Below are 68,402 nucleotides of genomic sequence, written 5' to 3' on the forward strand. Positions count from 1 at the left end.
AAAGTCAACGAACTTTTCATCTATGCCCATTAAAGAAACCGTGTTTTGATGGATCAATCAACAAATCCCACAGACATTATACTGCAAATAGGTATACAGAAATTAAGAAATATCGGCATAATTCTTCAATGGACATAGAAGATAATACTTCTCCCCGAAATTCAACTTCAAGTATCCAAAAAAATTATTCATACTCAAGCTTTATATTACAGTACCAGGCTGCCCTTAATGTTCTGAGTGGGTAGCTCCATAATTGGTTTAATTAACCTGATTTTCACTACTATACGAGTTTTTCAAAATAACTTCCCTAATCTGTTCACACTCAAAGGTAAATTATCTACTGCATACACTTCCATACTAAACATATTACCGACACTGAAAATCAAGATAACACAACAATATCTTGAGCAATAGGTTAACCAAAAAAAGCCCTCAGGAGATGAATATACCAGATTATGTGGTACTAGTCATGAACCATTCTTCAAGCAAATACTACATCTGAACGAAACACATACTTGATACCCTTGGTAACATTTCTGGCTTCATGCAACAAACATTTATCTCCGTGAAGGTGAAGAAGTGCTGTCCCTTCAGTAGGAGCCACCTGGGAAATTAATTTTGTATTATATCACCCAAAGTATATAGTCATATTCCAAAATTTGCATGAAACATAGATTCAAACTCACTTGAAGTAAAGAAAATATTGCCTACCAATCCATATTTCACTAAAAGAAAATCAATAATTTACCTCAGCCACAATCTTATTTCTTGGACCATAAAATACTGTTTCTCCTCCAACTAAAGGATCAACAGATGAAACTGAGGAATTGCTGGAATCAATTTTGGGCTTTGATTTAAGTTCACTAGGTCCACCGCTCAAATACACTAGAAGAGTATAATAAGTGCGTTTTCCATCTCCAAGATTAACACTTTCGTCAATGTGCCGTCCAAACCGCTGACCAGTCTTGTACCTGAAGTGCAGAAGTCCAAGATCATTGGTGAAGGTGATGCATTTAAATTATCAACATTTTTCTCGTAACCAAACTTAAAGAGACCTGTGGTCCAATTCTAGGACAGCAAAAATGAAAGGAAAACGTTCGAACACCAATGTGGCTTTTGGGAGGTGTTTTTAAGGTGTGTATACGATGCTAAAGATAAAAAGTAATTGCAGGATAGAGATAATTGAGCATGGTGTCAAATGTAGTATCAATCTTTACTCTTATTTTTGGGTGTTCAAATAAACGTAATCCTAACTGAAAATACAATGGCCCAAGAAGAACTTTAGCAACTGAACAATTTTAATAACTAATCCACCAGAAACTTTTGTCACAGAAAATAAACAAACCTATAGAATCTAATATTTGGATTCAGGCCTACAGCAACCTTTCCGCGAATTTTTATATCAGAGAACATTTTGCTAAGTCCAGACTCCCAAATAGTATCTGCAAGGACAGGATCATCCACCGAGATTCGATCATTATCTCTGTAAGCTTCACCATAAGTAGGACCTAGACTCCCTTGATGAGCAAAACCAATTGACTCAGCATTTTTAACGAATGCCTTCGATTCAGCAGAGGAGAAAAAATTCTGGACCTAAACCCAAATAAAATAAAAATTATTTAGAAAACAATAAGCACGTGGATACTTTTAGCAGGCACTGTTGAACTATTAAATTTTCTTTGAAAGATTAAAATTTCAACTGAATTTGAAGCAAACATAAAGAATATCAATGTACGGGGAAGCAATCAACGTCCCGGATCAAGTTAGACCCCAAAAAAGAAGGAATTGAACAGAGAAAAAAGATAGAATTGTAACCGTGAAGAGATCGAAATCTCGGAGTTGGGTAATCTGAAGATTCTTTTTGGGTTTGATGAGAGGCCATTTTGCCGCAGGTTTCTTGGGAGTGGTATCCTCTACGTCTCCCATTTTTCTCTTCCTCGTTGGTGGCGATGTTGTCGGCCTCTCGGACATCGCCGCCAACGTTCTCTATTTGTTCAATTTATGTTTGCGTGTTGGGCCCAATTTCTGTTAAGCACATAGTTTTTCTCTCCACAACCCCTAATTCTTTTCCCCAAACTATCATATAAACAGGACGATTGTTTCCGCATCATTACGAATAGCAACGGGTGGGACAGACACCGGTTTCGTTATCTTATGTCTATCTTTTTATTAGAAAAAATTTATTTTTATACTCAAATTAAGGGGTATCAAACTTTTGTCTCATCCTCATCTTCATCCGATAACGGTATAATCTTATACTCATACTCATATTCATTTTCTTACTACTTCAATATTAATTTTAATTAATCTTTATAAAATAATACAAAATTATGATAAAGTAAACATAATATTAATAAATATTCAATAGTAGAAGGATGATTGTTTCTTCGATATCAAATACTTAAAAATAAATTATAATTGTTTACATTTTAGATTATAATACTAAATAAAATTTCATGAGAACCAAAACAATGATTAAATTTGCAAATATTAGTTAAAGATAGTTGATAAAATTTAAAAATATTTTTTAAAAAATATAAAAGAAAAACAAATATTCAAATTAAAATATATTTTAAATGTTTGTTTACTTCAATCTTTTAAATTCTAATAGATCTATTTTTTATACACTAATAAAAGTTATAATACAACATTTGATCAACATGATACAAAGAACAAATAATAATCATAATAAAAGTTTAAAATAAATTATAATTGTTTACATTTTAGATTATAATACCAAATAAAATTTTATGAGAACCAACACATTTATTAAATTTACAAACATTAATGAAACCTAGTTGATAAAATTTAAAAATATTTTTTTAAAAATATAAAAGAAAAAAAATTAATTAAAATATATTTTAAATGTTTGTTTACTTCAATCTTTTAAATTCTAATGAATATTTTTTTTATACATTAATAAAAGTTATAATACATCATTTGATCAAAATGATACAAAGAACAAATAATAATCATAATAAAAGTTTAAAATAAATTATAATTGTTTACATTTAAAATTATAATACCAAATAAATTTTCATGAGAACCAACACATTTATTAAATTTGCAAACATTAATGAAACCTAGTTGATAAAATTTAAAAATATTTTTTTAAAAAAATAAAAGGAAAACAAATATTCAAATTAAAATATATTTTAATTTTTTTTACTTCAATCTTTTAAATTCTAATGAATCTCTTTTTTTATACACTAATAAAAGTTATAATACATTACTTGATCAAAATGATACAAATAACAAATAATAATCATAATAATAAAATTTTAACATAGATCTTGTATCTTTTGAACTTCAATTATGTTGGATGGTGATAAAAAAGTATTTATGACAATTATATTAAATTTTTATATTGTAGTAAATAAAAGTTATTTATACAATTATACTGAAAAAATTACACTATGATTGATAATAAGTTAAAAAATAAAAAATAATTATATAAAATATATCGAAATAATATTCTACATAATGAAAATAAACAAGAAATAATAATATTAAAAAAATTAACAAATGTGTACTGAAAATTTGAGAGACTATTGAAAGAAATTGCACAAAGGAAAGGAAAATAAATGTATAATGTATAATTAAGGGTATGACAAGTTGAAAAATATCTTAGAGATCTAAGAAAACTTTTCAAATATCAACATATTTACTCAATGGTTGAGAAATGACAAAAATGATTTTAGTGAAACAAAAGAGTTCTTCAAATGAAACAAAAACTAATAATAATAATAATAATAATAATAATAATAATAATAATAATAAGTAAAGGAGTTTTTCTTTTATATTACCTAGTAAACGAAAGGTTTGTGCTATTAAATACTTAAATTGAAAGTATTAAACATTTTTATGTGAATGAAAAATATACAATAAATAAAATTATTAAAAAATAATAGAAATATTTAAATGTGAGACATAAAATATTTTAATTGACATACATATTTTTTAATTACATAAATGTTATGATAAGATGAAAAATATAATTGAGATGCAAATGAGTTTCATGACAAACCAAATAATTAGAATAAATAAAAAATAATATATATATATATATATGGTTACTTAATTAATTGAGAATATTTTAATAATTTAAACAGGGACGGGTATTATGGCGGGGATATGTATATCCCCATACCCAATTGAAAAAGTCGGGGATTTCCCATACCCATACTCTTACCCAGTCAATGCGGGGATTCTCCGTCAAAATAGGGACGGATTCGGACAATACCCACGGAGACAGGTTTATTTGCCATCTCTACGCGTCATCACACTGAATTTCATAATTTTAGATGAATACATTTTGAATTACACAGTAGATTATGTAGTTTTGTTTTGAATTATTTAATTTGGAATTATATTTTAGATTGTATATTTTATTTTAGATTGGGTAATTTGAAACCATATTTAATCATTTAATATATAATTTAAATATTTTAGATAATGTAATTTAACATACATTTTAATTGTATTATAACAAAAATATATTTATTGTGTTTTATATTATGAGTGATGAAAGAAGAAAATAAAAAGATGGAAGAAGAAATAGAGGAATAGACCAAGTATTTTGGTTTATTGGCTCGTTTAAGCTTGTTTCGCATAATTTGGCGTGGAGTAATGATGGAATAAGGATGTGATACTTAACGCGTTAGTTATAATATTGCATGGATTGATATATATATATATATATATATATATATATATATATATATATATATATATATATATATATATATATATATATATATATATATATATATATATATATATATTATCTATCGTTTACGGTTAGGACTGGACTATTAGGATATCTAACTCATTCATTCCCCTAGCTTTCGTCTCTCAGTATTAGCGTTGGTAGTGACGAAGCTCTTTAGGAGCTGGCGGGGCCACGTCCCCCCCCCCTAATTTTTTCCATTTTTAGTGACGAAGCTCTTTAGGAGCTGGCAGGGCCACGCCCCCCCCCCCCCCCCCCCCCCCCTCCATTTTTTAAAATTATATATTTAATTTTAAATTATGTTATTAAATTTTTTGTTAAATTATGTCTATTTTTGTAAATTAAGTAATAATATATTAAAAAAGTAATAAAAATTAAGTTAGGTATTTTTTTTATTTTTTAAGTATAATATTTAATGTCAATAGTAAAAATATACAATCAAATATAATAAAGAAAAAAATTGTTAAGATAATTTTCATTTTCTCTTACCATTGTCTTTTGAGTTTTTCATATATTGTACTCATATCTTATTTTTACCTTATTTCTTTTGTCATCGAAGAAAAAAAAAAGTTAAAAAGAAACTCATTATTTTTATCCTCATTTTTTAATATTTTCTTCCATTTTTAAATTAAAAAAAAAAGTAACTTTCTATTGTCTCACTTGTAGTAAAATACATGTTTAATATTTAGCACTATTTTTTTATCTTATGACATTTTGTATATTATTTATTTTTTATGAATATAGAAGAGTAAGTAATCTATTATGTGATTTTTTATAGACAATTTATAAGTGGACTCGATTATCATAATTTTTTATAGTATTTATGCCTCTTAATGTTTGATTAGTTTATGATAAACTATTGTTAGTATTAAATTTATTTTTTAAATAGGTATATTGATGAAAAACAAAAGAATAAATTCATTTTTTAAAATTGATAAAAAGAAAGTGAAAATCAAAACATGACAATATCGTTACTCATCGCATAACAATGAAATGAAATGCTTGTGATAATTTTTGAATCGATACGTGCACATTAGTAAAAGGCAAAATGAATATTTTGTAGATAATATGGTTATTTATATTGAAAAAAAATAGCTGAAAAATGTAGTTATGATTGAATTATTTGATAAGTTCTAGAATATGAAAAAATGATAGATAATATTTAGATATGTGCAATTTCTTTTATAGTTATAGCTATACTAAATTATATATTCATTTTTATTGAATTAATATTAAATATATATAAATTTTAAGTATATTATTTTGGCTCCCCTAATAATTTTAGTCAAAATCCGCCATTGAACGTTGGCCTAACAGAGTACTTTCGAGGTTGGTGTTCTTTTCGATCTCTACGCATTTCACCACTTCACCTGAAAGTTCCCTCTACCCTTACCATACTCAAAGTTTGGTAATTTCCACCACCTATCTAAGTTTGAGTCCTGAGATTTGGCAACAAACTTGAAAAGTCACCTACATTCATACGCTTTATAATAATAATATTTTGATATACTTTTTTATCATTTTCAATTTACTATTTCAATCACCTCTAAATCATCATATCATACTATTAAAAAAATAAAAATAAATAATTAAAGGATGATTGGAATGATAGATTACAAACGAATAAAAAAAATGGGTTAAAATACCAATATACTACTACTGAATGTATCCGGTATTTCGATAACACTAGGCTACTTTTCTGTGAAGAGAAGCACTTGCTACCTGAGACAACTAATTCAAATTGGGTCTCACCAAGTCTTTCTCCAATAGCAATCTTTATTTTTTCAGCAGTTTCTATCTATCATGTACTGGAGTTGCTTTTATATAACCGTTCACATTTACAATATTTCCAATAAAATAATACTTGTGTTGATACGAAATTGATGAAAAAAAATCTGATTAAACATGCTCTAAAAGTGCTCTGCTATCAAAAGTAAGAGAAGTGGGGAAAAGGTAACAATAGTACGCAGTACAGTAAAGAGTAAAGTAAAGCGTGAAAATGCAGAAGATGAAGAGTTGATAAGAATGGCACAACACCGACAATGGAAGAGCAGACAAACGGTCTATTCCACGAAAGGACAACCAAAAAGAACACGGAAGCCATGTTCATTTCTTTTCACTCCTTTAAGCTCAGTGGCAGTCATAAACAGCATCATCTCCTCCTACCAGTCATTGTTTTATTCCCAAACAAATCAAAAGAATCCAAAATGGGGTTTACGTCAAACCAAGATCAACTCAGATTATGATCTAACATTTTCAAATGCTGTCCAACACTAATTTTAAGATATTTCAAACGCCAAATGTCTATATAATTTTCTTAAACCTATCTAGTTAATTTTAAGGTAGGTAAAAGATGTATGTCATAGAAACAGGAATATTAAGTAGTAAAACAAAAATTCGACGACCTTGTAAGACTATGTGATGATTAAATATAAAAGTAGAACACGACAAAAGTACATCAATCACCACACCTTTAGATAAAAATCCATTAATGTACGGGTGAACAAAGATATTTAGATAAATAAAAATTATATGACACTTCCTAACAAATATATAACTAAGGTATATAATCAACAAGCCAAACAAGAATATTAACAAATAAGAAATAAGATAAAATAACTCAGAATAGCACTAACTTACATTTTTGTGAATATGTGAAAATCACAACTTTTTCTCTCTTTTTTTTTTCTTATTATTTATTCTTGTATTTTCAATATCAAGTCTTCTATATAAAATTTTTAGTTTGGCCACTTTTCACTTAAATAAATTCTAAAAACTTTGATTTATTTTGTGTTTCATTTTGTGGATTTTGTTTAGAACTAATTAAAATGAATAGCAAGGAAGTTTCCATCACCTTGACCTTTTCTATTTTACAACACTCTTTTCCTTATGATTATTACACCAATAATTTATATAGTGGCTCCTATGTTCCTCAAGATGTCTTATCTAATTGTCCAATTCAATTTTAGAAATATTCTTTTTCAATAATGCGAATTTCATCCACGAATAATAATACTAGTAAGAATATATGCAAATGTGTGTAACTTTTTCTTCTTCTTTTTTTATTGCAAGTAATTAAGATAATTCGATCAAAAGTAGTTTCTTACAATATTGTTCGCATATAATAAACTCCAACTTCTTGTACTTTTTTCTTATAACTTGTTTCAGATCATATACATTTTTTACCTACAAACATAGTTTTTCTTGCCTTAAACATGAAAACTATTTGGTTGCATCTTTATTTTCTCTCTTTCCAAATCAATATCTATACGTTTATATTTTTTTTACATGAGTTGATGCATCCTCATGCCTTATTCTTTTAATTGTATATTAGTTATTACTAATGAAAAAAAAAACTGTCCATTGATATTTTTTGTGCATGAGTTGATACATGATGTCTTGTTATTTTAATTATATATTAGTTACTACTGTTAGAAAATAATTACTCAAATAATACTAATAATAATAAAAATATGAAATAATATAATAATAATTATTAAATCAATAATAATACTAAGACAATATATAAAATAATGAATATTAATCAGAGATCAACAATTATAATAACAATAATAAATAAAAGATAAAAGGTAAATGAGGTAAGGAGTAGAAATATCCTGGGTTGAGGCACGCATAGCGCTATCTTTAGAGAGAAAACGCCCCTACTGCACAGGACTAAACAAATACACAATCATATGTGTTTCTTATCAAATGCGTTTCTCTCCTAAGATACAACAACCCGTCAGATCAATCGAGTGCAGAGAAGGATCTCCGAACCTTATGAACACCACTATCTTAAAGATAATATAGGAAAGAAGAAAACTTTTGAGAGAACTCTAGTATTTATTGTCTTTTGTTGTTGTTGTTGTGTTCTTCCCCATGCATCTAGGTGGTATTTATAGGTAGCAAAAGGAGACAAAAGAGTAAATAGTAATAAGAATATAGCCGTTAGCCATAAAAACCATTAACTCATAAATTAAAGGTCTATAAAAACATGAGTACAGTAAGTTTTTTTTATTTTAATTATTTATTTTTTAAATTATAATAAAATATTTCCAACAATCCCCCACATAATTTAAAAAATAAAATAAAACAAAAAAATATATTATCTTTTTAAACAAAATATTGTAGTTCAGTGTAAGGAACCTTCCGGGTCTGACCCTTACACCTAGTGCTTATAAACTTCCACCCGAGAAAATGCAGACATCTCCCTGTGGCCGGGTTTTAGTAAATAACACATACAATATCGGTGTTCATTATAGGTTCTAATCGGTGGGTGCACGTTACGACCTTGTGCATGTATCTTGTTTCATGAGTGTCACTTACAGACTTGCCCATGTCTCACAATGGCGGCCCCACCATCACACTCACTAGGTAAACTCTCAAAAGGTTGTTTGTTACTCACATCCCTACAATAATTGTCATTGAGTTTATTAAGAGGTATTTTATAAAATAATTCACATACCTCAACCATTAGGTTTATTAAGAGGTATTTTATAAAATAAGCATAATAATGCACATACTTCAACCTTATTATTGTCACAATTTATAGTACACCTCGTCATAGGAATGAGACACAAAATTTAATCAAATTATTTTGTGTACTTTAGTCAACAACAACTTCGTTGTTACCTATTGAGCTTCATTCCATGGGATCGCCATTCATGTGGAGATGGGTATCCATTGTTGCAACTAATTTATGGGCTATAGTCTCATTCCCCTCGACGACTCAAATACTTGTTGATGCATCAACCCTTTGATAAACAGATCTGCAATATTTCTTTCCGACCTGACAAAGTCAAGAGAGACAGTACCATGAGTAGTTTAGTTTCTAATATATTTGTCTCTCATTCTCATATGTCAATTTCATTGACATTTGTAGTGAAAACTTTAAATATAACAATTTAATTGTCACGATGCATTAGAAAAAGGAATAACTTATGCTTGCATGGTAAATCATGACAACAATTTTTTAATATATTTCCATGATAGTTCACCTCCATCCAAGGTTAAAACATAACCATAACCAATAGGTGATTTTGTGTCACCAAAATCAATATCCAATTTACATTAAAAATATATCCTTCAATAATCTCAAGAAATTGGACATATTGTCATAATATAAGAAACACAAATAATATTACACTAGATGGCAAAATAGTTCTCGAGGTATCATAAACAAATTTAGTCAATTTATTATTTGAAGGAAACAGCTCTAGACATTTATAAATATAAATAACCAAAGATTTTTTTTTTATTAAAAGGTATATTAACCTTTACAAGACACCCCCACACTTTGAAATATTTTAAATGTGGTTCTTTTTTCTTTCATAACTCATAACAAGTTTTATCGTAATCTTTTGTGTTCAATACATGGTAAGCAGGAATAATATAATATTAGGCAAGCTAGAACTTGAAGCATAACATTTACCATATCAAACAAAAACATTTTTTTTTTCACTGCACCATTATATTAAAACCATATACACTATATGAAGATGTTACATAATGAATAATACCATGAGTTTCACACAAAACACTCATTTATATATATATATATATATATATATATATATGTATGTATGTATGTATATATATATATGTATGTATATATATATATATATATATATATATATATATATATATATATATATATATATATACATACATACATACATACATATATATATATATATATATATATATATATACATACATACATATATATATATATATATATATATATATATATATATATATATATATATATATATATATATATATGTATAGAACATCTTTATCAATGGTAAGAATAGACAATATTAAAGCATAAATTAATATAACAACATAAGCATGAGCTATAGACATCACAATTCACAACAAATTATTCAATGAGCATGAATTTTATTTATCCATAATTTCATTTATTGTTACCAATAAAAATAGAAACAATTATACACATCAATTTTTAGGCTTAGTTGAAACTCATTTGATTATAGCCATAACAAACACATTAGTTCATAAAATGTGTTTTCAGTCTTCAGCTCTATATTATTTTTAATTTTAGAAATGAATACAGATGAGTAATCAAAAGTAGAAATAGCAAGATAATAATTTTCTCTCTAAGAATGTTAGAAAATGATTACTCAAATAATACTAATAATAATAAAAATATGAAATAATATAATAATAATTATTAAATCAATAATAATACTAAGACAATATATAAAACAATGAATATTAATCAGAGATCAACAATTATAATAACAATAATAAATAAAAGATAAAAGGTAAATGAGGTAAGGAGTAGAAATATACTGGGTTGAGACACGCATAGCGCTGTCCTTAGAGAGAAAACGTCCCTACTGCATAGGGTTAAACAAATACACAATCATATGTGTTTCTTATCAAATGCGTTTCTCTCCCAAGATACAACAACTCGTCAGATCGATCGAGTACAGCGAAGGATCTCCGAACCTTATGAACACCACTGTCTTAAAGATAATATAGGAAAGAAGAAAACTTTTGAGAGAACTCTAATATTTGTTGTATTTTGTTGTTGTTGTTGTTGTGTTCTTCCCCATGCATCTAGGTAGTATTTATAGGTAGCAAAAGGAGACAAAAGAGTAAATAGTAATAAGAATATAACTGTTAGCCATAAAAACCATTAACCCATAAATTAAAGGTCTATAAAAACATGAGTAAGAGTAAGTTTTTTTATTTTAATTATTTATTTTTTAAATTATAATAAAATATTTCCAACAACTACCATGGAAAAACAATCATATTTGTTTACTCTATCGTCACATCAAGAATAACAAATAAACTTAACACAACATCAATAAAAATATCTTTACAATACATGTGAGAAAATTTTATTGCAATCAACACCTCATGTTTCACCTTTTAAATGTAACTAGTGAGTAATATCATTTTGTGATGGATTTTTTGAGAAAGAATTAAGATACACAAGACTAATGAAAATTGAACTTAATTCACACAAGAGATTGACATCACTCAAAACTTTAAAACGACAACTTTATCCATCTTTTATTTTATAAGATGCTCAACTTTCTCACAAGACTTAACCTCATACTCAAATTCCCAACATTTTGTCTTTAGGCAAATTTATAAAAAAAAAAACAAAAAAAGTGTTTTTACCATATTGGAATTTCATCTCATCCTTCTTATTTTCCTGAATATTTTTACAATATTCTCATTACCAAAAGCACAAATTTATAAGAAAAGTACCAATTAAATGGTTATACTTTAGGTTAAAATTAAAATGCTTCAATAAGATCACTAAGATTTTCACATTGATATATATATATATATATATATATATATGTTAAAATTAAAGTCTGCAGGTATTTTTTAAGTGGGTATCGGACGGGTAATTTGGACTCCTTTTGCGGGTCGGGTAGGCACTATATTCGTGTCCAACCTCTCTACTCAACTATATGCACAATTATGAGACAAGAAAATAATTTATGAAACATATTCTAACTCAACTATCCATCCAAACATAATTCATTAAATTTTAAGACATGATTAGAACAATTTTAAAAATAATTTAATAATTAAACATGTTCAGACACAAATTAAAATACTACCAAACACAAAAAATAATAAAGAAATAAAAAGTAAACCACATATAAAAAAATAAAAATAAAAGTAAGAGCATAATTTTAATTTTCTTGATAGAAAATAAATCATGACCACTTGCTGGCGACTAGGGTGGCATGAGCAAGTGATGCTAAAAAATAAAATTTAAATAAAACAACTTAGAAAAATAGGAAAAAAAACTTAGAAATATTGGATTGTCTCCCGATAAACACTTGTTTAACGTTTTTTATCTTGATGCATGTTATTATTAGGCTTGGTTAGTGCTTTTGGTGTGTTCTTCCCTTACCTCACATTTCCCTTACCTCACATTTATACAAAACAGAGAAACACTAAAAGCAACATGTTAATAGTGATATTTAATTTATGTATAAAAATTGAAATATACATAAAAATAGGAAGAAAAATATATAAACTATTTAAACAAAAATTGGTAAATAAAACATAATTGATTAAACAAAACGCAAGTCTTGGTAAAGGCATAAAAAACATGTTACAAAATTGACTAGAGTACCAAATCATACAAGTAATAAAGTTGATAAGTTCAAATATCGTTTCTTACATAGATTTACGTTGTTTCAAAATATGTTTATTTACTAATTAAGGCTAAGAATTTTAAAATGATAAAATAAATATTGTACATAATATATTTCTTCTAACTCCTGACTCTAGCATTCACACCACTATGTAACAAGTTTTAATATCTTAGAGACAAGTCTAAACTTATTAATAAGAACCCTAATATGTCTCAGATATTTCTTTATTAAAAGTTCGCATTAAGCCTTAAGTTCAAATGTTAAGAATGACCAATGGTTAACTCTATGTCTAAATGTCCAATCAATTAGTTGTTTTATTCTAATCTAATTCTAATATAGTTGTTTTATTCTAATCTAGTTCTACTATAGTTGTTTTATTATAATCTAGATCTAATATCATGTCCAATAATTAGATAGTCACAAATATGGAATCAATAATTATGATGTAGTTAAGGTTGAAAATAGTATGGAAAAGAAATATATTGAATAGCAGAAATACAAAGAGTTGAAATACATTACGTCCAACCTCGTGAATATAGAAATTAATTATTTATACATTCTGAACACTAGAAAAAAGAATAATGATATAGCCTCCAGAATAAGTCTCCACCAAAAAATTAAGTTCCATCTCTCCTCCAAAAGGGAGTTAATTTTTAATTTTGTAGAGCCTTCTATTTAACTAGTTTTAGAAGTGAAGTGACCTTGAAATTTGTAATTGAAGTAACCAATTCTATTCACAATTGATTATGTTGATAACTTAGATCTATAAGATTTTCAATTATCTGCAAAATATAAACAAAATACTTATATTTTTCAATTTTTTAAGTAAAACTCTAATTATCTAATAAAAACTAAAATACTTATCTTTTTAAAAATTATTAAATAAATTCTTAACAATTTTTAAAAAATAATAATAAAAATACCAACAAAAAAAACATCAAAATATAATAATATCAATTATCATGATCTAAACTTGTACCGTATGATCTATCAACATCCTTAGCCAGACCCTCGATCAGGCTGTCCAAGGATAAACGGTCGAAGGCCGCCCGCTACAGGCGGACAATCCTGTGGGTTGTTGATGTGATACTTTCTCCGGAATGATTTAAGGGAGCTCACGACCCGAACGGCTACCATCGTTCATTCTAGTGAAACTTTGTCGCCGTAACATAATTATGGTGTCACCAAAACTAAATCTGTAAATTAAAGTAATACAAATCACTAATCAAGTTTAAAAAGCAATTGGACCATGATTTATCGGAACGGACTTGAATTCTGCTATGAAGAGAATATAAAGACATTGAGTTGTTTTAAATAGGTGCCAGTTTCTGTACTCGAAACAAAACTCAATTTTTTTTTAAACTTGCAGCATTATTGTAATTTAACAATGAGATTACACCGATGCAGAGTGGTAAAAAATCCCAATTATACGTTACGGAAACTAGCAATCTTCCACGGTCACAGTTCACACTATTGACCAAATAAATTTTGACTAGAAAGAACTAAAACATTGAGGTAGCTTTAATGTTTAATATGTAGCATCAGAGTTTTATAGTGTATTCTTTAAATTAATATTCTTGAGATCTTTCATTCAAATACCAAAGGGGAGTTTTTCCTTTTTAAAAAAAAAGAATATTTTGCCTTAAATAGTTAATGTAATTTTGCTAAAACAAGACAGACAATGAGGTGATAAGAAAAGAAAAACATAAAATTCGTTTTCCATTTGTTTTTCTGATCGGTTTTCAAGTCAACTATTGGGGTATCGAACCTCTGGGAGGATGACAAAAATGGATGGAATAAGGCAACACCCTCCATTTCTGTGGTCCGAGAAACAGCTACAATGAATGCCACTTTGCTGGAAGTGGGATCCTTCTGGCTAGGGTTTCTGGAATATTTTCCACTTCTTTTCTCCACTACCCACAGTTTCTGTTCTCTTCTTTAACTTTAACCTAAAGAAAGTGGTGAGTTTTGCCTTTCTCTGTGTTCCATGACCTACGACGAAGCCTTGACCTCTTTTATCTTTCTCTCTGCTCATATTGAAATGGTTTAATTTCAAGCATTCTTGGAGGTCAATATTTTCCACCTCATTAATTTAATTTGGTACATGTCTAAAATAAGCTAAACGAAATATTTGTCTGTAAGATCCATTCTGGAGTTCCAGGATCAATAGCGCTATTTTTCTGATAAAACTAAATACCCCTTTTAACCATGTTCTTCTATTGACTATTTGCATCTCAGTCCAGGCTGGATTGTGGGTTTTAATGGATTGTTTCCAAATCTTACAGTTTCCAGCTTTGGAAAGAACACAAACTTAAACTTTTCTGGAAGAGCCTCTTGCGAATTTTTGGTAATACTTTGTCCTTGTATTTTCAATTTTTTTGTACTATCTGATTTCTTATAAATGTTTTACTTCATTTTGTTTCTTCTGACTAGGGCTTGACGAGAATTTTTGCCTTCTCTTTTTTGGTTTTTCCGGGGCATATGCAACTTTTTGTTTTTATGTGTAGGAGATGGTGAGGGGAAAGGTTCAAATGAAGAAAATAGAGGATGCAACAAGCCGTCAAGTGACCTTTTCAAAGCGTCGAAATGGTCTTCTAAAGAAAGCTTATGAGCTATCTGTTCTTTGTGATGCACAAGTAGCTGTCATAGTCTTCTCCCAGAATGGAAGGCTCTATGAGTTCTCAAGTTCCGAGTACGTTTTCCTTCACTAGTCTGCTTAAGATATGTATGTACCTGTTATACTAATGTGGAAAAAGAAATGGAGATGGGTTGAATTGTTGGTTCTGTGAGTAGTCTTTGTTAATTTTGTTCACTAACTTGTGTTTTGAGATTTGGTGCTATCTGTACAAAAAAAGCAAATGAGTTGTTGTGGCTTTAATTGTGAAGTTTTCTTCTACTGTATGTGTGTGACCGAGTTGTACTGTTACTGAGATGGTTACACTAAAAGGTCCAATAAATTTCTGGCTATGTAAGAACTACTCATTGTACTGGGTTTGGTACCTTGTACTCAATTCAATGAATTTTTTTGCGCCTAGCTGCACCCCTTGGTTGAGTAAAATAGAAGTCCATTAGTAAGTCATGGTACCCTTTGAATTATGATCTAGGTCATTTCAATATTCCCCAGCTTTTAGGTGGTTGTTTAGTGTAATTATAGACATGAAGCCAATCTATCAAGGTCCAATTTTCTCAAGGTTTAGTTAAGATCACTAGAACCTATGTAGAATTTGATATGCAATATCTTCTAGGACGATTTATTTGACAGGGATCGATATCTTGTACTAAAATCACTGCGTACCTTAAATTTGAGTAGATGTTAAAGCAACTTCATAAATTCAGATCTATCATTACATAAACTTCACTCTTTACTTTTTTTTTTTGGAACCTTGAGACGTGGAAGTTTTTGGCTTTTGTGGAACACACTGTGGACATTTTCCAGTGCAGGCATGTGTTTATGCATGCCGTTTCCCAACAGTATTGAGAACATAAAATATATATTCATAGTATTTTTATTTATTTTCCACCTTGGAAAGAGAGATTTTACCTAGTATTTACGAACAGTGCTGTTTGGTGCATTCCGTACACATTGATTTCTTATTTTTAATAAGAATTCTGCGCACACCTCTCAATTACCCCAATTCTTGAAAATGTCAATGATGCAAGTTGTTGTTGTTGTTTTTTTTTTTTATCCAAGTTTAAGATTTCTAGAAAATAGCTGCATTACTTTTAATAAGTACATTAAATAAGGAATGAATTCATTGTGGTTGTTGAATAGTTATCATTAATATGAGGGAAAATTAAAAAAAAAAATACATTAATAATATATTGTAAAATGAAAATATCAGTTAGTTTGGGGATAAAGTGAAAATGTTAAAATTGAAATTTATTAGAAAAAAAGTTAATAGTATATTAGAAAAATAAGAATGTTACTTGTTTTGAGAGATAGATTGGAAAAGCTAAATATAGATAATTTGGGAGGAAGATGCCATGAGTAAATTTTGTTTATTGAAACATGGTGGAATGTAGCCCTATGTGAGAAGGTGAGGAGAACCTCTATATAGATATTTTTTCCTGGCAACATAAAATTTCCAATCCTAGGGTTAACAAATTTATATGTACAATTTCACCAACATTTTCATCTGAGATCTTGAATCTGGACTGCATCTCATTTTTCTATTCAAGATCAATAAATGAATGGGTCAATCTTGTGCAAGATGACTATAAATAAGCACTCTTAGTTAATTAACAGGTTAATTAACTGATCTACATAGCTCTATATTGATGTTCGAATTTGGTTATACTACTTTGATTAAACAGTATCAACTAAATCATTATTAATATAACTTAGAAATAAATTATTATAAACGTTAACAATACACAATAATATATAATCAAGTGATAATAATTAAAAAAATTATAATCAAATGATAATGTAAATTTATTCTATCATTAATTTTTAATTAAATTCTTAATTTTAACAAGATTTATTTTGAAAATTTCAGCATGTCAAAGATTTTGGAACGATACCGTGAATATACCAAGGATGTTCCTGCCAATAAGTTTGGAGATGATTATATCCAGGTTTTACTCTCATCTTACAAATTTAGAACACATCATAATATAGGGTCATAATTATGAGTAAATTGTTGAGTAATATTTATATTACTCTAGTGTGATGTTTGTACTAATCACAATTTATTATCAAACTTAATTAATATAGTTATTAAGAGAGGCTTGAATGTTTAAATTGTCAATCCAAACTTCACGTAAACTTTTATTTCCATTTATGACCTTTTTAAAAACACATTTAGTGACTTAAATAAAAGCAACGCCACTTGATTGGCACTGGATTCCCCCAAAAACTAGTTGAATTATAAAAGTAGAATATGTATCCTATTGTCAACAAAATATTTACTTTAGACGTTGATTTGACTTTTTTTTTATCAACAAAAATTATATATATATATATATATATATATATATATATATATATATATATATATAGTATTTGAAGTGCTCTAATTCATATGCATTTGTAGATATCTAAAGAAAACTTAAAACAAAAATTAGAGAACATTGTTTGAGGTTTAATATGTGCTCAAAACAATGTAACTATGTTAAGTTGTCAGCACAAAACAACAATTTCAACTTGAAGGCTAAAGTCTTTCCCTATCAACGTGAAATTTGTTCGTGAGCTTATTTTTATGAGATGTAACCATTTCTTTAACCTCTCCAAAGTCATTAAAATAATAATATTAATAAAAATACTAACAATTTTAAAAGATAATTGTCTCTTATTTGCAAAATATTCCAAATCTTCTTTGACATTTTGGAAAGAAAGCAAATAATATTAAGGTAAACTAATACTTGTTGATCCTATATATAATTTGATTACCTACAAAACATTCTTTCCTTTTCTGTAATACCATCAACCAATCCTTCATTGCTTATATTATACAGGGGCCTAACAACAGCAACCTTACTCAGGTTTTAAACCATTTATAATCCAAATTTATGAGAAAACTATAATAGACATGACCTGTATATTGCAAAAGGTATGTATGTACCTGTAAAGAAAATTATGTATTTCGATTTATTTATTTTTAAGCAAATAACCACTTTTTATAATTTTCAAACAATTGATTATTTCTTAAAATATTAAATGAAGCAAGAAACATTCTAAAGAATTTCTTGGGATGAAGCAATACTGAAGATTCTGGTTAAACTATTGTGCTTTTGTAACACTACCGTGCATGGTTTATGGTTCACATATAGTGTGACATATCAGATAGCCATCAGTTGATAGACTATTGGTTGATAGTGTATATTTCAAATAAAAGAGAGAAGAATAATCTGATCCTGTAAGTAATACATTCAAATTAGTTATTTTTCTTTGTTTAGTCTAGAAATATGAGATTGTGTCTATTAGAATGTTTTATTAGAATGTTTTAGTTTATTTAAGAATCTCAATGTAAAATCAGGATATGTATAAAAATTGAGACATCTTTAAAGTATATATATATATATATATATATATATATATATATATATATATATATATATATATATATATATATATATTAATATTTTTTGTTGATAAAAAGAAAATTTCTCATATCTCCCGGCTAGTTGCCTATAGGGTCTAGAAACCACGTGACTACCATTATTTCAATATTAATGCTATTATATAAGTCAACAAATAATCTAAAACATTATGAAATGAAAAAGTTTTCTAGTAATAAATAAAAATTGTGCCTAATATCATGCTTTTATATGTATAGATTTAAAATACATACAATCATATTTAATTTTAATGAATCCATACCTAATTCATGATAAAAATATAATGTAGAAACCTAATTGAATTTGTCGGTGAGAGTAATGTGGATAATGATATCAACAACGATATATATGTATGTGATCTATCAAATATAGAGAACTTTAGATACCGTTTTTGTTTTTCTTTTTTTATGGGATCAAAAGAAAATAAATTCTAATACACTACATAATGTTTACGTTCTTTACAAATGGGACCATAACTCATTCTTGTATCTTTCGTCTAGATTTTAATAATTTCAATGCGACCCTTCATCAAATCAAAATATTATTTTAGATATTTACACAATAAACTTTCATAACAATTATATCAAGAGATGACAAAAATATTTGTGTCTGCGGGTATTCGCGACAGATAGTTAGTACTCGTAGGTAGTTAGTGGGTATTTTAATACTCGCTTATAAATGGGTCGAATGCGGATATCATGTTATGAATACCCACAGATATAATTTAACTACAAAAATTTAAAATTAAAATTTAATTTATATTTTATTAAGTTAAATTTAATTTGTATTTAATTTTATTTATATTTTTGTAATTTTTTTAGATTTTTTTTTAAATTATAAAATATATATTTTTTTAAATATCCACGAGTATCAATGGACACCTGTAGTTATCTATGAACACTCGTGAGTATTTTTTAACGGGTATCCGACGGATTGAATTTTTTTGTTGCAGGTCAGATAGGGATAAACACTATCCATGCCTGATGATCTGACCTATTCTCAACCCTACTTATATCCTTAGTCATAAATCTAATATTAACATATCACTTTATAATTTTAACTTATCATATATTGATCCTATACATATTTAAATAATATATACGTGACCCAAAAGTTTTAAAATGTAGTCCCTCAACCTCGAGCACTAGTGAAAAAAATAATAAGTAATAACCTATCCGTACAAAATCTCTTAATCTCGAGTAAAAATAAAGAAACTATCATATAAATCATTAAATAACCTAACAATACACTTGGTATCACATTATTTGTATTGTATACATTGTGTAGTTTATCAGTTTATCATTCTAATTAGCAAATTGTGTAGTTTATCATTCTAATTAGCGGTTTATTCCAACATTAAATCTCATTTTATTTTCAGAGTTAGGATTTGTGACTACTTGCATGTTACTAATTGAGTAGCCAACTAGATAAATGAATATGAATGACTCGCAATATTAGTAGAATGGTTATATAAGTCCTAACGCTATCACTCAACTCAAGAACTAGATAAGTGAAGGAACACACATTATATTAGCTGAGTAGCCAACTTGATAGGGATGTATAAGTCCTTGCACTATTAGTCAAGTCGCCAAGATAAGTGGGATGACTTAGTCACTCACTTGTTCCATCTTTCATGATATTTATGCTTTGTACTAGTAGATTTACCCACATATTAGTTTTTCTATACTTGAATAAGTTAGAAACAAATTTTGTTATCTTTTTTAGTTTTCTGTTTTCGCGTAGTTTTATACTTTTTGTATTCTTTTGAGTACCAAATTCAATAAAAATAAGATTTACCAAAACTAAGACTTTGTATGATTTTTTGGGACGTTTCACAAATTACTTTATTTTCTTGTTTTGCTTTAATTTTTATTTATTTGTGTTGAGTTACCAACAAGATATGTGGGTAAGAGTCACACACTATTAGTCAAGTAACCAACTAGACAAAGGAGTAAAAGTCCTCACATTAATAGATGAGTTGCTGATTGAAATAGGAGATGCAAAAGTCCTTACCTCAATCACTTAATAAGGAACATAAAAGTCTTGTTGCCCTGTTGGCCGAGTAACCAATTGAATAGGAACATATAAATCATCACACTATAGCTAACTAAATAGGTGGATGTATAAATCACATGCCATTAGATCTAAGTAGAAATGAAATGCAAAAGGAGTTTTCGACCAATATATATAAAGGGTAGGGTTTTGTAAAAACTTCATTATTCAATAGGTTTCATTAAAATGGATACAATCCATTAGTGTGAAAGGTGGAGGAATAAGTCACATGTTATTAATCGAGTTACTTTAACTATTGAAATTGATTAAGAATGACAATTAGATATTGTTGCAAAATGAAAGCTAGGAAGTCACAATAAATGCATACTATTAGTCAAAATATATTTCTAATTTTACTTGTACAATTTTTTTTAAAAAAATAAATAAATTCCATAATTTTTTAATTATGATAAAATAATTAAAATACTATTATTTTATAATTTTTCAATTCTATTTTATAACAAATGCATATATTTAAACAAATTAAAAATAGATCAAGTGAAGAGAAAAAACATAAATAGTAATGGATAAGTGTTGTTTCAAAAGTTGAAGATAACCGGTGTTATAAAATTGTGTGTAAAAACAAATTTTAAATTTAATTTTATAAAATCAAATTGTACGATCAAATCTGTACTTAATTATATATTATAAATTTATTTATCTCGAGGACTACTTCTTTATATTACAAGACTCTTGAATTAGAACATTTAAAATCGCTTGTCTTTCTTATTTCCAAGAATCCTTAATATTGATTTGGTTGTAGTTACAAATGTTAACTTTTCTAAGACATAGTGGTTAAAATTCCTCCATAACTAAAGTTTATTGATGAATCATCGCCCTTCTTGATTTCTTTTCTTGACTGTAGGAGAAGTAATCTTGATAATTTTGATTGTAAGAGATACTATATATATGGTTAGTATTACGTTGATAATTAGGTTATAGTATATAGTTTAATACTAGAAAAATGTTATTTTTATTACTTTCATAATTTCATAATAGTGAGAGAAATATATTGCTATAACTTTTTCATCTTTTTCATGCAGCAACTGAAGTTAGAATCCGCAAACATGGCAGAGAAGATTCGGCTTCTTGAAATATCTAAAAGGTCACTCCTTATTTAATGCTTTCTTAATTATCCTACTACCTCTTGTAAGAGGTTTTAGTGCTGCTGCCACATTAATTACTCAACTTTTGGGAATGATTCTATTGGAGTTCTTGCCTGAAATGTGCTGCACTAGGGTCTACAGTTTTTGATTAGTTATTTGAGATAATCATAAAAAAATGAAGCGCTCTAGTTGCTTTCTATGATTAAATTAATGAATAAATTCAAAGGACACAATTGAGAGATTTTGATCTGGCTCATTCAGGCTCAACTATACATGGAACAGATCGATCAACTACGATCCCAGGTAACCCTGCTTCATTCATTCACCTGCTAATTACATTGAAAGGTTTAACACTGTTACATGAATCCTTTACCTTTAGACCTGACACATTTTCCCACTGAATTCAGGAGACTAACTTGCTCCAAGAGAATGCCAAATTAACTGAAACGGTGAGATTCTTATCTATCCTGCTTTTCATCCATGTTATTCATTATCCCTCATCTTCTATATGTCCAAAACAAAATGAAACACTTGATATACATTTTAGTTTTGGTAACTGCTTAATTAAAACGTTTTGTTAATTCCTTGATATTTGACTTATGGTTGATCATAGAATTTTTATATTTTATTTTTGTATCACTTTCAGAAATATATTTACTTTACAACCCAATTTAATAATATAAATAAATGATCTTAAACATTTCTCATGATCTTAATTTACTGATTCTACATTTTTTTTAGTTGTATATTTAATTTGGAGATAAATTCATGTGAATGGAGTTTTCCCCCTTCCCTTCTGTTTGAAACAATTTTCTTTTTATTCTTTTCATGATAGCAATCATCTTGAGTTTTATTGATGTCACTCAACTTACTTGGACTATCATCCTACTAATCCTGTGTTAGAAATTAATTCAATGAGTTTTATTATGTTAATCAGTACAACAAACGTAATAAATAGTGTGTCATGCACTATTAAATTAGGATTGTGATCGCATGATTAATTTCTTCCCTTCCATTATTAAAAGTGATACACTGTATATGAACAAATAATATTCATTTCTATCTTTTAAGTAACATTTTTATAATTGGGAGACACAAGTAAGGGATATAGGTGATTTCATTTGTACTTAATTATAATTATTTTTCTCTTTTACATAGGCAAATCAAAATTAATTTTTTATACTTTTAATGTATCTTTGATATCATACTTGTGTATAGTAGTATACCCTGGAGAAAGAGTTATCTCTATTGTTAGAAATATAATGAGGATAGACAATTCAACACTCTTGATGTTTTATTTAAATTATTTTTAGAAACTTTAATAATTTTCTTAGACTGATTTCTCAGAGAAAAAAAAAATACTCGATCTAAACAAAATGAAACACCATATAACTAAATGCTTCATATATCTGGTGAGAAAAGTATCAAAGTTGACTTCTTAGCACAGAAAATCCTTGTTGAGAGAATTATTCCTATTATATGTATCGTGAATCTTCTATACTCAAATAGATTCCTTTCCTATGTTCCAGTAATCTAAACTAAAAACCATACATACGTATAAATCATAAGTAAAGTGAATCAACTATAAAAAACCATTTGTTAAGGCCAACGTTTAGATTTGAAATTTTACCTCAAACAATTTAGAGAGACAGCAGTGAAATGAAAGCATATAGTTGGATATAATAGCATGATGAAATGTTTAGTGTAGGAAAGGGTGACCACCCTTTTCTAAGGTATTTTTGTGATTAATGGCAGTGGAAGAGTACAGAAAAGACAGCTCAGAAGCAATGGCCTAGGCACTACACAGAAGTTGAAGCAGAAGAAGAAGCAGCACCTTACTGTTCGAGTAGCCAGAGTTTAGAAGTGGATACAGAATTATTTATTGGATTGCCAAAGCAGGGTTTCTCATTGTAGGTACTTATATATATTACTCCACTAATCACTTTTCAAGATTCATGACAAATCACAGTGATAATAAATGATCATATATATATATATAATATTCATGACAAATCTTATTCATTTGAATTCTAGATAAATAAGGTCATTGCATGCAGAAGAGAAGATGTATACACGTATGAATTAAGAAGACACAGGAAATGGAGTCTTTTGATTCCGAGTTTGTACAAACCATAGTCATGTTTATTCTCTTTCCCTCGATCTTTCGGGAATGCATAGTGTACGATACAGTTCATGGAGTATCTAACCTAGATTAAGTTGTTCTGCTACCATATATATTAGGAGTATTTCTGTTAGAATAAGAGTTACATATCACGTTTCAGAGTTAATCACTCAATCAATGTAAACGTGATTTTTATAAGATCAGCTTTTATAATAAAATGGCATCAGAGAAGGCTATTTTGTCTTTTTATTTTATTTTCTTTTCATCTTAATTTTACCTTGTTATTGTGCTGTATCAGTGTATAACTTTAACGATTATATTAGCTCTGAACCATATGATTTTAGGTTATGGTCTAAACTTTGGTAGAGAAAATGGCACTTGTGTTTGCCTCTGAAAAGTTATCCATTCCTTGGCTAAGATAGAAAGCCAAGCTATACCTATTTCAGAATTCTATAGTATTTATTTGAGAATGTTGATGTGCATCATGTTAGTTTTATGGTATATAGGAGTATTAAAGTGAACAAAAGGTTCACTTATAGAGAAATTGGTTATAAACATGAATAGATGTTTATTTTAACTTGGTTAATTTTTGTAGTCAGAAATGTTATGATTTGACAGTGTCAGTTAATTATTTAAAAAAATATAATTAAAATATTAACTTATTTTATCAAGTAAATATTGTAAAAATAGTAAGTTGAAATCAAAGTCTCAATTTAAATAAACAAAATAAATTAAACATATACATTACTAAAAGTAATAAATAATTATTATAAAAAGTAATAAATAATTAATAATATTAAGTTCAGTTAAATCTATATTTAAAAATTAATATATTTATTTTCAATTTGATTCATTTCTATTTTTACACTTCTAGTATATGTTACTCCCATAAATGTGGTATTCCACTGCAACACAAATTATAACCATTAAAATAATCATAATTAATTACATGCAATTATTGAATATATCAACTTTGTTAGACTTAAAAAATATATAAGTCAAAACAAATTAAAAATTCAAAAATTATACTAACAATAAAGTAGTTGATAAATCAATTATTTTTAATATTTGAATAGATAATGGAGATTTTATATTATAATATAAAGTTAAATTATAACATAAATATGTGTTCAACATACACCAACAGAATATGCAAACTTTACATTTGAGAAATAAAAAAAATGAAGTGTGTAGGTATTCTGAACAATATGTTAGTAGTGGTTTGAGTCTAATAATTAATTGAGGTATTTTTAGAAATATTCTATTTTTTAAACTAAAATAATAACTAGCTCATTCACTTCATTTTTTTTTTGTCTGCATTCCCCCTAAAACCTTTGAAACTCAAGTAATATAAGTCCATACAAACGAAAAATATAGGCAATAGAAGTTATAGCCTTTTAAGTAAAGCTGTTTCTTTCTCCTGCAATCCATCAAAATTCTTCATGCACATTAGACTAATTTTGGAAATACAATTCCACCTCTATTCCAGATCACAATTTTCCAAAGCCTATAATTCTGTGATGGGGTGCAGAAAGAAATTTGATGAAATGCAGAATAAACCAGACAAAAAGAAAGTAAAATTAAATTAGCTAAGGTTTGCAATTGGGCCTAAATAGATCTATCAAGAGGGAATGAATTGGGGGAAAGTTTTGGAGAATATAGCATAGCATGTAACAAACATTGCGTTCATTTTATTTTAAATATTGAGAGACTATTTCTGAGTTATGTTCAATTATTATTTTGCTTTAGATATAGGAGAGTTTTCCAAAGCTTACAACAAAAGAAAAGTATGAATTATAATATGAAGTATATTTGTTTTCATGTTACTGAGGGACGGATAAGATAGAAATCGTGATAATGCTTCCTATATTTTTCTTCTGTGAAGTTTTACAAAGGTTGTCACCTCTTTCGTTTCATTTACCATCTCAATGAATTGAAATGTAATGAAGAAAACTAACAAGTAAATATAATATCACACGTTTTAATTAATTTTATCTTTTCAAATAAATATTTTTTGTGGAAAAACATGTTTGTTAAACAGTTATTTATTACAAGTTAAATATTTTAATAATTGTAATTGAAGGGGAGGAATTCAGCCTACGGATCCCAGGATCAGTGCATGTCTGTTTCCATTGGCCTTATTTGTTTTTAAGAGAAACAAGGGGAAAAAAAAATATAAAGAATTTCAACTACTTGTCTAAGAGGAGAATTGAAAAGTGAAGAGTTTGTCTAGGAAATGTACAATAGAACCCTTTAAACAAATTACCATGAAAAGGGGAGCAGAGAAAATCTCTGTTTTTTTTTCTTCTTTTGGTTCTTCAAAATTTAATAAAAAAATATATAACAAGAAAAACCAAAAGAATATTACAATAAAATATTATTTTTTAGAATAAATTTAATTTTAAATATAATTAAAGAGCATTTAGTATAAAACATTTCTCATATAATATATTAATATTTTCAAAGGGCTGTCTTTGCAATAACAAATATATACACAGTAGTGATAGAAAAGAAAATAGATATTTGTTTTCTATTTTCCCTAATTTTCTTTCTCTATTTCATTTACGATCCAACTGTAACATAAATCTCAGTTTTGAAGCTTCATCAAATCCCTAGCGCTATGAGTAAAATTGGTTCATATGGCAAGGGGTTTATATAAATAGTTTTATTTGGTCCATTTTTAGATATAGAAGTTTAACCTGCCTACACACTAATTCTGAAATTGGGCTTTAGTTTTCATCTCAAGGGTACAAGGCCGACATGTAAGAGGCCCACATCGTACAAAATCAATTAGTGAGTCTATATATGTATGTGAGTGCATGCCCCCACACCTCTGTCTCATATTTTTTTTGGATAATTTGCATGAAAAAGAAATGGGGCCTCATCCATAATTTCATTTTATTTCCATTGCTCAACAATGTTTGTTTTGAAAGATGAAAAATCCAAAGGGTAAACCTTTCATATATATATCCCGACAGTACTATCACACTCTCATACACATACTCACACATATATATTTATATATATTTATTTATTTATTTGTGCTATGTAAATGTGATGCATGAATGTGTTTGCTCCATTAGGACCCTTTAATTTAAGTGTTTTAGCCATAACAGAGGTGTCAATTTTTGTTGTCATCGTACACCTAGGTACCCTCCTGTTCTGGCCTTATTCGTGTACGTTTTTCATCCTTTCAAAACGCAAATCTCAAAGCCTTGAGACAAAGAATGATAATATAAAGAACTGAGAAACGCGAGAAAAGAAAAATATAAGGCGATGAAAAGATGTAAATGATAATATGAAATTATATGGCAGACACTGCAGACTATTGATTCCAACACAGTATATTAGTTTTTTGGGAGTTTTCAAATCCCCCGCGAAACAGGACCACTTCAAATTTTGAAGAAGGCTCAGGAATGATGTAAGAGTCAAAAATGTATCATGTGAAACTGAATCTATTTCTGATGATGACATCATGTGCTCAATTAAAAAATCTATTAAATGTTGTCTCATTTCAATGATGCAAATCTATATAACGGATATATTACCATGTTCCTTTTCAAAATACCTACATCATTGTTTATTTATTGACACCAATAGTTTTTTTAATGCATGAATCATGTTATCATGTCAGTCATCATGCCATATCCAACCATTTGATTTGCGAAAATTAGTACGTTGAGTTATTCATGTAATTTAATTCTGAGGTAAGAGATTGAGAAGATTGAGCACCGAGCTTGTTGTTTAATTTTGATGTAATCAAGTTTTGAAGACAGGCACCGGGACCACTCTAGAAGTAGCCACGTTCGAAGAAGACGCCAATTTGAAGTTGGCAGCTATGAGAGAATTATAAGAAACGGATTTCGAATCTGAATAGGTGACAGAAGCATTTGAGAGCAAGAACTGGTGGTCCCTTTCATCATCATCATTACAAGTAGTAAGGTCATCCAAAATCCAAGTGATGTAAGATTTTACAAAAACCTTTTCAACGACCTGACAATGAGTGGGTAAATTTCTCAGCAGCAATAACTGAGTGATAATCAGAATCTGATTGCTTTGTGAAAGTTAAATACAATGTTAATTTTCAGAAACCTTGGAACTTTAGAGACAGTAAATATAATCAATGTTATTATATAAATAGACATGTGTATAGGAAAAACATTTATGGAATATAACAGAAATCACTTTGATAACTTTCACAAAGGATTAGTCCGTGAGAAAGGTATGTTTGGTTGACATTAAAAACAAACAAAAAAACTGTCTGCAAAGCTGCGTACACATTGTGGGGCGCATGGTGTACGAAAGTTAAGGAACTGAGGGGGCCCCGTCTTCGTTTCTGTGTCTGAGCTATTGATAACTCATTTTAAGTTGAACACACGAGTTGATATATCAATCGTGTTTGGAACCGAATTGGGTTGGTTTGGGACAGAGCCAAAGTTACTGAGACGATTTAAATGCTGTTGTTCATCCATGAACTGAAAAATATTGAATGGCATTGTATTTTGTTAGGTATTGCAAGAGACGTTTGGTACATAAATTGGAGAAAAGAATTTTAAAATGAATGGGTGTGTTTCTGACATTAGTGTTGTGCCACAAATTAACACAGTCAAATCCCCGCCTCTGTTGTTGCCTCTGCATTTGTTATTGCTCATACGGATTAGGTGCTCTATTATTCATTGCTTACTTCCATTCTGATATCAAAGTACTACTACTATTCCTTCTCTGTTAATTTCAGATTAAAATGCATGAGAGTATAATATATGTCACATTCTACGCTATCAGAATAGTCTAATTAGTTTTAATGCCAACGTTATTTTTTGTTTGATTAATTATGCAGGTATCTTTGTGTTAGTTGAGATGATTCAGTATCCTGGTGAAATTAGAGGCTTGATTGCTTAAAATACGAAACAAAACCCTGAATCATCGTATTTCGTTCAATTGTTGTAACTGCAATCATTTTACCTATCTCAACGTCAAACAATAGTATTGTCCAAGAAGGTAGAATTTTTGTTCTATCCTTTTTTTGGTAGCCGTCGTTCTCCTTTGGTAATTCCATCCTCCCGTTTTAAGGGTATCTTACTTTGGACTACCCTACGTTTCATCTCAGCAGCATTCATACTTTACTGCAGTGCGTAGGATGTGGACCCCAATATTAGGGTGATTGGTTTTTAGTTTCGACACTATCATTCAAATTTCATGTATTTTCCATAAAAATAACAGTCATTCAAAATAGATTCAATTTTAACCGGATCATAGATTTGTCGTCTATTTGTTTTGACAGGAAAACAAACATGCACTATATACAAACTAAACTTAAATTTTTAAAATTAATTGAAACTTTAATAATTGTATTAAATATTTATCTTTAGGGATATAAATTTCTTTACCCACCCCAAGTAATTTTATTCACATTTTTCAAGTCATGATAATACAGATTTTATTTATTTTTCGTGAAGATATTTTGAAAAATTGAATGGAAGCTAATAAAAATGAAGATGTGTACATATAACTCAAAAAAGATTAAAGAACACATGTTTCAAATTTGTTATATTGATCTTATCTGATCCGTGTGTTCTGAGCATTCGGTTTAACTTTTGCCTATGTCATACGGTAAAAAACACAGACACGGGGTGATGATGATGATGATTGTCGAGATGCAAAACACAACACGCGGTTATTCGTTGTTCGCGCCAGACGTACAGAGAAGAAGCGCCACGACCACCCGCACCCCGAGGACCAACCGCCAGCGATCACGACAAACCTCACGGCGTCTTCACCACCACCCCCTCCGCCGCACTCCACGACCACTGGGTCCCACAGCAACGCCACCACGCGTATCCCCCACCTCCATTTTTCAGTGGTTCTCTCCCACCCACCCTTTGGACCCTTCACTCTTTCACAGTCTGGAGCGCTACCCAACATCCCATTCCTTTGTCTCTTTCCCAGAAGACAGCAAAGATTGCGTCTTTGAAGGGAGACACAAGCTGGGTTCACACTGCAACCATAGATAGCTGTTCCGTGTCCCGGAGATTCTGGTTAGGCCGAAGCGTTCCAGAGAGGGTTTTGGAGGGCATTGATGGTTTGGTAGAGATGGAAGAGATGAGGAAAAAAGAGGAAGAAGAAGGGATAGTGTAGTGGTTGGTGTGTGAAACGTTAACCGTTATGGTTGGTGGAGTGAACGGCGTCGTCTGGAAAGGAAAGTGTGGAGAGGCCATGGGAGAGAAGATTCACGTGATGAGTGAGAATGAGAAGCCGTGGCAGTGGGTCCCATTTTCAAAACATGAAAAAAAGAGAGGGCCTCACACCTTGTTCTGTAAAACTCATGATTTTCTTGCAGAGGTTTCCGTGTCCTTTGCTTTTTACCCTCCCTCTATCTATCTATATCCTAGGTTGCTCTATATTGTAAATTTCATTCTTTTTATTTTTGTTAATATTTATTTGGTTTATAGTTCCAGGAAATTCAAACCAGTCAATGGATTTTGCTTTACCTACAGTACGAGGAAGCAGATTGACATGATGAAATTAGGTACATCAACGCATATTGATTGACACATGGTTCCCCACTATTTAAGACATAAAAAAGTGAAAATGAAATAATGTTTGCGGATTCATTTCCAGATTATCTACATACCACTTTCAATCAAGTTAAAAATAGTATTGAAAATGAAAATGAATTAATGCGTCAAAGATATCATTATATAAAAGGTTATTTCCAACAAAATCAAAACAAGTTGATCTCATTCAATCATACGAGAGTCCAATCACAGAAGAAAACAGAATTTTCCTTCAAGATATTGAACTTCAGATTACTTAATTATTTATCATATGACTTTACTCATAATTTTATTTTAAAAATCTCTTACTTACTCTACACTTTATATGGTTATCTCTTTATCTTCTTCTAAAAGTATTCATCATTATTAATAGATATTTAATAATTAATTTATATGTTTTTTTTTCATGTAATTTTTTTTTCTAAGATGTATGAAAAATTTTGGCAGTTCATAAAGAAATTAAGATTTTATACCCATTAAACATTAACTAAGAGGTGAAGAGGTTTCAATAATAGTTTGCACAAAAGAAATATTTCATACCGTCATACGCCAATTATATCAATCCGTTTTCCTTCGTTTAAGAACATAAAAATAATGTTTCAAAAAATATAATTTGTTTTATTTTCTGAAGATGGATAACAATATGATATGTTTTAACTTAGATATAAAGTGGATGGAACAATAGATTAGTGCAGAGACACTGTTATCGTACCACAAAGAAGAAAAGGTAAGATTTATAAAAAGGATGCCTCACCTTTTGAACAAGAACAAGAAGCAGGATAAAAAGGTGGAATATGCTCAGAGAATCATATTCTGTTTGGTTCTTACTCCGTGGAACTTTGAGATTGTAGTCTATCATGCAATAAAATTATTTTAAAAAATAAATAAAAGGAATTTTTTGCATGAAAACGTTTGCCAACTTCGATGCAAGCATTTTTTTTTCTTTTTCTTTGTTGGAAACAAAAAGTTAAATGTTGAAAAGGAAATCAGCACAATAAACTTTTTCTTTTTCTTTTAAAAAAAAAGCTTCCGTCCAAAAGCAAACGATCCTTTTCTTCAAACCAAAATTTGAGAAAATGGAGACATGTTTGTTTGATACCCAGGAAAGAAAAGAAAAATAACATAAAAGCCAGAGAAATACTATTTGGACATTATTTTTGACAACTAAATTTAATAATAAAATATTGTATTTAAATAATAACAATAATAATAATTATATATAAAGTATTATGTAAAAGAAAGACGATAGATCATTACTCTGAAACAAGTAGGTAGAATCAAAAGCAAGTAACAAAATTAGACAGATAAAATAATTAGAGTAATTATATACAAAAACTTACTGTTTCAGTAATACTTACAATTGTTTGTATGGTCTCTCTTTTCTCATTGCAACGTATGTGAAGATTGGTATCAAACTTTAAGTTAAAAGATGGTTAAATTCAAAAAGAGATTGTGAAGAAAAGATAGTATGTGTGGGAGGTGAAAGTAAAAGTATAATAAGAAAAAAAGCGGGAAATTCAAACGAGAAGTGATGAAATAGTTAATTAATATGTGACATGTGGTATTAACCATATATGTCTGAACGTAAATGGTGGGAACAGGAAAGGAGACTGAGAACTCTGTCCAATTTAATGTTCAGCTGTTGAGAGAGGCAACACATTGCTTCGCTTATAGATCTGTTTCTTCTGTCTCTCTCCTTCAACGCTTTCTAATTTAAGTTCTTCACTCTTTCATGCCCTCACATCATACTCCTACTTCTACTCTCTCTTGCATTTATGCATGCATTATCAATTATTAACATTCATCATCAACTCCACTTTCCTCTCATCATCAACCTTATTTCAACAATTATGAGTCATTGATTGGAAGCAAAGACTCAGATAGGAAAAGCTGTCACTACTTTAACACCAAAAAAGAAACCTAGTGCAATGGCCACACTATTTGTTTAGGGCAATGCATTTCAACTATCAGTGCTAAACATTTTATCACACTGGCCCTGACAAAAAACAAATTAAAAAGAAAAGGGTTTACGGTGTGCGGTGAAAGGAAAGTAAAGGGAATCTTTCCAAGTTTATCGATAACACAAATTGCAACACCACACATGCTAAATCTCATTTTCTTCTGTTTCAGTTATATGCTGCAACTTATAAATGTGTACGAAATGTTCATTTCGTTACCTAATTTAAGCAACCATACTTCAGGACAGCACCACGTATTGTTTTGCAGTTGCCAAAGTATTCAAATTTTCAGATAATGTTTGATTAATAAAACTTACATTACGTTCCCCGACAATCATTATTGTTGAAGAGTTCGTTAGACCCAATAATATTGTTTAGGGATCACATGTGACTCCTCTCCCCCTCTCACTGAGAGTAATGTGGAAATGAAACATAAATTACTTAAAACACTTTTCCATATACTAAGTTGAAGATGAAAATGTTGATATATTATGACTAGAGGGATAAGTTCGGAGACGTTTTTAAAAATTTACACAGAGATGTTGTAGCACAGTATTTTCAATTATTGTAACTGTTTTTATACAACTTACACAATTTTTTGTAGTGGGAGTTATTACACCGGTAAAGTTTGAAAGAGTAAAAACTAAAAACATGAAATGCGAAGGAAAAGGAGAGAAGGGTGCATTGAATTGTGGTGTATGAAGGTAATGATAACATCATATGATAGGTGAAATAAGTTAGAATTTGTAGAGAGTGAGTGTGTTTGTAGAAAAAGTGGTAGCATCATAAAATAAGTGATTGTAGAAGGACTGTGTTGTTGCAATTAGAGCATGATGGTTGCAGGTGCAGGTGCAGCCTGACACTGAGTCCCAATTCAGACGCAGACCATCTTAATAGCAACAAAGCAGAGTAGAAATTTTGAGTTAATTTCTTTTCAACCAAAAATTTGATGATATTAAAATTGAAGCCCTTGTCTTGTTCTTGTCCCACCACTTACTTGGTACTTCCTACAACAGCAGACCTATTTCTGCACGATTCTCGTCTCTTTATTCTTTTTCACTGTATACTCTCCCATCATCAAATTATAAGGCTATGCTATGCTGTTTAACCATAAAAAACTTACCACATTCTTATCGTTGTGGGGATAAAATTTCGATGCTCCCTCCTACCCCATTGGGAATAGAACAAAAATCTACCCTACCGCCATTTCTTCTTTGTGTAATTTTATAGTATTTATGAACTAAATTTTGGGTCAACTGATACACATGTTCGAATTATGATGTTATTTTTGTTAAATATTTAAGATTTTGGGTCAACCGATACACATGTTGATGTTACTTATGTTATATATTTAAGATATGTCATGACTAAGGGGGCGCGGACCTTAGAAGGGGGAAGCCATTGGTTCCACCTTAATTTTTAAAATTTTTTAAAATTATATATCAGAAAAACTTTTTTAATTATATATGGTTTATTAAGAATCTATAGAAATTAAAATAAGTTTTTTTTATATTTTTTATAAAGCAAAATATTAAATTTTAATAAATAATAAAATATAAAATCAAATATAATAAAAAATAAAAAATCTACTAAGATATTTATTATTCTCTTATGATGTCTTTTAAGTTTATTAGATATTGTGATATTGTAGTGATCTCCCTTTTACCGTGTTTTTTTTTCTAGAAAAAAAATGACTTATTATTTTTGTTTTCATTTTTCTTTCATTTTTGAAGAATTTTTTTTTGTCATTTAATAGTGAAATATTAGTTTAATAATTATCATTACTTTTTATCTCATGTTTTTTGTATATTCATTTTTATGAATATAGAAAAAAAAATAATGTAATAAGTATTTTGTCATAACTGATTTGATCAAGCATGCCAAACTTTGACATAAAGAGGAAAGTTAATGACGTTTGACTTAATTGATCGTTTAATTCATCTTATTATAACTAGTTTTATGTAAACTCCATTTTTTTTTGTGTTTCAAGTAAATGAGCCCAGGTTTATTGGTTAAAGGCCCATAGTCAGCCCATTGGGGGTCTCTAGAACCTCATTTCTAGCCACTAACTCTTATTCTGTCTCCCAAAGGTGAAACATCTCACCACTTATTCTCTCTTTTAAGAAGCTGAGCTAGGACTTGAGCAAGATCCTCCTTCGAACTAGCTGAACAGTTCGTCCCTTTGCGTAAGTCAAACTCAAAACCCTTTTCTATTTCGTTTCTTTTCGGTTCCAGTCCTAGCCCATTTTGTGGGTAAGGAACTGACTATGTCTTTCGTATTCTTATTTCCAAGTCTTTAAGCTATAAACGTCTATTTTTGCTCTTCTATTTGGTCTTGGTTTTAACTAGTTCAGCATTTGTTAAGGTAAAGGAAACTATGACTTTAAAACTTTTTTTAAGTATCATGCATGTTTTTGGTCTTGAATCGTGCTTAAAATTTTTTTTTTGATGTTCGAGGTTATGTTTTTTTTTTTAGTTTTGTTGTTTTGGATTTTTTTCAGTCTAGCTTAAGCGACATCAGTCCAACTTAAGCAGGAATTTTTAGCTTAAGCAAGAATAGCAGAATTTTACTTTCTTTGTTCGAATCTTAGCTCAATCTAGCTTAAGCAAGAATTGCTACAAAATTTTAATTCTTTTAACTTGTGATTGACTGAGTTAATATTAAAAATATGATGTATGAAACTATGCATGAATGATGTGGCATTTTTTGACCTGTACTTGATGTCTTTAGTTTGAGATGATAATTATTCTGATATAACATGTGGAATGTGATGATAAAAGAGTTTTAAGGGAAATTCTTAGTGATGGTGTGGTTAGTGTATGCCTTGATACAGGAGATGTCTAGATAAGGAATGTATTTTGAACTCTAATAATCACTCACACTCAAGTAGAGTAGAGTGATTATATGGTAAGAGTGTCAGGAGATCCTAGTCTTTGGAGGAGTTTAAGCCTGAGACATATTGGGATTAATCTTGTAATTGATTGGGAGATAACCCCTTGTGGCGAGACTTTGCAGAGTTTAGAAATCAACGTAGGTGTATACTTCCTTAGAATTCTATATTAAGCGCATAATCTGGATAATTGAGTCAAAGGTCTTGCATTATTTGCCATTACATGCCTTATATGCTTACTGATTTATGTATTTATAATCTGCTTAAGGAATGACCTGCACATTTATATGATAAAAATATATTTTTATCTCTAGCTTACTCTTTTTCTGTGTTGTATTTTTTGTATGACTTTTTCCTTTTTGCAATGATCACCATTTTTTTTTTGAGTAGATGTGGAAATCCCTGGTGGTCATCATGTAGATGGGGATGTTGCAATGTAGTTTAGCTGTGTGTTGGATTTGGCTCACTATTGAGCCTATTTTGAAGAATCTTTCTTTTAATTGAAATTCAATTGCTCTGTGAGCAACCTTTTGTTAAATTGTTTCATATTTAGATTTTGTTCATGGCATTGTGTTGTATTTTGGTTTTCCTTCTCGTATATTATGGATATGGATGACTGTAATGATTGATACCTATATACTTCTTGTCGTGTGTTCTTTTTATATTATAACTATATGATGCATCATTTATTAGAAAAATTATATTAAAAATGGGATGTCACATTTTACAATTACAACATAAAGATTTTTCTCTTCAATCGAAGATGAATTTATTGTCTACAATATGATCATTTATATAAAACATAATTAAAATTTTTAGTTTTGATTGAATTTTTTATGATTCAAGAATTTGAAGAAAGAAGGATCACCATTTATATATGTGATTTTTTTATTTTGTAATTACTGTTATACCAACTGATGTATTCAATTTTATCATATTATTGGTAATAATTAAATATACATTTGAGTAAATTTTTTAACTACCAAAAATATCGGTAAGATCCGCTGATAATATTAATAATTTCTTCCACGATAACACACAAAAGTTTAACTGTATAAATGGATTATTCCTATAATTTAATTATTATGAGAATAAGTTGAAGGCAGATGTTTGCATATTTCTAAACTGATATTTCCAAAGTTGGGACAGAATGGGACAAATATGGGTTGGTGTGAATTTTGTTTAAGGCTTGACTGCAAACAAATTGTTTGGATGCCCCCAAAGAACAATGTAGATAATAGAGGATTGTTGGAGATACTGTATTTGCTTTTTACTCCGGAATTCTCACACCACGCTTTAGAACAAGCGGGAGTTACAATTTTTTTGTCTCGTTGTTTCAAATATTTCAAATGATAAACCAATTATCATATTACACTGTACACACCAAAGTCGTGGCACGGAATTGTTTGAGTTATTTCGTCGGTGACAACAGATCTTGAAAATAATTTTTAGGTGGACTAAAGTAATATTATCTTTCATTATTAGATTGAATGATCAGTATAAAGTTAAAAGAACAAATAATATAATTCTTTAATTAATATATTAGATTATTCATGTCATGTTTTAAAAAGTTATTCTTTTAATTGAACAGTTAAATTATCAGATTTAATCACTAGTAAAATGTTAAAAATGTGAAGTAAAATATATTTTATTTTCATTTTCATTAATAGTTCCTTTTTTAGTAAATGAGCATATTATTTTATTTTTTATTAATGCACTTATATAATTAAAAAATTGAGAGACTTATCTATTAGAAAGAAAAATATATTAATAAAGTCGTAATTAATAATCAGTCATGTAAAAATAAATAATTTTTTTTATTTTTTCTATATTTTAAAAAGAAATATTCAAAGGTTTATAAAATAAAAATAATATTAATAACTATTAAACTAATATTTCATTATTAGGTGAAACACGAAGAGGGTTTTTTTTTTTTTAAAGAGAAAGAAAACAAATGAAAAATAAAAATTAAGTTTGTGTCTAATTCTCTGTTTTCTTAAAAAAAAAATACATGAGAGTGAGAGACGAGTACAATTGTGTAAAAAACTAAAAAGACAATAAAAAAGAAAATAAAAAATATCTTAATAAATATTTGATTTAATTAATCTTTTGATTTCTATTTTAAAAAAATTGTCCTCCAGCTCTTTTAGTCTCAATTTCTTCTAAATTTTCAGTCATAATTTGATATTTTCAAACAAAAACATAGACAAAAAAAAATATTAAACCTAAATACTTTCATTCTTTTATTATATTTGATTTTATATTTTATTATATATTAATATTAAATGTCACGCTTTATAAAAGAAATAAAAAATATACAATATAATTTTCATTTTTCAAAATATACTACTTATAATGTAAAAGTTTTCAAAAATTTTAAGAAGATATACATGATTTTTAAAACAATCAAAAGTATTTGGGTGCCATGACCCTCCGCCCCTTAGATAATCATGCTATTGTATAAGAGGGATATGTTTATTCCTGAAATTGTCAAATTTTCGTGTACGATGATTTTTTTTAGATGTATGTATAAATTGAGATTTCAGTTTTCTCTAAAGGCATTTAAAACTGTACTAACAGTTTCTACTGTAAATTTGAATATTCCAAAACGAAATTTTGTACTTTATTTAAAAATGTACTTTGATATAAGACAGTTGAAATATTTTAAATTAATCCTTTCGGATTTAAAAAAAAGTTTACATAGTCTTTTAAAGTACTTTTGATATTTATTCTTCAAATAAAGTTTAGTTTACTTCAGTACCATTAACGTGCATTGAATTTAAACTTTTACTTGGTTGATAATGTAGTTGAAATTGACATTTAACTGCCCTCTCGCTAATGCACGTTCTCCTATGATTTGCTTCGCGTGCATCCATTTCTGTTGCATACCATTCGAAATTATGGGTAGTATTATTTGAAAAAAAAGATATTTGACACTATTTTATTATTATTTAACAATTTTTATAAAGATAAAATGATGTTAACACAAAATAATTTTTATATTCTTTAAGAAAAAAAGAAAGTGAAAGATAATGAAGAGTAATATGAAAGGGGTGTAAAAATAATTTACGTTCAAGAATTTTTAATTACACCTTACGTAGACTATTTTTATTCTTTTGTTTTTCTCTTTCCTGTTAAAAAAATTGATTTTCTGGAAATTATATGACTGTAAGGTGAAATGTGAGGAGAAAAAGGCATGTTTTTGACAGAACGAAATCCAAGGTAGAAACGTGGGCTTGGTGAACATATAGAGATGAAAGACGAAGCTAAACATAAAAAATGTCTTTCCCCTCAAGATTACGACAGCATGAAAGTGTGCAATAAACCAGGTATCGCTTTTGACTTGTCTCGTTTGGTCCTAAAGCTTTAGAGAAATGGATTTGCATCTCTCGGTAGTTTCTGCATCTTTTTGGTACTCGCAAATTCCAAAATACACATCTTCAACTGTACTTTAATTCCTTTCATCAAATGTGACCGTTTTATGCTTCAAAACGGATCCGTTTTTCTCGCTTCTTCACCTGCATTTGCATAAATATATATATATATCATCACCCATTTTAGATTATTTTTCCAATACCTTAAACTAATACACCGCAGGCTGGTTCCTTTTATATATGTCTTTTTTATTCTGATTTTGTCACTTTGAAACGAATCATCTTTCTTACTTTGAGACTTGAGCGAAGACGTAAGTTTACGAATTATGGGCAAGGAGTGGCATTGGGGTGGAAGGTCCTCCAAGAGGGGTGGAGAAGCTCAAACGGAAATCCCTTCTGGTTGCATCTGTGCACTCTTTCAGGCCTTCGATTTTCATCCATTTCACTTTTCCATTAACCACCAACCATCCTCTTTCAAGTCTCGCACCCGAGAACACCACACTCTCCCTAAAGGTACACTTTACTTTACTTACTTTTCTCCAACTCTCAAACACCCTTTTGCTCTAAAATTACCTCTTTACTACAACATAAAATAATTTCTTTATACTCCTAAATCAACTTATTCTGGGGAACTATGGATAATTCATGGTTTTGTATATTTCAGGAGCTGAAGGACCAAGGCATAGCTTGGAGTCAGAAGATGGTACTACAGTGTCATCAATCTCAAAAGAAGCAAATTTCAAAATACCTGTAAGTTAATTGGCATGCACCTTTTCACAAGTTTCACATCACCTTCAACTTTTCACCAATTTTTATGTGTTTCGCTTTCACATATGTTTTTAGTGGGTTTGTTTGTTTGTTTGATGAGAATAATGATGGTTTAATCACTTAACTTGTTTAATGATTTTTGAAAACCAGAAGAACATTCAGATCAGAACAAGAGGGAGCACAAGATCAAAAACAGAAATTAGTGATCTTTCGTCAGAAATCAGTGTCTCTCCAGGGACCAAGACACCAACTTTGGTTGCGAGGTTAATGGGTCTCGATCTTCTTCCTGATACACATTCCCCTTCTTCCCCGTGCCTTTCCACTCCAAACCTTTATAGACCACGACAACATATCAAAATAATCAAACATAGAAACAGCACTGGAAGTGACTTCTTGCCTGGGATTCCTAAAATGTCCTCTGCAAGAAAATCGGATGTTGAGCATAGACTCTCTCTCCAAATCAACAAGGAGAACACAGTTTCTTATGAGGATTTTGAGGTTCCTCGGTTTTCTTTTTCAAAGGGAAAATATGATGAGAACAATAGCAGGAGTCCGAGTCACTATGCCAAGCAAATTGCCAGACAGGTTAGAGAAAGTGTGAGCAGAAAGGTTGGTCGCGACATCACCAACACTATCAAAAACAGAGACCATGGAGAAGAGGAATGTGTAACCAAAATCTCATTCAAGAAAACTTCAAAAACTCCAGTGAATGAATCCAGCCCAGGAAAACTTTCAAACTCATCTTACTCCCCAAGGCTCAGCAGATTTACTGACACCAAACAAAAACCAAGCACAACTCCAAAAAATCAAAGCACACACTCAGTGCTAAAACCACCATCACCTCCACATGCGATCAACATTGAAACTGAGCTTTCAGAAGTTTCTTCACAGCCAAAGCCTCAAACATTGGCCAGGAAAGAGTTGCAGAACCAAAAAGCAGTCACAAAATGCAAAAAAACAACCTTTGGAAAGTCGAGTAGGAGAGTCAACAAGCCTCCACAAACATCAATTAGAAACAAGCAAGAAGAGCCATTTATTATTCGTTACCCATTAGTCACTAATTTCAATGGCATCAAAACCAAAAAGAAGAGAACTCGTCCACTTTCAAGCGATCTTTTTAATGGTCACAACACGGTTCCAAATCTTCTCCCTGTCAAGATAGGTCTTTCTCCTCAAAAACAGGTACCCGTTAAATAAATTTTATAAATTACAAGTCTTTCTTTCTCTATTATCTTTTCTCATTACAAACACCAATACATTATTCTCGTAAAAAAAGAAACAATACATTATTGTTGAGTTTCTTTACATGAATATTATATTTAATCAACAACTTCTCAAGTCAGAAATTTAATAATATAACTTGTATAATATTTAAATAGTTATAATTAAATTTTTAAAATGATCATTACTTTTAATTTAATCATCACTGTACAATTACACAGCCAGCTTACATTTATAATCTTGTTTCTTTAGAATATCCTCGACTTCCCATAAACTCCATCTCTATATACATATTCTTATAAAACACACACTTTAGTTCACTTTTTCCTTTTTTTTTCCTTCCCATATTTTTTCTTTTAAATTGCATTTGCATACTAGTCCTACAATATAAAACAGATCTTTCAAATAATATCAAACTCTCTTTTTTCTTAACTTTATATATATATATATATATATATATATATATATATATATATTGATATTGAGAAAATTTTTAATTTATGAAAATTTTGATGTCGTTTAAAATTAGAGGTTTCTTTATAAAAAACTGAAAATATAAAAGTTTTTCATTTATTGAAATAGTAATTTACTAATAATTTCATTTCCATAAAAAATATCTATTTTGAGAACATAAAACACAAGAAAAGAAAAATGTTTCAAATTTGTTGTATTGATCTTTTTTGGCCCCTGTTTTCTGAGCATTCGGTTTAACTCTTGCTTGTGTCATACGGTAAAAAACACAGACACGGGTGAGTGATGATGATGATTGTCGAGATGCAAAACGCAACACACAGTTATTTAGTTGTTCGCGCCAGACGTACAGAGAAGAAGCGCCACGACCACCCGCACCCCGAGGACCAACAACCTGCGATCACGACAAATCTCACGGCGCCTTCACCACCATCTCCTCCGCCGCACTCCACGAAGGACCAGAGTTTCACTACGTGACGACCATCTTGTCCCGTACCACGGGGTCCCACAGCAACGCCACCACGCGTATACCCCACCTCCATTTTCAGTGGTTCTCTCCCACCCACCCTTTGGACCCTTCACTCTTTCACAGTCTGGAGCGCTACCCAACATCCCATTCCTTTGTCTCTTTCCTTGAAGACAACAAAGATTGCGTCTTTGAGCGGAAACACGGGCTGGGTCCGCGCTGCAACCGTAGATTGCTGTTCGATTTGGTGGACGAGTTGCTGTCGGAGATTCTGGTTAGGCCGAAGCGTTTCAGAGGGAGGCTGTTGGAGACGGTGTGGGAGAGGGTTCGGAGTTTGCCACGTGCGAAGTGCGAGGTTTTGGAGGACATTGATGGGTTGGTAGAGATGGAGGAGATGAGGGAAGAAGAGGAAGAAGAAGGGTTGGTGAAGGAGATAGAGAGGAACATAGTGGAGTGGTTGGTGCATGAAACGTTAACCGTTATGGTTGGCGGCGTGTATACATAAGGGACGGCGTCGTTTGGAAGGGAAAGTGTGGGGCCCACATGGGAAAGGATTCACGTGATGAATTAGAAGCCCGTTGCTGTGGCTACGGCATGGATCCCTCATCCGTGGAAGCCGTGGCGGTGGGTCCCATTGTGAAACCATGAAAACAGCGAGGGCCTCACACCTTTGTTCTGTAAAAAACTCATGATTTTCTTGCAGAGGTTTCCGTGTCCTTTGTTTTTTACTCCTTCTCTCTGTATCTCCTAGGTTGCTAATGTAAATTTTTAAAAAGTCAATGAATTTTGCTTTGGTTAAAGTACGAGGAAGCTGATTGACGTGATCAAATTATGTAAATCAACGGGTATTGATTTTCTGAAGGTTCTTTATTAGTTTTAATACGATTATAGTTAAATTTTAAGTATTTTATAAATTCAAATAACTTTGAACAAGTTTTTATTCACTTTTTTTTATTAAATATTCAATAATTTCAATTTATTTATTTTTTATTCTCTTTCTATTTTACTTCTCAAATGAACAAAGTGTGGAAATGCAGGAAGGCATCACAACTCTTGTCTCAAATTTCGAAGATATCAATTGCATATATATGTGGATATATCATAATCTTATAGAATAAAAATATAATAAACTCAACAAATAAATTTTAATAATACAGGGATGGTTAAACTAAATTCTTCTTGAATAACAAAAAACAATTCATTTAATCGGGCATCCTCCAATATGCATGTGCTGCTGATGTATGCAATCCTAATATATACTATTTCATAAATTAACATAAACAAAGTTGAATTCCCTTCGTTGGGAAGGATAAAAAAACATTCATAAATTTGTTCCATGTAACTTTTTCTAAGATATATGAAATTCTTTTGCAGTTGATAAAGAAATTAAGATTTTATACCCATCAAATATAAACTCAGAGGTGAAGAGTTTAAATAATAGTTTTCAAAAAAGAAAATTCCATACTGTCACATACCAATATTATATCTATCATTTTTCCTTCATATAAAAAAAGAATGTTGCAAAAAATATAATTTGTTTTATTTTCTAAAGATGGATTTCTCCATAGACAGCATAATATCTTTTTTACCTTGGATACAAAATGGATGGAATAATAGATTAGTGCACAAACACTGTTATCGTACCACAAAGAAGAAAAGGTAAGATTATAAAAAGGTTACCTTACCTTTTGAACAAGATATAAAGATGGCATATGCTCAGAGAATCATATTCTGTTTGGTTCTTACTTCCTGGAACTTTGAGATTGTAATCTAGCATGCACTAACGATTATTTTAAAAAGTAAATAAAAGGAATTTTTGCATGAAAACGTTCAGGAACTTCGATGCACGCAATTTTTTTCTTTCTTTTCTTGAAAACAAAAAGTTAAATGTTGAAAAAGGAAACCAACGCAATGTACTTTTTCTTTTTCTTTTCAAAGTTAATGAGCTTCCTTCCAAAAGAAAACGATCCTTTTCTTCAAACAAAAACTCGAGAAAATAGAGATACGTTTCTCTGACACATAGGAAAGAAAAGAAAAATAACATAAAACCAAGTAGGTAGAGTACAAAAGCAAGTAACAAAATTAGACAGATAAAATAATTAGAGTAATTATATACAAAAACTTACTGTTTCAGTAATACTTACAATTGTTTGTATGGTCTCTCTTTTCTCATTGCAACGTACGTGAAGATTGGTATCAAACTTTAAGTTAAAAGATGGTTAAATTCAAAAAGAGATTGTGAAGAAAAGATAGTATGTGTGGGAGGTGAAAGTAAAAGTATAATAAGAAAAAAAGCGGGAAATTCAAACGAGAAGTGATGAAATAGTTAATTAATATGTGACATGTGGTATTAACCATATATGTCTGAACGTAAATGGTGGGAACAGGAAAGGAGACTGAGAACTCTGTCCAATTTAATGTTCAGCTGTTGAGAGAGGCAACACATTGCTTCGCTTATAGATCTGTTTCTTCTGTCTCTCTCTCTCAACGCTTTCTAATTTAAGTTCTTCACTCTTTCATGCCCTCACATCATACTCCTACTTCTACTCTCTCTTGCATTTATGCATGCATTATCAATTATTAACATTCATCATCAACTCCACTTTCCTCTCATCATCAACCTTATTTCAACAATTATGAGTCATTGATTGGAAGCAAAGACTCAGATAGGAAAAGCTGTCACTACTTTAACACCAAAAAAGAAACCTAGTGCAATGGCCACACTTTTTGTTTAGGGCAATGCATTTCAACTATCAGTGCTAAACATTTTATCACACTGGCCCTGACAAGAAACAAATTAAAAAGAAAAGGGTTTCCGGTGTGCGGTGAAAGGAAAGTAAAGGGAATCTTTCTAAGTTTATCGATAACACAAATTGCAACACCACACATGCTAAATCTCATTTTCTTCTGTTTCAGTTATATGCTGCAACTTATAAATGTGTACGAAATGTTCATTTCGTTACCTAATTTAAGCAACCATACTTCAGGACATCACCACGTATTGTTTTGCAGTTGCCAAAGTATTCAAAGTTTCAGATAATGTATGATTAATAAAACTTACATTACGTTCTCCAACAATCATTATTGTTGAAGAGTTCGTTAGACCCAATAATATTGTTTAGGGATCACACAAATTCAAATAACAGTGATAAATTAATTACTAATGCTTATAATAATTTTTCCTTATTTATTGTGCACAAATATCACAGCCGCAGAAGCATATGCATATGACTCCTCGCCCCCTCTCACTGACAGTAATGTAAAAATGAAACAAAAATTACTTAAACACTTTTTCATGGAATAAGTTCGGAGACGTTTTCAAAAATTTACACAGAGATGTTGTAGAACGGTATTTTCAATTACTGTAACTGTTTTTTTATAGATTATGGAAAGAAGAGAGTTATTACACCGGTAAAGGTTGAAAGAGTAAAAACTAAAAACATGAAATGCGAAGGAAAAGGAGAGAAGGGTGCATTGAATTGTGGTGTATGAATGGAAGGTAATGATAAGATCATAAGATAGGTGAAATAAGTTGGAATTTGTAGAGAGTGAGTGTGTTTCTAGAAAAAGTGGTAGCATCATAAAATAAGTGATTGCAGAAGGACTGTGTTGTTGCAATTAGAGTATGATGGTTGCAGGTGCAGGTGCAGCCTGACACTGAGTCCCAATTCAGACGCAGACCATCTTAATAGCAACAAAGCAGAGTAGAAATTTTTGAGTTAATTTCTTCACAACTAAAAATTTGATGATATTAAAATTCAAGCCCTAGTCTAGTTCTTGTCCCACCACTTACTTGGTACTCCCTACAACTGCAGACCTATTTCTGCACGATTCCCGTCTCTTTATTCTTTTTTACTGTACACTTTCACATCGTCAAATTATAATGCTATGCTTGCTGCTTAACCATAAAAAACTTACCACATTCAATTTCAGCTTCGTGACAAACGCTATATCTAATTTTCCATTCGATAACGCACCTTCTTTACCTTCTATATACAAATATGGCATATAATAGAATGAATCTAGTGACGTTTGTTATTACTTCATGGTTTTAACGTTGGATCACTCATGATTGTCTTTTTTTTTCACTTTTCCTTTTAGGACAGAACAAAACAAAAATGCTTACTTTCTGAAATCGTCTTTTAACATGCAATAGAAAATATTGTAAGTAAATTAAGTTTGCATTGGAAAAACTGTGACATCAAGTTCCTTACCATTAACATGTAATCGCTCTCTCTGTGGTAGTTAACAAAATTATTATTATTAATTTTTAAATATAAAATTATAAAGTGTATAGAAATTATAAAATGCTTAATAAGAAAATTAAGGGTTTCTTCTATAATATACCTTATTATAAGGATATGAAGGAGTACAAAACTAATGTCACACGATTAGACATAGAGTTATAAGATAATTGGTATGTAACTATTTAAAAAAGTCATTGCTTTCATGTTTTATTTATATGACTAACAAGAATAAATATTAAGTATCAGCTCGCTTAAATATGGTTCCGTGTCTTTGATTTTACTCTTTTCACTATATAAATCCCATACACATATATATGAAGTGTATCAGACAAGAACTCCCAATTATTTTGACAAAAAAAAAAATGAATAATTATAACTACTAGGCGTTCAGGTTGTGCACTCGATCATAAATACCACATAATTTACTTTCTTTCCAATCAAAAAGATCATGTGAGATTTATATAAGATCAGTATGGCTCACCAACAGTCACAGAAATAATATAATTGGAGAAAGAAGATTACACTTCTAAGTTAATGGGTAAGAAGAACATAGGATGGAAGGATATGTACCTAGCATGGACATCTCACCCAAAAATGAATTTAGTGCAGTAATATCTTACGATAGTATAGTATTCTCAGGTTCTGCCATCTACATCGAAGCCAGCCCCAGTCCAGCCAGGAGTTGAAGATCTACCCTTGGCCACAACACCAATTCCCTTTCCTTTTGATTGCAAGTTGACTTTCTTCTTACTTCTTCCCTCGCCTTCATTATGTGGCTGCTGATTAGGTCCATTTCTCACCGTAGCTTTCTGACCATTACTTTGGTTGGAAACGCTCTCGGTTGATCCCTCATTTGACTCCTTTGCATTGAGGACAGAGGAACCCTGGGGTGTACTATCCTGAGAAGAAGCTGCCGATCTCCCATCCTAATATGTGCACGATTTTAACATTCAATGCTCTAGTATGAAGATGCATATGCAAAAGCATGTATTGTGCTCGCCACCGACAAAATGTAGCATCAACAACATGGTGTGAAAAAAAAAACATTTCCGTAGAGAAGTCAGAAAAAAAAAAGCAGGTTTCCATTCTCAGCACACGTTCACATTCTCAAGAAATTTCAATTCCAAATGGCATATTATCAGTTTCCAAGGGGCTCCTTGTTGATGAAGTTTAGGAGGACATATAGTTAGGAGTTCTGAAAATAGTTTATTGATTAAGGACACTATGCAGCATACACCCCAAAATTAGGTTCATAACTTAGAGGCCACCACTATATAATTAATAATGATGAATACAGTGATAAAATACTTACATGAAGATTAGTTGATGCACGACTTGGATTCAAAGCTTCCAATCTTCTTTTTAATTCCTCCAGCCGAGCAAACTGAGAGTTACTGCTTTCTTGAACCTGTATAAAATTGTCACAGTCAAACAACCAGCTAAACAGGGGCATATTATGTCTTCATTTTACACTAATTACCAGATTACTCAAGTCTTCACAGAGCTTTTGTTTCATTGCTTCCTCATCTCTTACTACTTGTGAGGCAGATTCCCACGCCTACAGCACAAACAATTAAGATGTCAACTATATTTGCGAAGGTACTTAGCATACAAATTGATTTTGTAGATCAAAGTATTCAGATCATCTACACTCATCCATATCCATATAAATAACCTTTTAGACGGTATTTACTTTAGTGCGCCAATTTGTTAATTTAATCATTAGACTGAACTAAGAGCAAAAGAAAAAGTAACAAGAACAACAATCAATTCCTCTGTTATTAACACAAATAATGGTTCAAACATCAGAGATCTCATAAGATAAATTCTTCCTATTTCATTGGGCATAAATAGAAAGAGGGAAACTACTTATGTAAAACGAACTATAAATTATGTCATTTACTATGATAAATGAGTTTTTTTTCTATCACAAATTTATTTGCATTTTCTGGATAAAGTGCTTAAATAATGTTATCTGCAATTTATGTGATTAATACTGAGTAAGAAACTAATGTATCTCTAATGCACTGATTGATTTAACTTTTAACCCTGGAAGCTTATTCAGTTGTACAATATGGACAATACAAAATCATCACAACTAACTATTTATTAACATATATATCCTTGTCATCTATTTATTAACTAATAGTGAACTTGAGATCAGAAATTGTACAGAAAGCTGATACTGGTACTGGCATGATGCAGTACATAACATCAATATCACAAATAATTTGATATTATGAAAATTGCAGGAGAAAAATAACGATCAGTAAAGTAACAGAGTAACAGACCTTCCGTGCCTGCTCTTCCTTTAGCTTGGCCAGACGGATTCTTTCTGTTGACGTCTCAATTTTCTTTCTCAAATGTTCAAGTGCTTAAAGTATGCATCATGTACAAAAAAATAAAGCAAGGTCATTTCACCATAATAATCAGGGAATAACAACCTTTTTAAATTGGTTCCAGAAAGGCCAACAATAATTTGTAGAAACCTGCTTTTTTCGGACCAGCTGTAAGTTTCATCTCCAGTGAAAGATTTGCAAGCTCACGCTCCACATCACGAATTTTAGAATAGTTTTCTTGAATGTATCTGAAAATAATAATAACAATAACAACAACAAGAGGAGGTAAAGATGATTTGAGTCCAGTTACTTGTTTGCCTACATAGAGTACGCAATCAAAACTGATAATAAATAAAGTCCTTTTCAATCTTTAAAGTTAACCATCAATCATACCATGCAGTAAAGTTGAAAAGGGATCAAATTACCCAAGATCCTGTTTTTATCAATACTACAAGACGCAATTTTATTTTCCAATTAATCACATTTCGCAAGATTAATTGCTAAAATCCCAAATGTCTTGCATGTCCAAACTAGGTATTAGTTCCTCAATAGAGAAGTTAACAATGATTCTGTTCCTCGATCTCAACCTATCGATTGGCTTTAAACACAAAACACAGGTCTTACTTCATTATCTATATATATTTTACACTAAATTACAAGTTCAGAACAGTGAAAACACAGAACAAAACTATTCAAACTCCATATATGTTTCCTGCCACCACCATCCTTGTGGTACATCATAAAAATGAATTAAGAGCGGTTTATTTCAGGTGAGAAAAGTATATACAAGCCACGAAAAGGGTGGAGAACTGGAAAACAAGAAAAACAAAATAAAAAATCGAAAAATGAGGTAATAAGACGCCCTTGAGACAATCAATTATATCCCTAATATTTTACCAATATTTATATTTTCTTTATTAGTAGAATACTAATAAATAATTAAAATTGATATTAAAACAATAAATGAAAAAAACTATTAATAATGTTGGCGATCTCATATCAAAGATAAGGTCAAATTATAAATATATGTATAGATGAATGTAATCTCGTCCTAAATATAAATTTTATAAGATTAAGTTAAGCTTAAAGTATATTTTGTAAGATAGTATCATACTCTATTTTAGTGAAGTTTGGTAGACTTGTCAAGTCACTTGCTATTAAACCAACCACAAATATCTAGTTTCACACTCTAAATGTCTCATATGCAATTGGAAATCTCACATCAACAAATATAAAGTCAACATTTAGTATATAAGTGAAATCAAACCTTACCATACAAACTGGTTTTGTGAAATTGAGTTAGACTTAAAATCTTTTCTAATCATAGCATCAAAGTTTATTTCTAACCATAGCATTAAAGTTTATTCTAGCAAAATTTGTTCATGTCACCCATTATTAAACCACTCACAAATATTTAACCCTACATTAGAGATGTTTGGTCCTCGACAAGAAGTGTAACATCAACTATAGATAAAGCTAAATTATCGTACATAAATAGGTATAAATCTCACTTTACAAGCAAAATTTGTAGGGTTTAATTAGAGTTAAATTCCACTTTCTTACAAAATAACAAATAGATATATCTCATTTTCCATTTATTTACACTCATTTCTCATCTAATCCAACCACAGCATCCCAATGAATTTCATTCACCTTAACATTCCAACCAATATTTCACGGCAAAAACCATCGGCTTTAATTCCTTCTGCTAGCAACATATTACCTGCTCTTCAAGGTTTACGAAACCATATTTCACATAAAATGTTATTAGACTATTGCTTCATCAACCCATCTGAATCCCTCACAATACAACCACTGACCTAAAACCATTCGCTCAGGGATCCCAGTAAAAAACATTCTAGTCATCTCCTAGCTTATAGCTAAGTAGATATCAAAATAAAGTCTACATCTTCCACAGCCATTGGCTACTTGATATTGCACGGAGAGTCACAGGATTACACAAATTTATTCTAAAATCTCAATTTCTACCAAAAGTCTTCATAAGCACATAAAAATAGCACACACAAAAACCCATGTCAAGTAATTCGATTTCCACAAATCCAAACAATGTTGTAAGTGCAAAGACATAATAAGAGTTCAAAAAGGAGAACAAATTAATTATCAGATCCCAGTAAAGAGAAATAGGGAGAGAGGTTACTTCTGCAATTGAAGCTGTTCTGCTTCGATGATCTGCAACAACAGGAAGAAAAACAATGAAAAATCAATCCAGCAATGACAAAGCGAAACAAAAATGGCGATGGAGAAAACCTTCTCCGTGTAGCTGATGACAGGGGCTTCTTTAGCGAGACCGTCAGGTCCGATCTCAGGGAGAAGTGAAGGGTTTGAAGTCATTTTGGAATCCAATCACTCGCATTCCACAAATCCGTCGTGTGCCGCCGTCTTCAGGTATGTGATTTCCAAGCAGCGGCTTCAGCCCGGTTGGACCGTATCCAACGACGTCCGGTTCGAGAGAAAAGCGGTTTGAAGAACCGGAAGCGGAGATGGCTTGTGTAACGCGCTGTTACAGATTCAGTTGGCGTGGATGGATGATTAAATCTCATGCACGTGCATAGCACGTTAACCAGAGTCGCCACAGCTATTTATTATAACACTATCTTATTTTAATTACTAAATTAAAATTTAAAATTTACATTAGTTTTGACTGACGAACACACAGCACGTTTTAATTAGCGAACACAGACGTTGTCATTCGTATCTTTAATTTTTATAAAAATTTAAGTTAAAATCAATAAAAGATATATAAATAAAATTTAAAATAATTAATTGATGTTAATTAAAAGAATAAGATATATGAAAATTTTAAAATAATTGTTAAAGATAAAAAAAAAATTAAAATAACAAGTAAGAAGAATTTTTTAAAATAAAGGTTAAAGATAAATTATTTATAAAATAATTTATTTTTAAAATAATAATTAAAAATAAAAATATAAAATATGGATAAAAAAATATATCTTTATGTATTATTATAGATTAAAAAAAATATAAAACATAAATTATTTTTCTGCCAGTCATATTTGTTATATTAAACATATGGCGAAAGTAGGATAACCAAACTTTAAAAAGAAAATGGCACTGAAAAGTTAAAAAATTAAAAAAGAAAGTAATTTATTTAAATAAGTTAAATACAAGATTGCTTAATAATTATCATTTGGTATACTTGAAAAAAAGAGAGCGTGTACATCTTTAGGGATAATTCCAATCTCATAGATATAAGTTAATAGTTAATCCATCAACATATTCCATAATAGAAAACCCATCAAATATTCATCTCCAAATACTGAGCTGATAATTATTCTTATTGTCAGGTTGATTTTTTTTTCTTTTAATTTGATAATGATTTTAAGGTTTTATTTTGATAAAAGTATTTTTTTTATATAATAATTGTGTTCATTTATAAGTTTTGAGCTGATAATTAATTTATTAATAAAAAAATATCCAAAAAACTGCTTTATACGTATGAAATAATATAAAAGTTGGTATATTGTTGTATAATTATAATTTTAAATTTCTAAAGTTTTGAAATTTGTATCAAAAATTTTCGTATTGTTATTTTCATTTTATTTAAATATATTAATATAATGAATATTAATTGAATATTTTATATTTTTAAAAATGTGTTCATAATTTATTCGATAGATATTTTAGGTAGTTAGGATTCTTTTACTTTTGGTAGAATTCATCTTTTACGACACTTATCAAAATAAATGAATGATTTCTTATAAATAGAGAAGTCAAAATGGATTTCAATTTGTGAGTCTGGTTCACTACGGGTTCGAGTTGGGTTGGGTTGAGAAAAATTTAACTTTTTCACTTTAAAAGTGGGTTGAACTCAACCCGACTCACTTAACCTACCAATATTTTTTTTAATTTTTTATTTTTTTAATAATTATTTACTAGAATGCTAGAATGTTGCTTAATTATATTTGAATAGTTTGAATGTTTAATTAATTTGATTGTCAAGTTATATATGTTGATACTTTAATCTTTAACTATAATCTTTATAATAAATTACTCAAGTAACTGTCTTATAAACATTTTTTTCTAAATTAGCATGAAAACAATGTATAGTTTTTTTATTTATATTTTATTGAATAGCATGACAGAAAAGTTGTAATATTAGTCATGCTTTCTTAGACTATATGAATACTCTCTTGCAAATAATTATTCATATATTGGACGTGAGCATGATCAAGGTTCTTGATTTTAATATGATTGTCATCTCATGAGTTACTTAAAAATTTATTTAAATATTTGAATACTAAAAAATAAATAAATAAATAATTTTTTAGGTGGGTTGATGAGTCAATCCACTTAACCCACCAACCCGTTGTGGGTTGAGTCGGGTTATAAAATTTCTGGCTTACCATAAAGTGAGTTAGGTTGGATTCACTCATTTTCAACCCGACTCGTGGTGAGCCGACCTGTGTGAGCCGGGTTGAGTGACTTTAACATGTCTACTTGTAAAATATTGTATACTATTTGAGAAAATGCAATGCATTTATTAATCTCTATTAATCTCAGAATGGTAAGAGGGTATTGCTTGGGTTAGACTCCATACAACATCTCAATGAGAAAATCAAGATGATTCAAAGATTAAAAAAATTCTAGGTAGACGTAAATGAAGAATGATTTAGAATCTGTAGTTAAAAGCTGGTTAACGGTAGAGATTAATTTAAATTTTAATTTACAAATTAATTATAATTTTTTATTAATAATAAAAATTATTGTAAATATTAATAATGTTTAGTTTATAAAATTATGTTTAATAATATAATATAATGACTAATTATTTGTTATTTTTAAATTTGATTGCTTTTTAATAATTCTTTTTTTTGTAGTGTATGTATAATTTATATGATTGTTGTTTGTTGGTATTTAAATGAACTTCAGTGCCGTGGTTTGTTAAATAAGATGTATTCTTTTATATACAATCAGAATACTGATAATCTTTTTCAATAGTTTACCTTTGTATTGTTGTGTTGTAACTTATTATAAGTGTACTATGTGCATGAGCATCTAGAAGATATTGTAGTTTTAATTATGACTCTTAATATGCAAAAGTTCATAGTTATACATATACTTTTTTATTATTTATCACGATATATATTTTTTGCTATAGAAGTAAAAATTTTAAAATATAAATCAAGTAAATTTTTTAATATTGTAACCATCTAGAAATGGTCGACAGTAAATGTGATATTTAAAAATAGAGTTTGATTATTTTATTAATAAAAATTTAAGTTTATAATAAAAAGTAAAAATAAATCAATAAATCAAGTTTCATTTTATAAAGATAATTATCTTTCTAATTTATTTTATTTTAAATTCTCTATAAGATTATGAGAGATTTGTTCGTCATAAAATAGAAAAAATAATTATATCTGATTAAAATCTAAATTTATCCTTTACTCTTTTCTTAAATCATTTTATAAATATGTTTGCATGGGAGAGGAAAAGTGTTTGCATGAGACTCTTTTGAGATTAAGATGAATCTCTCTTTATTTCTTATTGTTAGAATGTGTACAAATAATCTGTTTTTTTATTTTTTATTTTTTTAAGGTAGAGTATCATGTGTGATAGAGTCTATGAAGCTTAGTCGAGATAAAAACTTAAAAATCTAAGTAAGAAAAGTTAGTTAATTTATAGCTTTTTTTATTTAATAATCTAATAGTAGTGAAAATATGATCACTATTGTGCTCTGAGTAATGTAATTTTGATGAGTAGAGTGGTATAATTGAATTGTTGAATATTGAGTATTTAAATTAAAACGAAATCTTTGATGATTGTATGACATTGTAATTTGTTAATTGATTTGGATATATAATTTTGGTCAAATTGTTTTAAGGTGTTTTTGTACTAAATTAATTGGAGAAAAAAAGAGTGTAGAGTTGCCTAAATAGTCTAAAGAGATTATTTGATATATTTGTAGAGTTTGGGAAAATATGCACACTTGTAGTGCAAGTCGGCCAGTCGGTAGTGTTTTTTGAGACTATAGAAAGCTTAAGTGGCTTTATTCGCTAAGTGAATTTTTAAGAAAAAGTCCCAAAGGTCTTGCACACTAGGCAAGTGAACTACTCATGACGGAAATATTTTTTGAAATTCCAATAAGCTTAAGATGGTTGGATTGTTGGACAAGTTTTGTTCTCGTTGGACGAATATTATATGTTTTGTTTCTTATATTTGCTCACTTGACAACTCATTTCTTTCATTGAGCAAAAATTATTTGTTAAAATCCAAGAGAACTAAAAAAGGGAGACCGTTGTTGAGTGAGCTATTTTGTCTCTTGGGTGAGCATAATTGTAAGCAGTGACGGATTTTGACCAACATTGTTAGAGGAATTAAAATAATACATCCAAAGAATTACATTTCATTATTATCACTAACACAATAAAAATGAATACATAACTTAGTATAATGATAACTAAAAAAGAAATCACAAATATCTAAAAGATTGCCCTTTGTTCCTTCAGATCCCTGAACTCATCAATAATTGAATCAGAACTAAAATTTTCAGCTATTTCTTTTTCAATTTAAAACATGAATCTATTCTTTTACTCTTCATCAATATACCTATTTTAGAAAAATAATACTAAATAATGATTTATCATAATCTAATAAAAAATTGAGAAACATAAATACCAAAAGAAAATTCGATGATAATCAAACTACACTTAAAATTCAATTATAAAAAACACACACTACAATCATTTTTTCTTCTATGTTCATAAAATAAAAAATTAATATAAAAGAGACTCATTAATAAATTATTAAACTAATATTTCACTATCAAGTGAGACAAAAAAGAATTACCTTCTTTATTTATTCAAGGATGAAAGAGAATAGTTGAGAAATGAGAGCAAAAATAATTGATCTTTTTCTCTTCAGAAACAAAAGAAGACATGTAAGAATGGAATATGAGAACAATTTGTAAGAAACTCAAGGTATAGACATATAAAAAAGGCTCATTAAATAAATTATTGAACTAATATTTCACTATCAAGTGAGACGAAAGAATTACCTTCTTCTTTTCTTCCTCGAGGATGGAAGAGAATAAAAAAGAAATAAGAGAAAAAATAATAGATCTTTTTCTTTTCATAAACAAAAGAAAACAAATGAGAATGAAATATGAGAACAATTTATAAAAAATATAACCTATAATGAAAACAAATAATAAAAAATATTTTGATAAATCTTTCTAATTTTTATTCTTTATTATATTTAATTTTATATTTTATTAGTATTAATTATTATATTTATAAAAGAAATAAAATATTTTATTTAATATTTATAACAAAATAAAATTAAAATACCTAATATCTATAATAAAAAAAATCAAAATATCTATCATAAAAAAATTTCAAAATTTTGGGGGGTCATGCCCCTGCCACCATAATAATCTGCCGTTAGCTGCAAGAGTGGCTTGCCAGGCTAGAAAGTATAAATGGCCGAGAAGAATCTCGATATTTTACAAAAATCTATTATGATTATTTTTTATCTACTAAAACCTAAGTGTTTACAAAAATCTATTATGATTACTTTTTATCTACTAGAACCTAAGTGTTTACAAAAATCTATTATGATTATTTTTTATCTACTAGAACCTAAGTGTTTACTAATGATGCGTGTTGTGCGTTTTATCAAAAATCTAATGTTGAACGTTATTTGATATGTACATGTGATTGATATGAATGTTAAAATATGTATTGAATGGAAATTCCGAAAATAACATTATCTTGACTCTACTACTATTAAGATCATATGAATGTTAAAGTTAACGAACATTCCTATGTTTTGGAAGTGCAGTATGATAAATGATTGTCTCACATTTCGATTTCTTTTTTCGAAAGAACGTAATATTTAAAAAGTAATAGAAAGAAGAATACCGTTATACATATGGAAAAAAGAAATCTAAAAAATGTTGAAAAGTTAGCAATTAAAAACGACCGAGCGTATTATTTGCCCCAAACTTTGGCTTGTTTTAGACTAGTTCGTACAACTTAATATTGTTGGTGGATTGAGTAGTTAACCATTATTTTTTGCCATATTAATATTGTTGACGTATCAAATTCACCAAATTTTCGGTTTAAGGGAACACTAATTACTCAATCCACCAACGAACACAGGTTAGCTGAGAATCTTAAGTCATAAACGTTATAACTTAGAAAAGAGAAGGAACTCTACATTCAAGTCCAGATATGTTCAGAAAAACAAAAATATAAGGACATTTTTACCTTGGAATTCATTTCAACCCAAACGTTAATTTGTGTGCTGCTCAACAACTGCTATAAGACAAAACTAGAGATTGAATTTATTATTATTATTATATATAAGGAAAATACAGGGCACAAAAGAAGGAGAATACAATACATGAAGCTTAGTAAGAACTAAGCTATAGCTTAACATTTGATGAGAAAAGAAAGATGTTATGTTTCAGCGAATTGCAGAACAGCTTCTTTTGTGGGTAGTGCAGGAATTGCCCCTCTCCCTGTTACTGTGATGGCACCACATACATTCGCAAAATACAGAGCTTTTCGGAGACGTTCCTCATTCTGCCACAAAAATTTTAACGTTCAAGTTAATGCCTAAAACTAACTGTTAGAGTTTCTTTTTCTTTGATATTATACAGAATTCACTTCAAGAGTACTATCCCATTAAATAGTACTGAATACCAGGAAAGAGACAGGGAAACAAGATTAATAAAAGACCAACAAAACTAAGATTAGAAGCATATGTTCTGCTTTTATCTTTTAGGAGAAATTATCAAGTGGTTTTACATAAATATTGGGCAAGACTATGTACAAGTGGTATTTCATGGACCCCTATGCATCAAGATTCAAGATGAGTGTGTAAGAAAATTCTGAATTACCTGGAAAATACTTTGGTCAGAAGCTAAGTTATACATAATACCACTAACAAATGCATCACCAGCACCAGTTGTGTCAACAGCATTAACTTTGACACCTGCAACCCTGCCCTTCAATTCCTGCACAATACATTCTTAATAAGTCACAGTCATCAATTCAGCCCACTCATTCGAGTCACAAATGTTAATACAACAAGCAACGCAGACACACCAGCACAGACCAAACTTAAACTAATCAATTATAGTACACTACCAATTAAAGGAACTGTAATTAAATTACCTGGGTGTAATATCTACAACCTCCTGACCCTTCAGTAACGATTAAAAGCTTAAGATTAGGGTGAAAAAGCTTCTTTAACACAACATCATCATCGTAAGGATCATCACCACAAGTCAAAAATGTTATCTCGTCCTCACTTATCTGCACAAAAATATAAATAGCACACCCGGTTTACTTAGTGGAAAAATGACAGAATGCTTATTTTCAGAAATCTTCCAGCCACATACAATATACCTTTATGACATCGGCTTGATCCCATATACTCTTTATGCCATTCCGAGCAGCCTCAGCAGAGGGCCATAGTGCCAATCTCAAATTTGGATCATATGAGAGAATGCAACCAGAGTCTTTAGCAATTTTCATAGCAGCAAGATGAGCTGACTTGCATGGTTCGTGAATCAAGCTGATGGAACCATAATGGAATATTTTAGCCTGCGATCAATATCATGAGTATCTGAACCTTCTTAGACCACATTTCACAAGTACAAACAGAAATTCAAAAAAAATAAAAAAGAAACACCTTCTTTATGAGATCGGTAGCAAGCTCTGACTCTTGAAGAAGCATATCAGCACTAGGATTTCGGAAAAACAAAAACTCACGCTCGCCATCAGCTCTAAGTGTAACAAAAGCTAAAGCAGTTCTTGCATTAGGGTCAAACTTTATGCCAGATGTGTCAACATTGTTCTGCTTTAAAATATCAACCAACATATACCCAAATTCATCTGCTCCAACCTAAAATGTAGATGACAAAGAATTAAACTATCATTTTCCCATCAAATAGATCAAGCAAACAACATTCTATCTATCTCTCTGATACTTTCTTTTGAGGGGTGGGAGGGTTTGAGGAGATGTCCTGAAACAGTCTTATTCAAATAAATGTAATTAACTTCAAACAGTATAACACATGACATGGATAGAAAAATACACCTTGCCTACAAAAGCAGATGAACCACCAAGCCTAGCGATGCCAACAGCCACATTGGCAGGTGCACCACCAGCAGCTTTCTGGAAAGCAGGTGCTTCAGCTAGTGACACTCCACCCACTGTTGGCACAAAATCTATTAACATTTCACCAAAGCAAACAACGAGTCCACCGTTTCCCTTACCGTTTTCATTTGTGAGATCGTTTGATTTACCTGCACAAATGGAGCAGCTGAGGTACCAACGTGAAGTGTAAGCAATGCAAGATACAGACACTCTATACTTTAAAAGGAGAAAGATTTATAATCGTAATAGGATGACTTCTATTAGTGTATTTGTATGCGGAATACCATAAACTTCCTTATGCTAATACCAAGAGAGAGAAGAATCATTTCACATGTGTAACATGACGTCCTAAATCGATAAATCGATATTATGCTTCTGCTCTCTGTTTCCTTGGAGCCAAAATCCATAACAACAAAAGTGTAAGTATTTTGAATTCAAATATTGCTCGGAAATAAACCAACAATAAACCTCCAAAGAATTGGCCACGAGCCAAGGCATCTTGTGAGCTAGCTCTAACTCAATTTGGTAAGAACTCAGAGTAAAAATTTTGAGACGTCTGTTAGATGAGCTGAGCTTGATGATTCACAAATTCAATTCAATGAATTAGCTTAGTACATGGTAAATTTTGTAAGAATAATAGTAGTAGTGATTTGATTAAATATACATTATTACTTGAATTTATTGTTAATAGTACCTAACACAAATATATGTAAAAGATTATTCATTGAATTACAAATTTGAAACAAACTAGTTGAGTATGAAGCTCTTCAAATTTTCATTGAATTATGCTCCCCAATAGGCCCAGTCTATATCAAAGACAGATCCCAGAGACACACAGAGGCCAAAAAAATGCAAATATAAATAACCACCCAAACAATAAAATCTTCACATCAACCACCGCATAGAAACTACGGAACGGCCTGATGTGTTACCTTATCAGCCTTTAAAATAAAGAATCCATATGCCAGATTTTATTTCTCTTCATGCAATAACGTAAATCACACCTTGTACATTAACAAGAAAATATAGTAACACATGCACACCAACGGAAAAGCAAAAGAAAAAAGATCTCGAATCCGATTCAGTAAACAAATCCAATAAAAAAAACGGGAACCCGTCGCCAGAAAAACATCAAAGATGCCATCTTTAACTCAAAAACGCAGTTTCAACGCACACAACAAACAACGCCCTCGGCTGAACAACGATAACAGGTAATGAAAAGTTAAAACAGAACATCCCATAAAAGAAAAGACAAGAAAAGAAAATGCGTGAGAGAGGAAAGACTAGAAACCTGAGGAGGTAACGTTGGCCATCAAGGAGATGGAACAATTGGAAACCAAGAATCAGAGTATTGGAAATGCAGAAGAGAATGTGTTTTGGAGAAACTCAATAGCTTATACAGATAGAGAAGAGAAGCGACTGAATGCAATGAAGAGGGAAATTGGTTGGATTTATAAAAGCATGGAGATTTGTATTGTTCTGATTAAAAGAAAAGTTAAATGTTACAGTGTGATTCCTGACAACGTGGAATACGACCACGATAAACAATTTTTTTTTTTAAGAAACAATTTAAAATAAATCCTTTTAATTTCTTAAATAAAAAGTACATATTTACATTTAATGCTCAAAATTATAAAAATACAATATACTTAGTTAGATGACTAATGACATGGCTCTTACAAATGTATACATGTCCAATGATAAAAGTGTCATAAATTTTCATCACTTTCATTACATAATAACAATGTTATTTTGGAATTAAGAAGGTAACAACTCTCCCTATATTTTCTTCCTTGATTATTATCAATATTTTTGGAATTTATTATTTAAAAATTAAATTAATTAATTTTTTTAATTATTTGATTTATAATCTTGAAATAAAAATTTATTAAAGTTTTTATATTTAAAGTTTGCAAATACTAATTTATTAAATTACAATGATTTGATTATTTAATTTATGAATACTAATTTTACCAATTATTTCATTAATAAATAATGTAATAATTAAATTTTTATAAGTTCATATCCTCAACCATGTCCGCGTGTTCAAAAGGATTTTAATTTCTTATAGTTAAATAAAAAAAATCACAAATTCACTCCAAATTTTAGAAATAAAAAACAATTAAATATAAAAATTACTACAACAGCCATTCTTTATTTTACTAACATATGCTTAGTTTTCTTGCAACGTTAACAAAAGTCATTCAAAATATTTTTAAAATAATTATTAAAATTAATAAGTTTGTAATATACACATTAATTAAAATTCTACATTGGAAATAAATACTTATTTATTATCATTATTATTATAACTTTAATGATGACATTAATAGAAATGGTTTAATTAAATAAAGATGTTATCTTCAAAGTTTTCATTTCTTTCAGAAATTTCAATTGGATCTTTTAGATTTTAAGTAGTTTCAATTATATCTTATTTTTAAAAATTTGTTCTTGGTTATTTACGTTGGGACATTATGAGTCAACTGTGTGATACATGTCAACTCGTGATTTATTTTTATTATTTTTTTAACTTATTTTTTCTCTTAAAAAAATAATTGACACATGTCAAATTAAGGTTTTGTCACGTGTCAATTTGTGGTTCTTGAAAAAAACATCAAACCTGATCATGAAAGATTTCAACTATTCATAAAATATTACAATGCAATCCCAACAGAATCTACACATAAGATCTACACTAAGAGCATCTCCCTTGTGTCTCACATACACTATTTTATTTTATCCAACTACAATATTTTTAGTCTCCACTCAATGATTCTAAGGTCTTTATTTATAGAAATTTTTGGGCGATGTTCGGCCAAACTTTTGGTGACGCTCAATCATGCACTGTCTTAAGTGCTAAACACATTCTGTTGTGGCTCAATCATGCACCGCCTTAAGTGTTGAGCATATTTTCCCGTGGCTCAGTCATGCACCGCCTTAAGTGTTGAGCACATGCACATCTCTCGTGGCTCCGTCATGCAAGGCCTAAAGGCTAAGCACACCATTTTGTTGTGACTTAGCTCCAAAAGTCATATTTTGGGTCATTTCTTAACCATTTTACTGGAGCTCAACCGTGAATTTTGGGGTTCAGCGCATCCAGTCCAATTTTTTTTTTAATATTTACATGATTTAATATATAATTTTAAATGTATTTTTAAAAATTAAATATTTTTAATATATTTTATGTATTTGATATTCTAGAAATCTTTTACACATCTATATCTATATATAAGGAAAAGTTTTTTTTTTCACTCCTATTTTTGAATTTTACCTTTTTAATATTTTTTAAATAAAATTAATTATTTCATTAATATTATCTTTTAAGTGATCATTTGCTTAATTTAACTATTTTTTTATTTGATTATTTTTTTAAACTTATTCATTATAAATGAAAATTAATTATAGTAAAATTATACCAAAGGGTAATTGAACCAAAATTTTGGCACCCCAGAATATTGGCCGAAGATATGTCACTGATCACATTATTTTTAATACTTCAAGAAATTGTTGCAAAAGCATAAAAAAATCATCAATTTCTTAATTTTCTTCTTTTTAGTACATCATTTTGTAAGTATAAGCTAAAACGAGTTATTTACTTACAAAATATAACCAATTAAAGCATGATAAGTGTCAAATTTATATGAAAATTTTACATATTCTAGACACTTATCAATACGGTATTCGGTGGCAAAACTTAAACAAAAAATTAAAGGGTGCCAAATTATTATTTTTTAAATTCATTATATATATAACTTTATAGAGTTTTTTTTCATTGTCTTTAATTTTTTGGTTCTCATACAATTTCTCAATTTTAATTGACATAGATTAATTTTTTCCATATTTGTCACAAACATTTCTTTTGAAACAAATATTCTTTCACTCTTTATCATAATTTTTCTAATATAAATTTATCACATCTAAGCTATTTATAGAAAAGTAAGTTTATCACCATCCAATAGTAAACAAGTTTATCATATACAAAAGAAAACATATTGCTCAAAAAAACCGTAAAAAATGAACTTATTCAGAAGTATAAATTAACTGGTTTAAAATATTTTTTAACTCTTTAATTTCACAATGGTGAAATTTTATTTAAAAAAGATAGAGAGACCGAGGATTAAAATCGAGATAGAAAATAAAATTGTTGTGACAAAGAGATAGAAATACCAAAGAGAAAAATAAAATAAATGCCTATGGATAAGATTTAAAAAAACTGAAAAAATTAATATAAATAATATTTAAATATAATTCTAATATATATATATATATATATATGAAAAATTAAATAAACAAATTTTGGGTGTAGAAGGTCGTTAGTGCCCCACTCTCTTTAAAGATGTAATTTGACAATAAAATAATAGTTCTTTTTTAAACCTGAAGAAACTTAAAAAAAGAAGTTATACAAAGATAAAATGTTTTATTAATAGGCTTTCTATCCTTTGTTTATTTAAAATGTATATTCAAATGAAATCACGTCATACAACTTTTTAAAAATACCAAAACCAAAATAATTAAATAACTATTTTCTCTTAGAATAAAAATATTGTTTTACAAAAATATTATCAGTAATGTCAATCTAAAGAGATTTTTTTAAATATAAAATTTGAAATAATCAGTAATACTAAATTTTAAATCAAATTACTTTTTTCTCTACTTATTTATAAAGTCATATGATATCAAGTTTTCATATAAGTTCCATCTAAATTAAGATATACAATGTTTTCAAAATTACATATGTGAAATAATAATAAATTATTTGCAGGATAATATATCGAACTTTTAATAAAGCTTTCACTTTCAGATTTTATGAATGTCGTTCTGCCTAGATAAAATTTGAAAATATTACCATTCTATTATATTTTTTCTCGTTGTTTATTTAAAGTAAAATAGTTTAATGTACAATATATAATCTATATACTTGAAAGATGAAACAGTAAATTTTGTAAAGAGAAAAGGGTGCTCGAACTCAATTTGTATTGTTTATCCAAATACTTCTTCATAAAATTATGAAATCATGTTTATATTATATGCCTATGACTCGAGGAAGATTGCATACTGATTTGTACTAAAATATTAAACTATAAGAAAGAGATTCATTTTACTATTTAATATATATATATTGTTTATATTGTTAGGATAAGTGAATAAACTACGGTTATGCAAATCTCAATCACTCAATTAAGGCCTAACATTCTCTGCGTAAAGCTTGCCAACAATTCAGAAGAATATTTAGAAGGGACAGGAATCGATGAAAATCAATCAATTAATTAATAGTATATAAGAGATTAAAGTATACTCGTATAATTTATATTACATGTTAGATTCTCACTAATTTTATATAAAAATTAATTTTTTATATATACAAACAATGGGTCAATCCTCCTATTTAAAAACAATACAAGCTAATGTAAAATTAATATATATATATATATATATATATATACCAGCGTAAACACATGCACTATATGCATTTTTTAAACTAAAATGTTATTAAGTTAATATATAAATTAAAATTATATTTATTAAAAATAAAGTGAAGTATATCAGAATAGATGAAAAAATAACCATTGATAAATAAAGAAGAAGAGAAGAAGCAGAGATAACCAATTTTATAAAAAACATGTAAAAGTAATGGTCAATTTTTAAAAATTTAATAAATTATTATATTTAAAGGGTAAACTTGGTATTTTGAAATATGAAAAAAAAAAGAAAAATCCCTTTATATATTGTTTTATATATATATATATATATATATATATATATATATATATATATATATTTTCAGAGAGTTGTTTGTCGGTATAGGAAATGAAAAATATTTTTTAATTTGAATAAAAGTTTAAAAAGAAAGTTTTTTTCATGAAGTTAATAAATATAATATGATCAGATAGTTTTTTAAGTAGTTAGATTTTTATCTGAGAAAAAACAAAATTTATATCTTAAGGAGGATAGTTTCAAAATATCTTTTTAATAAAAGTAACCTAACTATACTGCTGATAAGGTTTTGGTGATCAGGGAATAAAAATTCTCTCTCTCTCTCTCTCTCTATATATATATATATATATATATATATTTTTTTTTTTTTTTTAAATTAATGTACTTTTTAAAACATTTTTTCATTAATGTGACTCATTATGTGAGGAACCAAACAAAATAACAACATACTTTTATTTTTTTTATGAGTATAAATTTATTAATAATGGTAAAATATTACTGTGTTTCACTTTTTATATAATAATTTTAACTTGTAACTTTAAAAGTTTCAATAATTTTTAATTAATAGCCGTGTGAGAAGACTTCTCTTAGATATAATTGACTATTTTATAAGTCTTCTAATATCATTGATAATGTCGTATTATAATTATCACACAGTGGCAAACTTTTTTAATTTCATTATTTTAAATATAAATGAAATTTTAACAAAATTATTTAATTAATATGTCTATTATTTTATACATCAATTTATCATTCGAAGAAATATATTAAATATTTTGTAAACTTTTTAACCAAGTTAAATTATATGAAAATAAATAAATAACTGTTTAGTTATACTTATATACGGATGATCAAACTTAAAAGTTCTTTAAACTGGTATGATCATTTGTAAAGATTACACCAAATTTAAAAACAAAATATTAAAATTATGATTATGTTTAGTACGTTAATTGTTTTAGTTACAAAACTTGTTAAACTATTTGTTAAAGAATGATTTTCATAGCATAGACTATTTCAACTGTTTCTAAAATGTTAGCCTTTTAATTTTCTATATTATAGTATTTTTCAGATTATTGTGCTCTTTAATACAAATAATCATATGATCATTATCAACCATAGTTTTTAATTTAAAACTAAATGGTCCATCTAACAATAACATATCAGAATTAAAGTAAAAAATTTGAGTAAGTAAAAAACAATTGTACTCTAACAACTAAATTTAACAAAGGCATAATTATATAATACTTATATTTTGAAGTTATAAAACAGAAAATTATTTTTTCCATATTTTTTAATTTTTTTTCAAAATTTTAAAATTTTAAACTTATTTATACTTTTCTCTTTGGTAAAAAGCAATTATATTCTAACTACTAAATTTAGCACATACATATTTATAATCTAATGTAAGATCATTGTTCAAGCACTCAAGAAAGAGTTGCTTAAGTAATGAGTTTTTATCACTCAAGTAGTGGATCATCGTTTGAGTATAAAGATTGTATCATCTCTGTCATGTTATGAATATGATTAAATTATGATAATTGGATCAAATGAAAAGTTCTTTTGTAATCTAAACTTCAATTTTCTCATCTTCGTTTGTATCAGAAGGAATAACGAGTTGTTTTCGTTAATTTATTGTATATAAATATTGCGTTTATATATATATATATATATATATATATATATATATATATATATATATATATATATATATTATATGTGATTTATAATTATTAAGAGATTGTGCTTCTATATAAATGACATTGATTTTAAACATATAAGGTAGTTGACACTACTTTTAACCAAAAATCTTATGGGGTTACGAGTCTTTTGTCTGATATAGTGTTTAATTCTGTATTTTTTACTCAATATAGAACTTTGACTCGCACTTAAATTATTCTCAACGATAAATATAATTGATGGTGATAAATTGATTATGATATGATTTGAAAAGTAATTATCATTAGGATATACTAAGTCGGTAAAATATAGCATGAGTATTAGATTGTTAATATATATATATATATATATATATATATCAATGTTCGACTAATACTTGAGGTTTGTTGCAATCTAGTCAAAATAAAAAGAGTTATAATTTATGTTAGGGAGTCACCTTATATGGTTCCATACATTACACGAATTTGATTTGATTTCTCCACTTAATATTCAAATTATAATTATTCTGTCACACTTACTAAAAAATATGCACCAACACTCTTACTTACAGTTGCCTACTTATTTTTAAGTAAAACTATTTTTATTTAGAATGGTTAAGTGATTTAATACTCTTATTTTTGTAGAATAATTTGTATTTTATTAAGTGATTCTCAATTATATTTATCGTGAAATATACTAAAGTTTTAAAATAAAGATATTTTGACAATAATAATATAAATATGGTTGAAATTTATTTATATTTAATTCAACCAAAGATCATAGGTTTGATTTTAGATAAAATATTAATTTATGTGTAATAAAGTTAATAAAATAAGAAAGTAGAGGTGTGAAGTTCGTAAAAGTTGGGCTACACCCAATTCAAATCCTTAGGACTCATTATTATGAAGGATAACCGTGTTCTTAAGATATTGTTTGTTGTAGAGCATGAAATTGCATCACGGTTTTGTCTTTAAAAGACACCTTGAAAGGTGATAAAGAAAAGAATTTGACCTCAACTTAAACGATGTTAAATTTATTAGGTATATTGAAACATTAACAAAATTATGTAGATGATGATAAATTTTATCACGTGTAAAGTGTGAAACATATTTGAAAGTTTGGAATCACCTGGTCTAGCTACTGTGAGTATTATAATTCATGCAAATTAGAGGGGTCAAATACTTTAAACAATTTATACAGTAATAATGAAGTTTTTAACTATCTAGTATGGACTTGTGAAAGATATTTGAGTTAGACATGTAAGACAGGTTTATTTCGATTAAAAATTTATGATTTAAAAATAAACGGAGAATCAAAATATTTTTAAGAAATATTTATAAACAAATTTAAATCACATATAATATTATATATACTTTATATACAAATATTATATATGTAGTTTTCCGGGAATAAGAATTGGAATTTAATACTTTTTACCTAACCTCTCTGTGTACATTGATGCCTTATTCGATTTGAATCCAAAGATGAAAGACCTAAAAGGAAGCATAGCAGAAAATGGCTACTAAAACAAAATATGATCAGATTACACTGACGTTGTGATCAGATAATGAATTCTTTATATATGTTTGTCATTATCATTAATAGAATGTAGAAATATATAATTTGTGGCACCATCTTCTGCGATGGAGTTGAAGCCACTACTACATAGGAATCTTAAACAATAGATAGGAGGTTCCGAAGAAAGAATTTCATTAAGTCGATAATGTTAATTTTAAAAAGACCAAAGTTATTATTATTTTTTCTTAAAACATATAAGAAGGAAAATTAATTGAATTAGTTTTAGAAATTAAATTGATACAAACAATAATTCATAATTTTCTTTAATTAATTTTGCAAATTTCACCCATAAAAGATGAATATAATTAATTATATTTAAGGATGAAAAATAAATCTGCTTTTGTAAATATTATTTGAACCGTTCTCATACTGACAAAAAAAAAACTCCTGTATTAAGTGACTATGTATGAATCATACATAATTATTTAAATTGTGTATGAAAATAGGATCAATAACTGCATATTAAAGTTACTTTTTACTTTAATAAATATATATTATATTTTTAAAAATGGAATATATATTCAGGAATTCAAACAAAATTAACAAAATAATTTTTTTATACTTAAATTGTAATTTCTTTTTCATGCTAATAAGAACAAAAATATCAATACTTATTATAATAAAAGACAAATATTAATGACACAATAAGACATATAAACAAAATAAAATAATCATATATTGTGAATAATCTAAAAACTGATTATCTTATTTCACCATCAAGATTATCCTTAGATCACAACCATGCCAGCCCTAATATTTGTTGGCGAATTCCAATGGGATTTTC

At 29.0% G+C, this 68,402-nt stretch overlaps 5 protein-coding genes across 13 annotated transcripts in view; 2 read left to right on the forward strand and 3 right to left on the reverse strand.

The window, feature by feature from the left end:
• Window positions 1-2,067, reverse strand: part of LOC114191541 — a 4,372-nt gene extending 2,305 nt beyond the window's left edge. For 2 of the 3 annotated variants that reach the window (XM_028080767.1, XM_028080766.1), the window contains exons 1-4: window positions 1,816-2,067; window positions 1,346-1,593; window positions 749-971; window positions 450-604 (exon numbers count right to left, since the gene is read on the reverse strand). In XM_028080767.1, coding sequence (XP_027936568.1) covers window positions 482-604; window positions 749-971; window positions 1,346-1,593; window positions 1,816-1,971 — 750 coding nt within the window. In that variant the 5' untranslated portion in view covers window positions 1,972-2,067 and the 3' untranslated portion in view covers window positions 450-481. Of the gene's footprint in view, window positions 1-102; window positions 605-748; window positions 972-1,345; window positions 1,594-1,815 lie in introns of those variants that run through there. The other variant, XM_028080765.1, reaches the window with a different exon arrangement.
• Window positions 2,068-14,589: 12,522 nt separating this feature from the next.
• LOC114190787 (MADS-box protein AGL42-like) lies at window positions 14,590-24,469 on the forward strand. Of its 6 annotated transcripts, none has more exons than XM_028079822.1 (9): window positions 14,590-14,849; window positions 15,174-15,235; window positions 15,396-15,580; window positions 17,388-17,466; window positions 22,044-22,105; window positions 22,368-22,409; window positions 22,514-22,555; window positions 23,862-24,016; window positions 24,141-24,469. In XM_028079822.1, the coding sequence occupies exons 3-7, from the start codon at window positions 15,399-15,401 to the stop codon at window positions 22,545-22,547; spliced, it is 399 nt and encodes a 132-aa protein (XP_027935623.1). In that variant the 5' UTR covers window positions 14,590-14,849; window positions 15,174-15,235; window positions 15,396-15,398; the 3' UTR covers window positions 22,548-22,555; window positions 23,862-24,016; window positions 24,141-24,469. The 6 variants fall into 6 exon arrangements, with proteins under 6 accessions (XP_027935623.1, XP_027935621.1, XP_027935624.1 ...); XM_028079820.1 differs by having other exon boundaries at window positions 23,862-24,020; window positions 24,141-24,201; XM_028079823.1 differs by having other exon boundaries at window positions 15,399-15,580; window positions 23,862-24,020; window positions 24,141-24,201.
• A 14,471-nt stretch (window positions 24,470-38,940) lies between these two features.
• Window positions 38,941-42,769, forward strand: LOC114190841. The gene is made up of 4 exons (XM_028079888.1): window positions 38,941-39,518; window positions 39,670-39,755; window positions 39,924-40,955; window positions 41,738-42,769. Exons 1-4 carry the CDS (start codon window positions 39,332-39,334, stop codon window positions 42,434-42,436), a joined length of 2,004 nt encoding a protein of 667 aa, XP_027935689.1. The 5' UTR covers window positions 38,941-39,331; the 3' UTR covers window positions 42,437-42,769.
• Window positions 42,770-46,585: 3,816 nt separating this feature from the next.
• On the reverse strand, window positions 46,586-51,079 carry LOC114189751. Its single transcript, XM_028078423.1, has 7 exons — window positions 50,786-51,079; window positions 50,676-50,707; window positions 48,668-48,765; window positions 48,470-48,552; window positions 47,659-47,736; window positions 47,491-47,586; window positions 46,586-47,104 (listed from the first exon to the last, which is right to left on the reverse strand). Exons 1-7 carry the CDS (start codon window positions 50,867-50,869, stop codon window positions 46,814-46,816), a joined length of 762 nt encoding a protein of 253 aa, XP_027934224.1. The 5' UTR covers window positions 50,870-51,079; the 3' UTR covers window positions 46,586-46,813.
• Window positions 51,080-56,825: 5,746 nt separating this feature from the next.
• Window positions 56,826-60,106, reverse strand: LOC114190668 (probable fructokinase-7). Of its 2 annotated transcripts, XM_028079644.1 has the most exons (8): window positions 59,961-60,080; window positions 58,977-59,058; window positions 58,610-58,818; window positions 58,202-58,414; window positions 57,916-58,113; window positions 57,682-57,822; window positions 57,405-57,521; window positions 56,826-57,087 (listed from the first exon to the last, which is right to left on the reverse strand). In XM_028079644.1, exons 2-8 carry the CDS (start codon window positions 58,993-58,995, stop codon window positions 56,962-56,964), a joined length of 1,023 nt encoding a protein of 340 aa, XP_027935445.1. In that variant the 5' UTR covers window positions 58,996-59,058; window positions 59,961-60,080; the 3' UTR covers window positions 56,826-56,961. The 2 variants fall into 2 exon arrangements, with proteins under 2 accessions (XP_027935445.1, XP_027935444.1); XM_028079643.1 differs by lacking the exon at window positions 58,977-59,058 and having other exon boundaries at window positions 59,961-60,106.
• Window positions 60,107-68,402: the final 8,296 nt, after the last annotated feature.

The sequence above is a fragment of the Vigna unguiculata genome, chromosome 7 (genome assembly GCF_004118075.2).
Source record: "Vigna unguiculata cultivar IT97K-499-35 chromosome 7, ASM411807v1, whole genome shotgun sequence".
Taxonomy (NCBI): Eukaryota; Viridiplantae; Streptophyta; class Magnoliopsida; order Fabales; family Fabaceae; genus Vigna; species Vigna unguiculata.

What these genes read in the sequence shown, in the direction of transcription:
- LOC114190787 (XM_028079822.1), top strand. Translation starts at nt 15,399, where the DNA reads ATGGTGAGGGGAAAGGTTCAAATGAAGAAAATAGAGGATGCAACAAGC. An exon ending in CTTCTTGAAATATCTAAAAG is followed by an intron (nt 22,106 to 22,367) that starts GTCACTCCTTAT and finishes TGGCTCATTCAG; the next exon opens with GCTCAACTATACATGGAACA. An exon ending in TCGATCAACTACGATCCCAG is followed by an intron (nt 22,410 to 22,513) that starts GTAACCCTGCTT and finishes CACTGAATTCAG; the next exon opens with GAGACTAACTTGCTCCAAGA.
- LOC114190668 (XM_028079643.1), bottom strand. Translation starts at nt 59,982, where the DNA reads ATGGCCAACGTTACCTCCTCAG. An exon ending in GGCCAACGTTACCTCCTCAG is followed by an intron (nt 58,819 to 59,960) that starts GTTTCTAGTCTT and finishes CCATTTGTGCAG; the next exon opens with GTAAATCAAACGATCTCACA. An exon ending in CTGACCAAAGTATTTTCCAG is followed by an intron (nt 57,088 to 57,404) that starts GTAATTCAGAAT and finishes TTTTTGTGGCAG; the next exon opens with AATGAGGAACGTCTCCGAAA.
- LOC114189751 (XM_028078423.1), bottom strand. Translation starts at nt 50,869, where the DNA reads ATGACTTCAAACCCTTCACTTCTCCCTGAGATCGGACCTGACGGTCTC. An exon ending in GTGAAGACTTGAGTAATCTG is followed by an intron (nt 47,587 to 47,658) that starts GTAATTAGTGTA and finishes AATTTTATACAG; the next exon opens with GTTCAAGAAAGCAGTAACTC. An exon ending in GTGCATCAACTAATCTTCAT is followed by an intron (nt 47,105 to 47,490) that starts GTAAGTATTTTA and finishes TGCACATATTAG; the next exon opens with GATGGGAGATCGGCAGCTTC.
- LOC114190841 (XM_028079888.1), top strand. Translation starts at nt 39,332, where the DNA reads ATGGGCAAGGAGTGGCATTGGGGTGGAAGGTCCTCCAAGAGGGGTGGA. An exon ending in ACACCACACTCTCCCTAAAG is followed by an intron (nt 39,519 to 39,669) that starts GTACACTTTACT and finishes TGTATATTTCAG; the next exon opens with GAGCTGAAGGACCAAGGCAT. An exon ending in AAGCAAATTTCAAAATACCT is followed by an intron (nt 39,756 to 39,923) that starts GTAAGTTAATTG and finishes TTTGAAAACCAG; the next exon opens with AAGAACATTCAGATCAGAAC.